This window comes from Capsella rubella, unplaced genomic scaffold (genome assembly GCF_000375325.1).
Source record: "Capsella rubella cultivar Monte Gargano unplaced genomic scaffold, Caprub1_0 scaffold_1, whole genome shotgun sequence".
Lineage (NCBI taxonomy): Eukaryota > Viridiplantae > Streptophyta > Magnoliopsida > Brassicales > Brassicaceae > Capsella > Capsella rubella.
In genome coordinates, this window is record NW_006238923.1 from 14972545 (window position 1) to 15044516 (window position 71972).

Genomic DNA, 71972 nt, shown 5'->3' on the forward strand with positions numbered 1-71972 from the left:
ATGAGATTACGAGTTAGTGCCATAGGTTTACCGTTCACTCTCTTCGTCTTCATTATTGTCATCTTCAAAGCAACTCTCACCATGAACAGAACCACATGTGAGGACCAAGAACTCTTTTCTTTTCTTACAACGTTGGATGTACGCAATTTGAGAAGAAATACGATAGGAATGACGACAAGAGAGAGACTCGTTGAGAATCGAAGCGGCCAAAAGAGATGAGAGAGAGAGAAGCAGCGAGAATTAGAGTTCTTCGCCGGAATCGCCGAGGTAGAAATATTTTCGCCATAACTCAGCCGTAACTTACAATAAGTCATAATATAACTCAGCCGTAATGTACCACAACTCAGCCGCAATGTGTCATAACTCACCCGTAATGTACCATAACTCAGCCGTAAACGACGTTTCGTATTTCCCTGTTATTTTTGTCAGAAAACGAAAAGTCTCCATCCAAGTTGAGAAGAAATGCGACAATAATAACGACGAGAAAGAGAGAGACACACTGATAATAGGATAAGCGGCCGGAAGAAACGAGAAGGAAAAGTGGCGAGAGTTAGGGTTCTTCGTTGGCTTCGAGAGAGAAAAAACAGTTTTTTGTTTTGTTTGTGAATAGTGACGAAAATGTTCAGTTTCTTCCTCTTTTATCATTAAAGACAGAATAATGATGTGGCAATTTCAGGTATGACGTGGCATATCGAATCTGACGTGGCAATTTTTAAGTGAAAACAGACCAAGGGTGTTTATTGTAATTACACTCATCTCACTAAACATCTAAGGAATAAAAAAAAAATTTTAGCTGTTTAAGGAATAAACATACAATTGTGGTCTATCTAAGTAATTCTCCCATTACGATTTTATAGCTTTGAGTTGGACAAAAGCGCTGACGAAGACTTGTTGAAACTTCCACGGTCACGAGACAAGCACACCATTAATATAAATGTCACGTAGCAAAGAAAAAAAGAAAACACCATTGTTGTAATGTTGTGAGAAGAAAAATTCAAATATATATTTATTAGACAAGAAGATTGTACAATAGTTAAAATTTTCGATATAATTCAAAATTTCTGTTGTTAAAATATAGTATTCCCTGGGTTCTATAATAAATGATTTTTTGAGCAAATACACAAAGATTAAGAAATCATTTAATTTTTACTTACTTTTATAGAAAAACATCACTTAATATCTAGTTAAACATCGCCGAATGCTTTCTCTTTGAGTTTGAAAACATTGAGTTTCTCGAAACTCCTATCTATTCTTGTAACTGATATTTCCGTTTGAATGAATGAAACTAAGTTTTCTTCCAAGAAAATATATTTATTCAAACACAATTCAACCAATGAAAAATAATATGTAGAATATAAATTGTTGAAACGAATAAAAATTTTGTCTATATTTCAAAAAAATAAATAAAAATCTAATAATTTTATATTGGTTTGTGAAAAATAAGGCCGAAAGATCATTTACTAAAAACGGAGAAAGTAGTAATTTATATTCCTAAACGTAAGTGGCCTGAGTACTAAGGAGAGAGATCATTAGAGAAAAGTCATTGTAAAACATCTCAAAAAATATTTCTATTAGGAAAATCTTCAAAAAAAATTTTAAAATGTTCTCATTTATATTTTACGAAAAATCTTCAAAAGACATTTGATAATCTTTTGAACCTTCAAAGTTTTGATTTTTTTACAATAAAAAATATTAAAATAATAATTTTGTTACTTTAACTTTTGGAAAGTGATTTTCCGTGTTCACCAAGCCACAAAAGTTAATGGATCATTGTTGATTCTATTAACCAAACAATTAATTTTGCTATAAATAATGACAATTACTTTAGGATTATTGATTTCGTTAACAGAGCAATTAATTTTGCTTCATTTTCCATTTATCGTTAATATATATTTAGTATTACAGAAAAATGAAAGCAATAATTTTTTTTTTTTCTATTTTAACATAACTTATACATTCACTTCATATATACGAAAATCCACTCTATCAATTTTTGAAATCTCCCCTTAGTATCCAATAATGTTGGCCTTTTCTTTGTTAGCATATTCGGGTGTGATTTGGTGGATGATAGCTATAATAGGTTCTGTATTTTTAAATGTATTTATATATATGACACAAAATTAATTTCATAATTAAAATTTTAAAACTTCCAAATTATATATATAAATTTTTACACATGCTTAACTTCGTTAATATTTTAGATATAATAATAGAAAAAAAAAACTAGAAATCAATAGCTAAAATACTTCAACATTTGTGTCCTGACAGATAATGGGATAGTCACATTGTGAGAGCCATCAGTCCAAGTCAAGCTCCCAAAATAGTAAATCGAATTGGCTTTGTGAGTTGTGGAGACAGTAACCTTGAAGCTGAGTTTCTTGACATTTGAGTTAAACAACAATGTGTTGGGTGTGACAGAGATCTTGATACCCAATGGAGGCTCGACGACGAGTTTATAGACCGAGTCAACAGGTCCAACGTTGGTGACCGTTCTCGTGAGAGTCACATCTTCCTTAAGGAATGGAATGGTTATGGAAGGCAAATTGAGATCAAGCATAGAAGGTCTTGGACTCGGACATCGATATAACGTATTTATCCTTGATATTCTAGTAATGTGCACCTCGTCATAATTGGAAGCACATAGAAATAGTCTATAGTCTTCTGCACCCGCGTCATAGACAAGACCAGGATCGGCTGCTTTGTTGGGGTTAACTAATCCTCCTCCAAAGTCAAAAGGGTCGGCTAGTTTTCGTGTTAGCCCTTCCGAAAATATAGGTTCTCCATAGGGATCAGTTTGGGAAGCTTAACCAATTAAGAATGAGTGAATTAATTAGATCACTACAAATTTGTGATGCTTGGTGTTGAACAAAAACTAGAAAATACAACTAAGGAATTGTTAGATTACCTGTAGTGACAAGAGCTGACTTAAGTGCGGCCGGAGACCAATCAGGATGTACAGCTCTAAGTAGCGCAACTAAACCAGCGACCACAGGTGTTGCCATTGAAGTTCCCGACTCAGCGTAGAATCCATCCTCGGCACCCATTTTTTCTGGGGTACTTGCAGCCACTATGGCCACACCAGGAGCCGCGATATCGGGCTGCAAAAATATCAATTTTTATGTTCGTGGTATTTTTGGAAAAATCAAACTTTTACATATTATCATTATCTGGAAACATATATTAAGTTGTTACCTTAAGAACATATGGAGATATGGTATTGGGTCCTCTTCCTGAGAACTCAGCAACCTTAGTGGCTACAAGTGGTCCATTAAGTGTGATTGCAGAGCTTATTTTTATGGTGGGCGAACTGTGATTAAGTAATATTTCAAAAACATATATATTAAATCAACATGGATAAAAAAAAATAAGGGTGGTCAAACTAAGCAAAGGTTATAAAGTTACCTAGTGGTACGTATGTACTTGAATATGGTTGCTCCTTGTTCATAGTCGATCGTGATCATGGCCATACCTTCAGAGACTTTCAAATCATCCTCTCTTTTGGTGGCAAATATTAGACCACTTGCTTCGACAGTTGAAAATGTAGATACATAGTCCATAACTTCATTATCAGTAGTTATGAAAGCTACCACCACTTTTCCTTTTGCTGCACTCGTCATCTCGTTTGCGCGGTATACGAACATTAATTCTGCTTGGATCTCGCTACCCTTGTAAGCGCTTCGTGCCTACATAGTAATAGATTTAGAAGGTCACATTTATTTTGATGTCAAAAAGAGAATTCAACTATACAAATACTAGTTTTTGAAGGGTTGGTTTACCATTAAGGTGATGTTGTTGCCTAGTGTCAAAGGTGTAGAATACCACCGGTCTAGACTTGTGGCAGCTACTGTTATGATCCATGGAGCTATGTTCTGGACAGTATAATCATTTGGCCCAAAGTTACCACCCGCACTAAGCACTGGAATACCATTGGCGACTGCATGGAATGCTCCATACGAGATTTGATTATATGCATCAATTTCACTAAGTGTAGGGTTTGGCCTGCCTATTGAGATTGTTATCAAGTCCACACCATCTGCTATGGCGTCGTCCATTGCTTTGATTATTTCCGCGCTCGCGCAACTACCATCTCGTCTTTGCCAACACACTTTGTAAACGGCGATACGAGCACCAGGAGCTCCACCTCTTACTGTACCCACTCCAAACCCATTTGCACTCACATTCGAAACGAATGATCCCGCGGCTGTGGAAGCCACGTGTGTACCGTGAGGCAATTTTTCCCTTGCGGACATGTACTCTGTGTCCGGTATTCTGCTATCTGTTTTGTTCTTTCGAAATAGGCTTTCCATGTAATACCTCGCCCCTATCAACTTCTTGTTGCAATGTTTCTTTGAGTCAAAATCTTCACCATCTATGCACATCCCTTTCCATCTTTTTGGGATTGGTCCTAAGCCTTTGTCATTGAACGACTCTGACTCTGGCCAAACACCTATGAACACGTACAAATTATGTCAAACCATCTTATACTTGGAGAAAGCTCTATACAAAAAATTAATATCAAACACATACCTGAGTCCAAGACACCAATGATGACGTCTTCACCCATCTTAGCATCACGAAGAAGACCTTTAGGTGTACTATGAGAAAGCCCCAGATAATCAAATGTCCTTGTAGTTTGCAGCTCATAATAAACATTAGGCGTTACTTGAACTACATTTGGATGCTCTATTCATAATCATGAAAATTAAAAACCAATTAGTTAATTAACTCTTTATCTAACTTGCTTAGAGTATATCTCTAGAAATGCTTTTACAAACCTGAGATTTTTTTCGCTTGAGCATCTGTAAGATGGGCAGCAAAGCCGGAGAAACCATGTCGATAACTATGAACAATGGACTCACTAGCATCTTTTTTGCTGCAACCACATGTATCAACACAATCATCCCTTAGTTATTGTTATTATGTTTGTTTTATTTTCAACAACATGATCAAATTTAGGTTTGTTGGTACCTTCCAAGTAGAGATTCTAACATTCTGAGATGTGAGGCTGTTTCAAGCTTAGGATCATTATGCTCCTTTTCACCAAGGTATACTATATGGACCTATACCCAAAAGTTATATTAATCATTCCTTCACCAATAAAGTTAGTTTTGTTTTTTCATTATTTAGTAATTAAGAAAATTGTAACATATATATACCTTAGTCTCTTCATCGGCTCCTCCTTCTACAATGTTGAGAATCACCACAACAATCATTACCCAAAAAACCAGCCATGAGACTTGAGAGCTCATCTTTTTTCTCCTGCAAGGAAAAAGCAGAAGAGATCGATGTCTCAAAGTTATTTGTTTTCTTGAATATATATTTACAAATGAATGTTCTCTTTATATATATATCAGAGTTTTGTCTCATAACTAATTATAATTACCGTCTAAAACTACTTACTTAGCTAATGTTGACAGTTTTAGGTTGTAAAACTTAACTACTCTTCTAATTTACAACAATAGTTTCTAATTTTATCTATTTCATCGTTACGGCCATATCTAATAATAGAGTTTTATGAGTTTATGTTGTAGTTTTAAACTGTAACTTAGTCTACATTAAGCAAATGCTTTCAAGCTTTTTTTGAGGTTATATTGCATAAAGTTATTGTTTGAGTTGTCGGATTATGGATATGTTAAAAAATATTTAACAGTTGTAATACAAAGTTAGTATTTTGGTGATCTATACTATATGAAGAAAGAGTAAGAAACTAACGACCAACTATACATTTATATATTACAGCAATTAACCTTCTTTTAGGGTGTGCACGTCACTTTATATAGGAAAACAAATTTACAATCTTTAATAAGAAAAAAATACAATTTTTAGGATATGCTTATTTTCTGAACCATCTCGTCGATTTCCAGTGTGTCATAAAACGATGGTCAGTTGGTCTAAAAGTCCCGATAATTCTGCTCATTGAAAATCGAGATTAATATCCAGTTCTTTTCATAAAGTTTTCGTGTAAAAACATCATGAAATTCTTGACCCATCACGGCATGTATTTTTTGGCCCTAGGATACAAACAAATTAATTAACTTGATTATATAGTAAATAAAAAATAAATATAATATAAGATCGTTATATATTAGAAACCGAAGACAAAAAAGAAGATCCGTAAAAATACAGATTTCAATACTGAAATTCCTAAACATACCTTTCCATCTACTAAAATCAAATCGAGTGAGTTGTAAGGAGAAGAGTACACGTTAATTTTCTCAAGATCTTAACTCTTATTTTCCACTCGTATGTCAATGGATTTAAAGTAGCCACATCAAACAAATAATTTTTTCCCCATCTTTTTCTTGATATGATTAGAAAGTAGGTTAGCCATCTTAATATTTTCAAGTCTCGAATACCAATTCTTATACTGAATCTTCCGATATAAATAGAATATTCTCATCTAATATAGTTTTCTTATAGGAATAGTGTTATAGCGTTAATAATTATCACATTGAATTTTTTACTAAAATATACACATTTTTTAAATATATGATTTCTTACATTTTTAACCATTATCACAGATTTTTCTTAAAAATATTAACTTGGAATTTTTTTTGGCAGTCATCATAATAATACCTAAATCATTTATGCCATTTAAAAAAAATAGCATTCATCATCAGCTGTCATCATAATAGCCAAATCATATATGCGTATTTATTTTACTTCTTCACTAGGTCCGGATCCGCGCTACAGCGCGGGGAAAAATGACCAATTTTTTTTTGGTTTTAATATAAATGTCAATATGAAATAATGGATTGTTGGTGTTGCAGTTAGATGTTTTTAAATACTTTTTTTTGTGAAAAGGTATATGTGAAAAGTTATTAGAGATTGATACCCGTAATTTATATAATTTGATACATAATACAGTTTATCGGTAAAACTTATTCGTATTAAATTTTATTTAATCAATATTTGAATAGTATATTTTGTTAATAAGATTTTGTATAAACCATCAAAATTTTTTGATTTAGTCATCTACTTTAGGATCCGTAATTCACTAAAGTGATAATTTTCTATATAATTTTAAATCATATTTATGTAAGATTTGGTATACAAAGTATCTGGTTGTAAAACTTAAGTGGTGTATCATGTTCTAACCTGTTGAAAAATTATTAATAATTTTAATATATGTTCTGAGCCGTTGCAAAATTATCAATTACTTTAAATATTTATTATATTTGAAACTTTTAAAAGTTAATATTTATTATAAATAAACCTTTTATAAAGTTTCAATAATTATGATATTTTCAACTTTTAAAAATATTAAAAATTATAATATCCTGAAACTTTAATAAATCTTAAAACTTTTAATAGTTTAAATATTTATAATCATTTTAAAATTTAAACTAATATAATATTTTGAAGCTTATAAAATATATGTATATATATATCTTTGGAAAACCAATTTTATAAAGTCTTGAATTGCAACAAGTTAGATTAAAAAAAAAACTAAAATCAAAATGTACCTAAATTAGATACTTTAGCCGATGTGGGACGTTGTACATACATTTTTTTGGCAATTGAGTAATATATGTCCGTTTTGAAAAATTCAAATTGCAACATATGTTAAAAAATTGAATTTTTACTATACATTTGTATTGTATATTGTAATATAATAAACTAAAAATAAGATCAAATAAAAATGAAAGGAGAATAATAATTATTTTTTAAAATATTTTTGTAAGTAGTTAGAATAATATTAGGAAATTTGAAATTAGATATTGAAATAATATATTTGATCTTAATTATATTTATTACGACCCAATTGGAAATTCCGGGTTTAATTTTTAAAAAAACATGACCCGAGAAGACTTGTATACTTCTGTTTTACTATAGTAGGGAGTTAGAATAATATTAGGAAATTTGAAATTAGATATAAAAATAATATATATTTGATCTTAACTATATTTATTACGGCCCAATTGGAAATTCCGGGTTTAATTTTTTTAAAAACCCGATCCGAGAAAACTTGAGTACTTCTCTTTTACTATAGTATGGATGTCATGAATTATGTTGAATACTTATATAATATTATCATTGGTTGTTAGTTTTACCATTGAACAAATAATTATTTTTAAAATACATCTAAGATATAAATGGTCAATTCCTTTTAACGCACACACACACGCATATATATATATATAGATATATATAGATATATTTTTTTGCTTTGCTTTAGCGATTAAACCTAGTCGTTAAGATGGGTTTCGAAGTAAGTTGAGACGGTAAAATTAAAAATATTGCAGCTAATTCGTATCAATATAACATAATAATGATTAATAATAACCAACATATCAGTAATAATTTTATTAATATTTCATTAAAATACAATTTGATGGCCTAGTGTCAAATTTTGGATTTTTAAACTAGTTTTTAATAATTCTTTTAAAAGGTCTTAATAATCTCACTTTATTTTATTACAACGACGGAGAAACCGAAACTTAGCCTCGAAACTTGGAAATCAAAGCCGGAAGTAACTAATCTTCCGAAGAGAAGCTAAAATTACAGAAATTATTTTGGATTATTTATATATATATATATAAAAAAAAAAACACATTTTATTTAGAAATGGGCCTTAATCTAGTTATTTAAGCCCTAGAAAGTAGCCCAAATTTAAGTGCCCATGTTATTATAATCAACGTTTATAAACGATCCCCTCCGACGCCCTGAACAATCGAAAAGGTTTTGGTATTTACCCTTGAGATTTTGTTATTGAAGAAACTTATGATCCAGTTTGGTTCCTGATTGTCTAGATAGACTCAGTTTAGGTCCGTGTCGGTGATTAGATTTTATAACTAGAGGTTCGTAGAATTGGTGTTGTAAGTTTTCTTTATTGAATCTCTTCTTTATACCTTGTTTGCCTATTTGTTTGTAAGATACGTTTAGTACTGCTTAACTGTTTGATGGTGGCTTTTCTCTGATATTAGGACAAGAATCTGTCAAGTGGAATTTGCGATTGGGCAGAACCAATACTTGTCACTGGAGCCTTGTTACCAATGGAGAATGATACAGAACTCAGAAAGAAGCTCATGGACCAATTTGTAACTGATGCAGCATACGGTCTCTTTATGAGGACGACAAATCCATTCCGTGATCCGGGTTTGCTTATATACACTCACAACTTGACAAAATCTCTTCCGGAAGGGATAATGCGCAAGGAGCTTGGTGTCATTAATCTCACAGCTCAGTTTATGGCGGTTTACGGGATTTTCTTCCAGCGGGCTCTGATTAAGAAGGTAATTATGGACCCTCGGTTTGAGTTCATGACCAAGGTACCTGATCATAACGACGACAAGCACTCTGTTTACTACGGGCTAAGAGTTGGGTATATACCGACTGATAATAGCAAGTTCTCTTTTTACTGCCGGCTCTTTCGCGGCTATATTGCAGTATCAAGGCCTTGCCAAGAGCTGACTAAGAATGCTGGTGCTAGTCCCGAGACGGTTCTTGAGGGTTTTTTTGATCTTCTTGCTCAGTTGGAAAAGCAAGAGGAGGATGAGGGAGGAATGGACAAGATTGGTATTGTTGATCTGCATGCTCTTGAGTTTTTTGGTGATACGTTGGTTCAAAAGATTCCATTCCCACCTACACACGATTTAGGTTTGCTGGAACCATGGAGTTCTCAGATAGCTGAACTTCTCATGACACCGGTTCACGAAAGGCCAGAAGATTTTCGTGACCAGATAAGGTCATTGGAAATTAAATTGAGTGATCTTTCAAGCCGCCGCTTTTGGAGGACAGCAGTTTCTTACCATGCATGTTACCAGCAAATGCAGATCTTGAGTCAGGATCATGCATTTTGCGAGAATCCGCCGTCGCCCAGTCTACAACCAAAGGACTTGCAAAAGAATTCTGACCAAGGTCCTACTGATCTTCGCGCGGCTGTGCTTTCATCTCTCTGGAATGATCTGCCACCTCCCAAGTTCACATCTTTAATTCCCGAAGGGATCACGAGCAAGGAGCTTGGTATTATTAAGCTCACAGCGCAGTTTGAGGCGGTTTACGGGCTCTACTTTCGGGATAATATAGATAAGAAGGTGATTGCAGACCCTCGGTTTGAGTTCCTCAAGCAAACTAATAGCATGTGCTCTTTCTTCACTCAGCTCTCTCTTGGGTATGGTAGGGTATTAATACCTTCGCGAAAGAAGGAAGAGGCATTAATACCTTTGCGGAAGTTGACTGGATCTCCTAGTTTGGAGACTGTTCTTGAGGGATTTTGGAATCTTGTTGAAATGGTTGAGGAGGGAGTTGTGGACATGGGTATGGTTGATATGCATGCTTTTGAGTTTTTTGCCAACACTGAGGATCAAGAGTTGAATCTACCACCTCAATACCTTTTAATGATGATGCACCCGTTGATACCTCCGTTTGCTCATTTGCATATTCGGATACCTCATTGCCATTTTCCACATCCCCCACAACGTGAACACCCAAACCCAAAGAGACTAAAGGTTGATAACTAGTACAATGTGAACCTCTCTTTCTCTCTTTTTTTTTTTTCTTTTTCTTTTCAGACGTTGACTTGTATTTCCATGGTTGGTTTAAGAACATTCTCCTTTGTGAGAACAGAGAAATCATTAAACTCATACCACTATAGTTTTGTTCTCTCTCTAAGAGAAAGGATCCTAAAGTTTATTTTTGAGAAAGGTTTCAGTCTCATTTGAGCTCAAAGCACTTATCTATGAGCAGTATGAATGACACAGCAACGGAGTAGACGTACCTTAACATCATCTAACAGTGAGACAATATCTGCATCAAGGCAAAGCATAATGACTTTGTTGATTAGACAATATCTGCAACCACTTTGTTAAATAACATAATCTCACGTGGTTAATTACTCACATTTCCCCCAAATGTAATCTCACATGTGAGAAGGACAACAATGTCTTTCGTTTAGTCTAATTAACCACGTGGGGTTAATAGTTAACTCCAGTTAGCGGATCCGTCAATGCCGTAAACGACAGTTAACACTCGGGCACGATTCAACAAACGGTTTAATAAACGAACAATTTTACAAACAAAATTAAATAACACATGTATTTTTCGTCCAATTTGAAAACTACATGTATTAAACGGTTAAAAAAATAGATGGCGAATTAAATAGATTCTTTCCTTTTTTCTATCAAAAAGAATATGGGTTTTTAGTCGGCGGATGCCCAAAATATTAAAATCTTGAACGGGTTTACCCTAGTAAGCTTATGGGTACCCATCAGGTTTTTTTTTAAGGGAAATTGTAAGTCATACCCTCAGTTGACCATTTTATTAAGTAAATGTCATTGATCTTTTTTTAATTAGGTAGATATTTTTTGGACGATTTTAACCCTACACACATTGCTACATTGATTTTTTTTGGAACAAAAAAACGTGTTGTGGGCCATGATAAAGATGATGTGGTTGACGAAACTGATGACGCCGAGGTTAGATGATTTAATACGTGTTACCGGATAACCAAATTAGTATACAATGTGTGTTTCATTCAATTTATTTCTTATTATTTTGTTATTTATTTGTTTTATACAGTTTTATCATACATATATAATTACGTACTTGTATAAAATATTTATATTACCGGTTTATATACATACTCAATTTAACGTATAATATGTAACTTACCGTGATAACATATTATTTAACATGTTTTAAGAAAATTTATTGAATGCTTTTAATCACTGATGAAAAGTGTTATCGAATTCATGGAAATATATATCGGTTTAAGTTTATAAAACAGTGGTCAGACTTTAGATTTTATAACCAAACAAAAATGTAGATTTTGTAATTAAACGAAATTATATTTTGGTTTGGGTTGACAAAATAGTGGTTAGGGTTTAATTTTTGTAATTAAACAAAATTATAATTTTGGTTTGGGTTGACAAAATAGTGGTTAGGTTTTAGATTTTATAATTAAATAAAATTATTTTTCAGTTTGGGTTGACAAAATAGTGGTTAGGGTTTAGATTTTGTAACTCAACGAAATTATATTTCGGTTTGGGTTGATAAAATAGTGGTTAGGGTTTAGATTTTGTAATTAAATGAAATTATATTTCGGTTTGGGTTGACAAAATAGTTGTTAGGGTTTAGATTTTGTAATATATATAGTACATAATTTAATAGAATAAAATCTAAGTTTATCACATAATAAATCTATGTTATTATTATACTAGTTACTGGTATAACATAACACTTACATGATTTCTTCTCACTCTAGTAGTTACCGGTATAATATAAGAATTATCAAACCGGAAGCTAATCGACATTAATACTTATTAGTTGTATAAATTATCAACATAACTAGGACTTAAAGTACATTCGGTTACATTGCATTTCTCATTAAAAGATGTCACTAGTGTCAATCCTCTAATGATCATGATCACATAACTCGCCTCTTTTACCTAATAATAAATACATAATCCTCTAAAGCTTTTGTTATCTACTATCCACAATGTTATGTTTATGTCTACATACTATTCTAGAAGGTCAAGTGTGTAGTTAGTGAGTACCTTGTAGTATTTACTACCAATTTTTTAATTTATAAGATTAGACTTGTTACCTTAGTATACATACTAATTGTTATCTGGAGTTATCGACTAAACATAATGATATCCAATATGTTCGAAGATATCGTCGACATCATTTAATGTTGGAGTTGTGCGTGTCTTTGCCAATACAGATAGAAAGCAGAATTATTTCATTTAACCATCTAAAATTGTATAGAATTACTTTTGTCTTTTTTCCTGACATCATGTGAGAAAACTAATTTTCAAATTAGTGATACCCAACTTTTAATTTTGAAGTATACCATAGCTATAGTTTTAACTAACCCTTTTTTTTAACAACTTAATAACTTATCAACTAATATGACGTCGTTCTATCAAAAACTAAACTAAACCTAATAGCTTTTCTTCTTCCCCTTGACTCCGACTCCGACATCGACTCCGACATTGACTCCACTGAGTTCTTCGTTAGCCATTGAAACCTAAGCTTATTGAAACCCATTGCTGCTTCGTCCGCCATTGTTGCTTCGTCGGCCACTTTCCACTATTGCTGCTTCGTCTTCCATTGTCTTCGATCCCGAAGACAAACACAAACTCGTCAGTTTCTGTTGTTTGCATATGAGTCTTCTTTGTCCGCCATTACTGGTCACAGATTGAGCTTTATATTTTCGATTTCGAAGTGGGTTTTACGGAATTTGGTTAGTCTTCTTCTAAAAATTCGATTTTGGATTCAAGCTCTAGAGCCCGTTTAAGTAGCCTTGGATGATGTCTGAGTTTGTTTCCTTCCCTCGCCTGAAGACTATTATGCGTTTAAGTTAGATTTGGATCATGTGTGTACTAATGTTTCTTTGTGTGTACTTTGTTTCCCTTGTGAAATTCTTCTTCTTTTGTTGATTTGGCAATGAGTTTGTTCATAAAACTGATGCTTTGTTCTTAACCAAAATGTGTTTCTTGCTCTGAACGAAATAAGACTGTTTCAGATCAACCACATTGCTTAAGAACTGGCAAGCCTTGTTATAAGCAGAACGTCTTTAAGTTTGTGTTTGCTTTGCTTCCATTTGTTTAGCTAATTTTGATGTTTGGGTTTGTAACAGGGCTGTTCAGCGATTGTTATAAAGCAACCAAAGAGATCTGAGGCAACCCTTCTCTCCTCTGGTTTGTGTTTTCCGGCTTGTGTTGATGGCTTTTGAATCTTAGCTTAGTGTTTTTGACTACATTAGAGTGTTAATGATTCTATTTTTATACCTCAGTTTTTTATGTCATTGTGCTTATTTGATCTCATTGTGCTTAGCTGGTCTTTTAAATACATGATTGAGAGCTCTCTTCCAATTCATTCCATGCTCATGGAGAATAATGTGTGTGTATTTGCTTTGCGTTGCTACATTACTTTACTTTGCTTTGATGTGTCATGATTCACGTCCATTTGTGTTGAGCTTTGATTCACGTCCATTTTTGTTGAGCTTTGATTCACGGCCTGTTACGATCATGTGTCTTGATTCACGTCTTTGTGTTGGTTCGTGTTTGTGTTTGCTTTGCTTCCATTTGTTTTGTTAATTTTGATGTTTGGGTTTGTAACAGTGCTGTTCAGCGATTGTTATAAAGCAACCAAAGAGATCTGAGGCAACCCTTTTCTCCTCTGGTTAGTTCTTTTAAAACCTCTTTTCTCCTTTGATTACTCTTTTAAAACCTTTTTCGCCTCTGGTTAGTTTTTTTAGAACCCTTTTCTCCTCTGGTTTGAATTATGGGTCAAAGCTAGGGATCAAACTCCACCACCTACAAAATTTACAGTGATTTTTTTTTCTGTATTTACATAAACATATTTCTGGAGTATGAGAACCGTAAAATCTCTTATTATCAGAAAAATTTAAATTTAAACAAAAAAAAATAGTCTTTTTCAAACAGATTTCAGAGATTAGTTTGAGTCTCGGCCATTGATATTAACTAACCCAGATAGAAAAATAAAAACAAGGTTAATCTAGCTTTTCGTTCTTGCTCGAAATCCTTCGTACACGAATGAGAAATTAGGGTATCATTACATGTCAACCGGTTATGTCTCCTCAACATCTACAATCAAAATCTCAAAACCATCTGTTCTTTAAATGTGGCTTTTCTCCACATCCATCAAATTATCAAGTTTGCAAGTCGTCCTCAGTTACCTTACTCTCCCTATCTACTAGGGGAATTAATAAAAGATCTTATGGTATTTAGCTTTGTCCAAAACAGTAGAGTTTAATCACTCTAAAGACTTTTTTAGTCTGGAATTGACCCAACCACGATTGGGCCTAGTAATAATTATAATACCCATCAGCTTAATGGCTTATGGTCATTCTCCTAATCCCTTCCACTTGACAAATAATAATAACTCTCTTCTTCTACAGAGTTCAGATTTCTCAGAGACAGAACTTGAGTTCTGTTTTGCCGTCGAAGGAAGAACCAAAGGGTTAGTAATATTATTCTTGTTTTCTTGATAACACAAAATCGAAAGCATTGCTTTTTAAGGTACTTGGGTATTGGTTAAATTACTTATATATATCATGAATCTTTTGTTCTTGTGAAGACACGGGTCGTGGTAATAATGTCATCTGGTATGAAAATCGTAGAAGAGACGCAGAAATCAGTTGAGAAGTTGCAGATTTATCCGACAGCTAACTCTGGTGTTTCTCCTTTTTGGCGAGGTTTGTTAAAGTTTAAATCTTTAGCTGATTATTATTGCAAGCTTGCTCCTTTAATCCGTTATATACAACAACACCTGTTTTATTATATCTCAGAGAAGTATGAAAGGGATGCTAAAAAGTATTGGGATATATTTTACAAACATCATGGAGACAGAGTAAGCTTTGATCTCTTTCTCAGTTTGACATGTAACTGAGCTTTGTTGTTGATTTATATAAACTTTAACATAGTGTGGATTCAGTAAATGCTTTTAGTTTCATTAGCTGAAGGTGTAATAAAAGATTCTTCAAATACATGTTTTGTGAATTATGTGGTAAAAGTAGCAAAGTGATGATTTTAGGGTGATTGGTAGGTTTGAGCACTTAAGTTAGTTTAGTGAACCTAATATATCATATGGAGCTATCTTCATTAGACTTTTAGTAACTCAGGTGTGTTTGTATGGCAGTTCTTTAGTAGAAAACGAGTAATGGTTTAGTCTTTTAGCGGATCTTGTGTATTGTTCTGTAAAGGGATCTGTATTCAACTGCCTCAGCCCTTGATTTCAGCAATGTAATCTAGTTTATCTTTGTTCATATTACAATGTTGACATTGGTGCTTTGTGAAAAAGGGATTGTGCAAATGATATTACTGTACTCTATATGATAAAGGTTCTCTTGTTTTTCATCAGTTTTTCAAAGACCGCCACTACTTGGACAAGGAATGGAACAGCTATTTTTCGGTGAGTAGTAAAAGTAATTCATATGGTATCTACTGCATTACTTATTGTAATATTCAACCTGAGTTTCTCTTATTCTCTTTTTCAGGTCAGTGGAAAAAGAGTTATTCTTGAGGTAATCACATATGCTCACGCGGTTACTCATCTGAATCAAACTATTATGTTGTTTGCAAGATGAGTAGCTTTTGTTGATATATTCTGCTGAGAAATTGGTTTTGATTTACACAGGTTGGCTGTGGAGCTGGAAACACCATATTCCCGTTAATTGCCACATATCCAGACATTTTTGTTTACGCATGTGATTTTTCACCACGAGCCGTCGAATTGGTCAAGGTTAGTCATTACTTTTCTCTAATGTTTACTTTCTTTGGTCAATTTATTCAGCTCTATGATGTAAGTTTCTTATTTGCTGGTGATAACTCATAAACGTATTACTGCATCATGGATAGTGTCAATTCATTGAATGACAATTTATACCTTAATTTATGTCTGCGACTGGCTATTTGTTGCATCCAAAATATAGAATAGAGTACGGTTTGTAATGTGTGTCTTTTTGTTACTGGTCTCTGTTGAACTTGACCAGAGTGTATTTAACTTGTTATGACACTTAGGCTCATGATGAATACACAGAGACTCGCGTGTGTGCATTTGCTTGTGACTTGACAGGGGATGATCTTGACAAGCACATTTCTCCTTCTTCAGTTGATATTGTAACCATGGTATTTTCCTAACAAAATGTATATGATGTCTTGATCATTTTCCTTTTTCATCGTAAAATATTTCTCATGTTAAATACTTGTTGAACAGATATTTGTTTTATCTGCGGTATCCCCAGAGAAGATGTCCTTAGTATTGCAGAATATTAAGAAAGTACTTAAGGTATCATCAACCAAGTCTTTTCTAATAAACTTTTTGGGCATCCATCTTTATCTTCAAGTGTCTGGATTTCTCAGTTACTTTCTTATTCTTCTGTTTTCAGCCAAATGGGTGTATTCTCTTCCGTGACTATGCTACTGGTGATCTTGCTCAGGTTTGATCCACTTTTTATTACTTCCAAAGTTAGGTTGTGTCACTTCTCTGTTCTACCATGTTAGTGGAATTAAAATCTCACAAAATATACCTATCAAATACATCAAAGGTCATATGAATTACAACTATTATACGCTTGAAACGAGTCACTCGAACTTCAAATTTTGTTGTAAAGGAAACATCTCCTCTACTTATTATCAAGTTTCTTTTTACTTATACTTTAGGTAACGTTTTGTATTTTGTAAATTAGTTATCTCTGAACTACATGGTTTAGAATACAAAGGCATGGTTACTCATTATGTGGTCCATTATTTGATCAACAGGAGAGATTTTCTGGGAAAGATCAGAAAATCAGCGAGAACTTTTATGTCAGAGGTGATGGCACTGTAAGTTCTTTCTTTCCTCCGCTTTTCTAAGGCTATCTCTTTGAGTGCACATTTGTATTTTTGGCAGTATTGTGATGATTTTACCTTTTTTATGCAGCGTGCCTTCTACTTTTCTAATGAATTCCTAGAAACTTTGTTTTCCGAACAAGGATTTGAAGTTGAGGAGCTTGATGTTTGCTGCAAACAAGTTGAGAATCGTTCACGTGAACTGGTCATGAATAGGCGCTGGGTCCAAGCTACATTTCGTCGATCAAACGTCAACAAAAACCCTTGTGATAGGATGACTGCTACCAAATTAGACCAATCTGAACAACAAAGTAACAATCAGCCTAAATCTGAGGAACAAGAAAGAAAAGAGATTGTCGATAATAGTGTCATTGACATATCCGATGGTCTAGCAATGGAAATGTTTGGAGCCTCCCCATCAAGTCATGAGGTAAGAGACTTGAGTAATCTCACTGTTTTTTCATATTTTGTCCAAGACTTTCTATTTTTTCTTTTATGCTAATAAATTCATCTTTGTTTTTCGATCCGATTTGCTTTGATAGATGAGCGTGGTTAAGCTTAGGGATTCTTCTTTTAAAATCAAACTTTTGTCCAAAGAATATCAACATACTTGCAAATCTACGGGGTTGATGCTTTGGGAGTCTGCTCGGCTTATGGCTTCTGTTCTTGACAGGAACCCGAACATTGTTTATGGAAAACGGGTGTTGGAATTGGGTTGTGGCTGCACAGGGCTATGCTCGATGGTAGCTGCGAGAACAGCTAGCCTTGTGGTAGCTACCGATGCAGACATAAAGGCACTCACGCTGTTAACAGAGAACATCGCAATGAACCTCCAATCTTCTTTACTTGGAAAACTTAAAGCAGGTGTACTTGAATGGGGAAACAAAGAGCATATAGAAGGCATTAAAGGTTTGGCTTGTGGAGGTTTTGAAGTTATCATTGGGACCGATGTTACTTATGTAGCTGAAGCCGTTATTCCTTTGTTTGAAACCGCAAATGAGTTGATCTTACGAAAAATGGGAGACTCGGAGGTTCGAGGAAAGCCGGCGTTGATTCTATGCCATGTTTTTAGAAGGGTTGATGAACCTTCTCTCTTGTCAGCTGCATCTAAGTTTGGGTTTAAGCTTGTAGACAGATGGGCTGCAAGTTCAAAGGAATCTCGTGTTGGGAGCATCGTTGACAGTTGGTTTTCCGAAAAGGATTTGGTCGCGGAAATCCCGAGTTCTGCGTTGCATATTCTCTACTTTCAAATGGAGTAAGAGTAGCAAATGTGGATTAGATGAATATTTTTTGTTTTCTGGTTGAGTCTCAATCAATGAGTGTTATACATGTACTCTTTAGTCAGTGTATTGCGTTGAGTGATCTTATTCTTGGTATCATGTAAGAATATGGTTTATATTTGCCACGTTTTATAGTCGCAAGCGATTGTGAGTGCGATTTTAAAATCTTATGATGTTGTTCGTTTTGTAGTCACACAACTAATCGATGCGACTAGCGCAAAAGTGTTCGTTTATTTATTGTGCGATGATCGCTGCGACTGATTGCAAGATTGTTCATTTTGTTATTGATAAGATTGAAATTTATTAAATTTTTAAACAACTTACTATTTTGAATATATATTGAAAAATATAAACTAAATCTCCAGCAAAATAAAGTCAATAAATCAAAATGAAACAAAGTTAAAAAATTAATTAATTTCAAGCAAAATAAAGACGACAAACCAAAACGAAATTAAATTACAAAATTAAATTAATAACTAATAAGGTAGTTGGCGCTACTAATCTCACGTGTAATGCAGTCACGTATACCTTTCATAACTCTATCACTGGTCGGCTTATATAAAACATGTCCACCAGCACTACCACCATCACCATCCCCATCATCATCACCGACACCACCACTATTACTAGCACCACCACCACCATCATCATTATCATCATTACGGCGATATGATATTCTTCAGTTCTCTACCAATGCACAAAATTATAATTATCTCGGCGTAATCCGCGTATGAAGTTGTGTAATGTCATATTTTGGATGCTTTCGCTCTAGAAATTCTCCATTTTGCTTTCCATACTTCAAATGTCTGCTCAATCATTGTCTGCAAACCTGAATATCTCCGGTTAAGCAATTCTCGGGTGGTGGTTGGTGGTCTTTATCTAAAAAATTGATCTAGATGATATTGAATTCTACGATGAGGACCAAGATATATTGTCCTAGTAGGATATTCAGACTAAATAATACTTTCCATTTGGCGGATGTGGAAAAGATCTTCGCACATGAGTCAATACTTTTGTATCGTGTGCTCTTCCTGGTACACCAACATACTCATGTATGAACCTCAAGAACATGTTCCACACTAAATTTTTTTCTAACTATTTTTGTTCTAACATCTGTTTTGCTAGTGTATTTTTGTCTGCAATAATTGCATTACATGCAGCATGAGCTCTATAACCAGATCTGCCTCCTTCTGCTTTTTCTTTTGGATTTTGAACTTCCAACTATAGATTATGTACTTCCAAATCTGATTTTGTTTCTACTTGCCCTAATGTATCCATCATATCAATTGAACCAACTTCATCATCTTCTACACTCACTCTAGAATCCAAATTTGCTTCTCCATTTTGTGTGCTCCATCCTTCTCAACAAAATGGGATAAATTGTATGATGATCACTTTCCGTACAAACCATTATTAAAAGAAATGAATTTTTACTTACCCATGATTGGATTAGACAATTTTAACCAATCTTGTGTTGAGCGAGATAATTCAAACATGGATAAGTAAAAAATGATTCTTTTTGATTATTTTTTGGTTTACATAACTGAACAACACTCTTTGTTTTATACCGTTGGCGTTTTTAATTAGGTTATCTTTTGACTCAACCGCTTCTTTGAATCTCTTCTCGTGTTCTTCATTTATCTTTTGAGTGAGAAAACAGCCGCTTCTTTGAATCTCTTTTCTTGTTCTTCTTCTCTCTAAAATCTCCTGCACGAACGGATCTACATCATGTGTTTGATCTTATTTCTTTGGGATTTGGATAATTGTATAATTGTACGATGATGTCGACGGACATACCGAAAATGATGGAGTTCATTACTCTCTCACGATCTCATATAGTTATTTTTTTGTTTACATAATTGAACAACATTCTTTGCTTTATAACTCTATATTTTGAAATCAACCTTAGCTTGACTATTATACATTTTAATGTCATTTGTACATGTGCAGCAAATACTCTTTGCAAAAATATATTGTTTTCTTACATCAATTAAATTGAAGACAATTTAAAACAAGGACTACCATTGTGTAACATGTGATTTGTCTATTAACAAACCAATATTATATACATGTGATCTATGGTATTTTTCATAAAAATTTTCCCAATTCAATAATATCTTTGTGTGAAGTTATCGTTGAGATATAATATTTACCTAGCAACATCTATTGTAATATGAGAAATACCCTAAAATATCACTAAAACGTTTTCCTTCCAAAAATACCACCATTTTTCTTTCATCCCCTTGTTTACTAAACATAAAAGACTCTTCTACCCCTATGATTTAAACACAACAATTTTGAGTTTGGGTTTCACGTTCACGTCTTTTACGAACTCTTTCACGTTCGCTCCATCTCCAGCGTTTTTTCGGCGAGATTTGACAGTGTTTCTCTGGGTCCGACGTTGTCTTTCCTCCTTAGTCTTTCCTCCTTAGTCTTCTAGTTTTGTCGTTAATTTTAGATTCATCTTCATCTCATCTTCTCTTTAATCCCCATTAAAATATTTCTTGTTTTGAGCTTGATTTCAGATTCCTCCTTGATTTCTTCTTCCTTGCAGATTCAATTTTGTAAGGTGATTCAAATGCAATCCAATTCTCCCTGATTTGAGCTTCATTTCTTCTTCATTTCTAATTGCTACGATATCTTTGGATAAATGTTACAATGTTAGTCTTCAAGAGCTTTATCTGACTTGGTTTGATCTCTTCTTCGTTTTTATTTGATTTTATTTTTGTATTATGATTCAAATTTGATTATGTTCTAGGAACTCAAATGATTCTGGTTGCTCTAGTTGATTCAAGTGATTTAAATTCACTGTCTTTGATTCAAGTGATTCTGGTTGCTTTGTTGATTCAATTGATTCCTTTATTTCCACAATTGCCTTCCTAAATTTACATAATTGAAATTGGAAAACTTATGAATCAAAGGAGTTAGGGTTCTTGATGTTGCAGTGGGGATGAAGAAGAATGAAAACGATGGAAGTGGGGATCGATCCGCTTTTTCCCCGTTTTTGCTGCCTCCAAATCGGTTTTGGCCAGATTAAACAATTGATTTTCAGTTTAGAGGGTTGACTTACCAGTGGACCGATCTTCTTACATATTGTATTGGATTGAGTATATATATAATCTGCTACTTCAAATGAATGAAAAGTTTGGCATACTGGTTACACACTTTATTAAGCTTGTAAACCATCTGGGTTCGATTCCTACAGAGTGTGTATCCATTGTTAATTTCAGTAATTATTTTTGTCAGGATTGGATTGGTATCGTATATCTGTATATTTTGCTATGATACTCATGAATGAAAAGTTTGGCTTACTGGTTACACTATCTACTAAACTTCTGGGTGTGTGTGTATCCCATCTTTTTTTCCTGCTCGTGTCTGGAATTTTTTTATCTTCTAGACCAATCGGTCTGCTCTGCTTGCGTCTGGATTATTTTTGTTATTTTTGTGATTGTTATTACCAAATTATTTTATGGAAACCCATCCTGAAATTGAATGAATCCTTCCTGAATTTCAGGAATTTCTTCCTAATTTTCTGAATACTTGTATTTACATCAGTGTTGACGGCAAAAATGAGTTACAAGGGTGAAAACATAACATACAAACCATAACCATCCAAAAATCATGATTTTCATAGATTTGAACTCATCTTCAACAATTTTGCATATATTGTTCAGCTTTGAGAGTAATGACTCGTCTGAACAAAGTGGCCTTGATGTCTCCTTGTTACAAAAGTTATGGGAATTGAGAGCGACTTTCTCAAGAACAACTCAGTTAACCTTCATTTCAGTCTTCAGCTGTAATTTTGTAACCCCTGTTCATAAATTCAACCATTAGATTCAGATCTGTATCATCTGTGTCTTCCAAAAAGATTGTATCTTCCGGATCATCAGGTAATGAAGGCAAGATACAAATCAACTTCAGCTGCACCTAACAAATCGATTTAGCAAGACCTTCCTAAATTACTAAAAAGCCTTCCTAAATTCAAATAAAGTCTTCCTAAATTATTGTAAATTCTTACTAAATTCGATTTTAGTAAGATCTTCCTAAATTACTATAAAACATTCTTAAATTAAGATAAAGTCGTCCTAAATCACTATAAATCACCTTCAGCTGCACAAAACAAATCAATCTAGTAAGGTCTTCCTAAATTATTATTATAAAGCCTTCTTAAATTCAGTAAAGCCTTCCTAAATCACTATAAATCCTTCCTAAATTCGATTTAGCAAGACCCTCCTACAGCAGGATATGAAACCTTACCTGCAGGATGTGTTAAGGTTGATGCTTACTAGGAAAACTTCTTTGTAATCCATCTATATTCCCTGCTTGAAACCAAAGATGAAGGTATAGTTAACTCAATAATGCCTCTAGAAGTATATATTTGCTGATTACATGAGCATATGAAGAATTATGAATACAAATAAGCTGTAGGATATACAATGTTTGTGAGTGTGAGACAAGAAATATTTGTATTCTATTTTACTATGAACATATTCTGAGTCATTGAATAGAACAATTGCATGTAAAGAGAGATAATATTTGCCATATATTCAGTATTGTAACCCTTTTCCATGATCTTTTTACTCTTTATCTTGAAAGCAACAACAATAACTAGTGTAACAGAATAGTCATAAAAAACATATGGGAAATTGAAGAACAATTAACAGTAAACATTTGTAAGATTCTTGAAATCAAACTTTCTCTATCTCTCCCTCAGATTCTCTCACTAGAGAATAATGTAAATTTGTACCTTTCTCTTTTAACTTGATGCATTCTCTTCGGTTGCTACTTAAAAAGTGCTTCACAAAAGTTACCTCTACTCTCTCCAGGAGTCTGTTAACCTAAATAAGGATACAGTGAACAAAAAATTTAATGTACAAACATAACAAAAACCTGATTTTAAGACTGAAATACTCCACAAACCTCATTAGAACTCCCAATCAACGAATTATCCACAATTTTCATGTAGTTCATGGATGCATTCCTTGAAGCAATCTGCAAATTAACCATATATAAGATATTGTATGATTTCGTTACTCATGCATCTATTTTGCTCTACATCAAGGAAACTGTAAGATACAAAAGAAGTTATTCATATCTAATATTTTCAAAAGAATTTCATGATTGTTTTAAAACGTCAGAAGATTCATGAAATTGATTAAAAGTACACAGACATCAACTAATCAATATCACACATAATTCAGACGGTTGGATTATAAACTAATCAACCTCAAAGTTAGAAGAATTTGGATTATAATCCTAATAAGCAGAGCATCTATCTCTAATCCCCTACATCATCTTTGAGGATGAAAAACCTAGTAAACCCAAAGCCGACACATTTTAATGTCACACACAAACATAAAAAATTCGTAGAACTCTAGATCTCAACGTACTTAGTCACAAAACATCTTCCTTATTTTCATTTCCACACACCAAACACTTAAATTACACAGGAATAGGAAGAATCAGGAATCCACCCATCGATTAGAGAAGAAAACGAGAAGATGTATACCTTCGACGACGGCTTTTTCTGATTATCGCACATAGACAGAACACTCCATAAACAGTGAATCTTATTTCTCGTGATTTCGCCATCGAATCCGTTGAGGCACATGACAACGAAGATGTGGAGGGATTGGATGCGGAGGAGCTGGAGGATACGACGGCAACGGCGGCTAGGCGAGAATTTTTGTTGCAGAGAAAAGAAATCTTGACTTTTGTGTTTAAGAGAATAAGGGCATGTTGGTCTTTTGTAATTTACTGGGTAATTAAAAGAAAATGGAAAATTAAAGCATGTGGTATTTTTGGCCAAAAAACTTAAACAGTGGCATCGAAGAGAATTTCTAATATAGCTTTGTGAAGAATATATGTTGATTTTGGTTTTGGAGGTATATGTCTAACTCATTCAACAAATAGTTATTATTAGTTGAATAAAAAAAAATTATATTAGTCAAGTTATGTTCACTAACCATTTTACACATCAAATATCGTTGATAAAGCCAAAAAAATAACATATCATTTAACAACAAGTAAGGTTTTTAACTGCTTATTTATCTCATTTTATGACATGTATGTTTTGGCTTAGTTAACGACTTTTAATGTGTTAAATGGATAGTCAATATAATTTGATGTATTAAATGATTTCCCATCCTGGTTTTTATTTGTCTAAATATCTATATTAACATTTTTGAAGTGTTATAACCTTTTATTTATAAAATTTTCATAATTCAACCCTTGCTATTTCAATAAATACCTTAATCTCAATAAAATTTTAAGGGATTAGTTGTTAAAAATTAATACCTTAATCGATTTAACTAACCACAATATCTTACCTTACAATATTTCTTTAATTATAGGCCGCACAATTTCTTATGGCAAGATCAATGAAAAGTTACCAAAATTATTCTGCTAAAATATCTCGACAAACACATAATTTCCAATTTATTTGACGATTTTAAATGCCTAACATAGTCAAAAAGAAAGAACAAATCATTTGGTATTTTTAAAAACCATCAAGTTCCTTTTCTTTTTTGGTAATGAAAAACCATCAACTTCCTAAAACTCTTATAAATATATTCTTCACTAACAAAATAAATCCATATTCAGAATTAACTAAAACAAATGTTAACGAGATCGATAAAAGCTCGATTTCACTATATCTAGTTACTAGGATTTACCCCGTGTTACACCATGGTCCATAATTTAATATATTTATTTAATTTTTATTTTTCGTAGTTGGTTTATATAGTCTAGTTTATACGTGTTCATTTCATTATAATTTTATAGAATTTTATGAATTTTTATTATAAGTAGATTCATATATATATGTGGTCAACCTGGGGTACATCACAAGACAAATTTGTTATAAAAAAAAATATTTTAACATAACCCGTAAAGATTTTAAATATAGACAAACCCATCAGAAAAATATAATTATATTTATGTAAACTCAAATCCGTTCAATCATATTTATGTACAATATTATTATTATTTTTTAGAGTTAAAATATCAATAAGACTTTAACTTTTTGTAGAGTTGTTTTTATATTTTTAATATTTCAATTATTCTATAAAGCTTAATTAAATATTATAATATTTGAAGCTTTTAAAATTTTTAAAAAATTAAAATTTATAATATTTTGTAACTTTTTAAAAGTTTTATTTTTTTAAAAGATTTATTTTTCTTAAATAAAGAACCGAATGAAACTGGATAATTTTTTTATTTTGGAGTTTGTAGTTGGAAGCATACTGTATTAGTCATATTTGTAATGGTTTTGAACTATTATCTATTTTTTTCTACCTTATGTAGACGTTGTACATATTTTTTTCCTTTATTGATTGATTTCTATACGTTTGTTTTCAAAAATTTAAATTGCAAATTGTGTGGAAGAAAATTTTTATTTTTTATTATAAATATATTTTATGTAATAATATAAGTTAAAAACAAATAAGATTATATAAATATATTGGAGAGAGATTCGATTTATTAGAGAGAGATTTTAGGAAATTTTTTTATGTAATAAATATTTGTTTCCAATTTTGCGATTTACTTGTGATTTAATTACAAAATTTACTTTTACGTTTTGTTATTTGTTCAAATGGCAAGAGTTTGATTATGCAAATATTGCAAACTAAAAGGTTATAATCCAAAATTGATTTTAGTACAAAATGTACTTCAAAAATGTTAAGATAGATAACTATACAGCCTAAACTTGCATTTAAACACACTATTCCAAAAGCGAGAACCATAAAACTGTAAGTGAAACTTTTATAAATATAAACATTATAGTTTACTTTTGTTTTTCTAACTCTAACTATTTCCTCTTTCATCGTATGATTGGCAGAGAAGCATGCCATCGATGGCGGATAGCTTACAAAGAAGCTGTTATTTTGAAAAATCCAAAGAACACTATGTTCAAAGGAGAGGTAACAAAAATAAATATTAATTTACTATTCCGTATAATCTAGACAATTGTTTTGTACAAAATATTGCATTAGAACATGAGGGATTGGATATTGTTGGATATGGGCCTCAGCCCATGAGTCCCCTCCACAACTTTACGCTCGGCCCGACCAAGAGGAGTGATGTGGCGTCGTCGTCACAAGACGACAAGCTACAAGCAGGCATGAATAGCGGCCCATTCGTTGTTCCGCCCGCTGTGATTGGCCCACGAGAAACAGACCTAAGGCGGCCAGTTGTCCCATCACTCACCTATAAAAGGGAAGAAGGTTGATGTGACAAGACATAACGTGTGCTGAGAGAGTACAGTGAGTACAGCAAAGAGCTCGGCTTGTAGTCTCCTAAGTGTCGATCAGTTTTCTTCTCCTGTTATAACTTATATTCGCCGATCTTTGATTAATATAAGACGTGTCTTCTTGTTCGACCTCTATCTTGGATTTGATACTCCATGTGACGAACTCATCAATCAACAGATATGTGATGCAGATAGACCATAAGTATATGTACAACAGTGGTTGGATTGGATCTCATCAGACCCGCCGGTTGGGTTTTGGATGATAACTCCGAGCAATGAGTTCCGTCTTGGTGGCATCAAGCAAGACTTCACCTCTCATGCCGGACAGATCACCCTATCCGTTAGTCACTTAATTAACTTACCATTTTATAAACAAGTATACATATTTCTAAATTTTCTACCATGATTAACTTTGAATATATATTAATATATTGTTTATTTATTTATTTTGGTAACGATGTAGTAGTAGACAATATCTGAGAATGATAATCATGTAATATTGAGAGAATAAAAAATTGTTGTTGTTGTAGCTAGATTCATATTTTATTGTAGGCATGGGCGTTTGGATATCCGATCGGGTTCGGTTCGGTTTTCGGTTTTCGGATTTTTTGGATATTGATTCTAACATCCATTCGGGTATTTATAAAATTCGGTTCAGTTTGGATATAATTGTAATAATTAAATTTTAACCAAAATTTCGGATATTTTTTTAATACAGTTATACTCAAATAATCCATATTATCCAAGTATATAAAAAAATAGAAATGAGGCAAATGACAAGTCAAAGAACCAACTAACATAATACCATAACAATAGATAAAAGTGAAGCATAAACTGTGTCGATGCATAAAAGGTTTAAATAAACCAAAGTAAACCATAAATTCCTAATGAAAAAAAGTAGCAAAATTTACAGCTACAATCAAGATATGGCAAAGAACGATATTAAAGTATATGCGGCAAACGTATATATCTTAAAGATATTAAAGTATTTATTGTATATATCCTAAATATATTAAAGTATATATTATAATTTTGGTTATATATGGATATCAATTGGATATCGGTTTGGATCGGGTTTTAATCCAATTTTTCGGTTCGGATTTGGATTTTATAGGATGAATTACTAGAATTGTCTTGTTAATCTCTTTTGTTTTAAGTTATAAATATTGTGCATCTAAAACCGGACCTGTGGTTCACACTTCACACATGAAGTCCACCACATATTACTAAATATCTCTATATTAGTAAAAGATAAGTACAGAATAGAATACGGATCAGATCAAAATTACAAAATTAACCAGATTTAACAATTGGATACTTCAAAATTGGATGTTAAAATGGATTTGGATACATACATCGGATACTTTCCATATCAAATTTAAAATTATATTATTTCCATAGCTAATTTTAGGATTTCCTAATATTTATCCAACTAATTTAATATAACATAATAAAAACAATTATTATTATTCTTTCACTTTTATTTGATCTTATTTTTAATTTATGATAGTATACTATATAATAAAAATGTTTAAAATATTTTAAAATTTTTTATGCATATGTTACAATTTGAATTTTTCAAAATAGACATATAATATTCAACTACACTCGGTTAAATATTTTGGACAATGATTCAAACTCATTATAAGTATGACCAGAATTAAAACCATTGTTACATGAGCATATTTAAAATTTTCAAAAGTTTAAAAATATTATAATTAAAAGGTTCAAATATATAACAAATTTAGATTTAAAATATTAAAAATATTTTTTTGGAGGCATAAATGTAAATTTGGAGACATAATTTTTATTGTTAAAATATATTATATATCAAAATATGTAATTTAAGATATTTCACAAGTAGTTTGTTAAAGTCACAATTATAATGGTAAAGCGAGTTATGAATATTTTTTGCATAAAATGAATTCTGTTACGGGTTGGTCTTTCAAAAAAAAAATTGTAAGTATGTAATTTTTACGTATATTCCTACTTTTACTACAAAAATGGTCAAACTGAATAATTTATCGATAACTGTTTTTCGTGCTGTTTTTTACCGTTTATTTATTGTATCAAAACTTAATATATTATTATTTACTCGCTTTTTCTTTTATCATTTTATTTAAACTTGATCATACAAATATATGATTCACTGTAATTGACTGCACTACAATAAAACTAAAATGTAACATATTTTAATCCATTAAAAATTATATATAAGTAATTATTTCCTTACAGCGCGGTCCGAATCTAGTTTTGATGTAAGTGTTTAAAAAAGCTCACATATCTATTTAAGTTGATTAAATTATGATTATGTAAAAATATAAATTGTCATGTGTAGTATACCACCGGTTAAACTTACAACTTAATAAGGAAAAGAATTATACAATCTTAAACACAAAAGAAACAAACATATACAATTCAAGTTAAAAAATTGACCCGCCGATAAAAATCTAGTTCTCCATATAAACCACAATATATACAATTTTACGCATTATCTAATATCACTACCACCACCCTCGACCATTATCACCACCACCACCACCCTACCTTTGGCCACCACCACCACCATCCTACCTCCGACCACCACCACCACCATCATACCTCCGGCCACCACCACCACCACCATCCTACCTCCGGCCACCACCACCACCCTACCTCCGGCCACCACTACCTCCGACCATCACCACCACCCTATCTCAAGTTGGCTATCTCCGGCCGCCACCACTAGTACCACCAAATCAACACCAAAATGGTAATTTTCATTTTTCACAACTATGTTATTCTCTTAATTTATTTTATTTGTGCTATATTCTTTACATGTTTTGTTTTTGGTTAGTTGGGCAAATTGGCCCTTTTAAAAAAATTGATGTACAAAATGACATTTTTGTCAAATATTATTCCTAAATTCCCAAATGGTTTGCGTGACCATGCATCTTTTATTCCTAAATTCCAAAAACATCTGATTCTTCTCCTTCCTTCAAGCTTTCGACGATTTGTTTCGTCCGCATCTTTGACAGGTGAATTGAATTAACACTCCACTTTCGTTAACTTGTTCTTCTGGTTTATAGCTTCTCCACATGAACTCTTTGTTGTGATTTTGTATGTTTTTGGTCTAGATCTTGAGTTCTTACTTGGTAATTCAAAATCTGAGATTAAGCAAGAGAAGTCTTTGTAGCGATAGATTCACATCATGAACTCATCTCGTCTTCTGTTTGCTAACTAATCTCAAACAAGAGTTTTGACTGCTAGCTTTTTTACATTGAATAGGAAAGAATAGAACATGACTCAACCCTATTATATAAACTTTTCAGGACTTAATTAAACAGGACTAGGACTCATTTAGGACTGAGCTTGAAATAAACAGGACTGGGCTGGACTTAAAAACCCAATTTAACATCCCTAGGTTTGATAATGTAGAATAGAGAGTTTAAGGTAGTGTTATAACATGATATGAGAACAACCAGAAGAGGAAGAAAATTGTTGCTTTATAACTTTGTTTTTGGTTTTGATACTCAATCTATATTTTGTTGGCCTTTTGTAGAATTAATACATTTTTATTGAATTTTATTACAGACCGGTCACACGTATAACTTTTATAGTTTCTTCATATAACATAAAATTATATATTCTTTAAAACAACAAATTTCCCACAAAATAATAACATAAGAAATTACAAAAAAAAAATTGCAATTAAGAAAATAAATACAGAAAATAATTACATCCGATTAAATTCGGAAATCCACGGGTTTATCCACCAGTATTAAAACTCATTCGGATTTACCCATCAAGACTAAAACCTGTTCGGGTTTTTTGAATCTGGGCTTTTTGTAGGTGGGCTTTTTCGAGTACCGGCTGTGCTGGGTTTTTTTTACCCACGGCCTTTATTTCTTTGTGTAAAGATTAAAATAAATACAGAAATAAATTTTAGAGGCGCTTCCTCTTTTATATCCTTGTTATATTTTGAGCTAGTATACGAATTGTCTGTCTTACATAGTGCCCTTAAGGTGTTCGATAGTATGCCTCTGAGACACCCTTTTGGCTTAACTTATCTATGTCCCTTCAATTTTTGCTGACCTTTTTGTGTTCATTGCAGTTAATCTACTCAGTTTTCTTCTCTACAAGACATGGGCAAAGCTTCTCGGGACAAAAGGGTATGCCTTGTAATGAAATTTATTTTGCTTCTTAGAGCTTCTTCTCGGGGAAGAGATTTGCTGAAACAATTGTTTTGTAGGATATCTACTATCGTAAAGCCAAAGAAGAAGGATGGCGTGCGAGAAGTGCTTTTAAGCTTCTTCAGATTGATGAAGAATTTAACATTTTTGAAGGTAATCTTTGAATTTCTTTTTTCCCTCTTTTGTAATTACTATGTCAGTGAATAGTACCTATATGCAGGAGTGAAGAGGGTTGTAGATTTATGTGCTGCACCTGGTAGCTGGAGTCAGGTATGGTGGTCTTGAGTTTAATTTATTCACATTGGTAATAGTGTGAAATCGCCTTAGTCAGTTAGCAGATCTTTATATGTGTGCTCTATAATTAACTACCACTGACCATTTTGCATAGAGCTATTGAGATTATTAGGGTTTGTTTTATCACTGTGATGATTTTTTTTTGCATAGGAATGTAATTTGAGTTGCAATCTCTGTTAGCTGATAACTTTAGCTCGGTTCGTGACTTAGTGTAGTAGGAGTTAAATAGAGGAAAACACTCAAATAGAAAGTGATAGGCATGGGAGAACAGGGGATGCTCTAGAAATTCATTTATATGGTTCTGTGGTTGATTTTGTAGTGGATAAAATTAAGAGGACGCGTTCTAAATCTGTTCGGTGCGCTTAATTTGTAGGTCTTGAGTCGTCAATTGTATCTTCCAGCAAAGTTGTCAGCTGAATCAAAGTGAGTTTTCATATTTGCTTAGATTATATCACACACTGTTTCTCTTTAATATCCTTTCTCTTTAGTTAAGTTGTGCTACTTCAGTAATTCACTTCTTGAGAAAAAGTTTAAATATTTTTTTTTTGCTGCTGAAACACTATGCAGAGAAGGAGATCTTCCTCTTATAGTGGCCATAGATTTGCAGCCTATGGCTCCAATTGAAGGTGTCATCCAGGTTCAAGGGGACATAACTAATGCTCGGACTGCTGAAGTGGTAAAGTCTCTCAACTCCTAGCTCATAGATATATTTTTTTATCTACTTGGTTATGTTTGGAGTTTGTCTTTGATATATATATAGCTTACTGATTCTCGGTTTTCCATAAGGTCATTAGACACTTTGATGGCTGCAAAGCAGACCTCGTTGTCTGTGATGGTGCTCCAGATGGTGAGATAGTATATATAGTGTTTGTTTCGCCGTTCAATATTTGCAAGCTATCAAAATAACGCCTTTTACTATTTGGTTTGTAGTTACCGGTTTGCATGACATGGATGAATTTGTCCAGTCCCAACTAATTCTAGCGGTAAGTTGCTTTGCTTCTATTTACAAGAATCAGTATTATTTAGCATCAACCTGAAGCCTATGATCATGAATAATAATAACAAACAAACCCTTTTTTTCAGGGCTTAACGATTGTAACCCATGTTCTTAAAGAAGGTGGAAAATTTATTGCAAAGATATTCCGCGGAAAAGATACAAGTCTCTTGTACTGTCAAGTAAGTTTAGATGTTGTGCTCATGAATCAACTGTAAAGTAAGTTATGACGTTGTGCTCATAATATTCACTGTTGCTTGTACTGATATAGTTTAATACCTTTTATTTGTAGCTGAAGTTGTTTTTCCCAACTGTAACTTTCGCGAAACCGAAAAGTAGCCGCAATTCGAGTATAGGTAAAAGAATACAACTTTCACAGTGCCATATATGATTTCCTTACTCAATGGTTTAACCATCAAAGATGTACATGTTGCTTTTTCTTGGAGATTCTTATTGCATTCTTTACTCTGTTTCTATAGAGGCTTTTGCTGTTTGCGAAAATTACGCTCCACCAGAAGGATTTAACCCGAAAGATCTGCACCGTCTCTTGGAGAAAGTCGGAAGCCCTTCAGGTGGAAGCGATCTTGGTAAAAAATCTCGTAACTTCACTTTCAAAAATCTAAAGCTCTTCAAGTTAGACACAACTAACGTGTGCATTGCTGAGTAGTACACTTTGAATTTACTCTTTGTCAACACCTAAAGTGCCCTCTTCATGTGAATATTTTAGTTTTTTGATATTGTTCTTGCGATTATCTATTTTCTTGGTACTCTGCAGATTGCAGCAGTGGTTGGCTTGAAGGGCCCAACAAAGTTTATATACCATTCTTGGCATGTGGTGACTTAACGGGTTACGACTCAGACCGGTCTTACCCACTTCCTAAAGAAGCAGATGGATCGTCATACCAGAGTCTAGACCCAATTCAACCTCCGATAGCACCACCTTATAAACGAGCTCTTGAGCTCAAGAAAGCTTCAGCGCAAAGCTTCAACTCTTGAATTCTTCTATGAAACTAATAATTTGTCTTTTTTTGCATATGAATATTATTGTTAGGAAGCAAAATAGTACATCACGAAATTTCTATCGATTAATGTGTTTCATGACATTCGAAAGCTGTAAATGAAAAGTAAACAGAGTTGTGAACGGTATGACTTAGAAAACAACAACATGATAATTTTAATAAATAACGTCATAACCATCTGATTCACTTTTGGTGAAGCTCGTGAATATGGTTGAATTTTTGTTAAAAAAAATAAATTAATAATACGTAAAAGATGAATAAATGTTTCTAAAATCCGGACAAAAAACACTCGTCCCTTGAACTACATGGCAATCGGTGATTGGAGGTGTGAATAAGTGGAGAACAAATTTTTTGGGGTCTTCAGTCTCTCTTCGGGATAAAAATAAAATGGCAAATGTTATGAGAGAATGCATAATATTCCATAATATGATTGTGGAAGACGAACGACATACATACAATCTCCGTAACATTTATGAATTTCAACACGGAGAAGATGTCGATCAAACATATACTGTTGGTACCGCCGGTGTGGCTTCAAATATAGGCACAAGGATTACTCGTCGAACAAGAGTTCGGGATAAACAAGCCCATGAACAATTAAAACATGATTTGATAGAGCATATTTGGACTAATTTTGGACATCTTCCAGATAATGAAGATTAATATTCAAATTTCTATAAATTCAATAAAATGTTGGTTTAATCTTTGGGGGAATTTCAAAAATACCCCTTTTCATATACTTCTTTTTAAAAATACCCCTTTTTCAAACTTTATCAAAAAAGCCACTAAAAATATTGAAATTTATCCAAATATGTGTGTAAGCTTATAAATATATACACAAATCACCTTTATATGTGTATAAAACTTTATATACCTTTCATAAATAGCGTAAAAATAAATTATAAAAACCTTATAAAAACCGTATAAACCCTTTTAAAAACCTTTTAAAAACCTTATAAAACTTATAAAAACTATTTAAAACATTTTAAAATATTTGTATCGAATCTCCCAGTAGTAGTCATTATATAGAAGTACCTTATAAACTATATAAAACTTTATAATTTTTATATTTAAAAAGGGGTATTTTTGAAAATGGATAGATAAAAGGGGTATTTTTAAAAAGGGGTAAACCAAAAGGGGTATTTCTCAAAAATTCTCTTAATCTTTGTATGCTTTATGTTTTATATTTTATAATGTCTTAATTGTATATTTTCCCATCTTAATCCTTTTTTGTAACTTTGTAATTTTTAAATGTATAATATTAATCCAATATTTAATATGTTTTTACTTTTTAATTAAATCTAATTATTTTAATAAACTCAAAATATGATTATTATAATTATGGGACAAAAAACATAAATACACCAATGCTCATACATTAAAATTAAACATTTATCTCACATCCAAAATACTCTTAAAACAATCATGGGACCAAATAATGGTCCCAACCAATGCCCATGCCCTCATATATATTGGGAAAAAGCTTAAAAATACCTCATCTATTTTTTATTTGGACGTTTAATACATGATTTTTTTAGGTTGGAAGAATAATACTCAAAATAATAAAAACGTGCAATTTAATATTTAAAATAATAAATATTGTCATTTCTCTACCTACGATCTCTCAACAAAAAACATATTCCAATTTTACCCTTATTCACTTTTATTAATTATTAATGCATAAAAGACTATATTTTACTTTACTATTATATTGTAATATTTCTTTATATCTTTAATTAAAAATATAAATTTCATACTTCAATATTCATTTTTAGATTTGAAATATATAATTCAAAATATATCTTTCGTTCGATCTCTTAAAAGTTTTGGATAAAAATAGAATACAATTTTTGGATATAAAATATACAATTCAAAATATACCTTCATTGGATCTCTTAAAAAGTTTTAGATAAAAATGAAAAATGAAATATACATATCATTTTTGAATACGAAATATATAATTCAATATATATATCTTTCATTAGATTTCTTAAAAATATATATTTGAATAAAAATGAAATATTTTATTCAAATATATATTTTGGATATGAAACATATAATTCAAAATAAACCTTTCGTTGAATCACTTAATATTTTTTGGACAAAAATGAAAAATGAAATATGTATTTTGAATTAAATCTATAAATTAATGATACAATGAAATATTACTAGCAAATATTTGTTTCCAATAAAATTGTAATTAATTTCATGTCATTTATGCACTAATAATAAATATAAATGAAGAAGGGTAAAATTGGAATATATTTTTGTTGATAGATCGGAGGTAGGAAATTGTCAGTATTTAATAGTTTAGGTAATAAATTGCACGTTTTTATTATTTTGGGTATTATTTTTCCAACCAAAAAAAATCAAGTATTAAACGTCCAAATAAAAAATAGATAGAGATATTTTTATGCTTTTTTCCCCATATATATTGTCACTGTTTGTCAGTTTTGTTTTTTTAGGTGGAATATTATATTAGGGGATCGTACCCTCTACTCAATCTTTCACATTCATTTATATATGATTTATGTGTAAAAAATTATATGTATATGTCCTCTCTCTTTTGATGTTACATTCATTTCTACTTCACTAAGAGATCTTTCCTTTTGTGAATCCATAACGAAATTCAAGCTTCTATTAACATTTTGTTTCCAGTTACCACACACTAAGTACAACTCAACCATATTCACGAGCTTCACCAAAATCAACACCTTGATTAACAGCAAAATCAAAATCATGAGTTTCACAAGTCAATGTCAACACCAAAATCTAAATCAACACCGAAACCAAAATCAACACCAAAACCAAAATCAACACAAAAATCTCGAGTATCACAAATCCAGCCTCATCGATTAATTCTCAAACAAACACCAAAGCAAATTAATAAACGAATCCACATCAAAACAACATCACCAGCTTAATTTTGTTTCTCTTGACTCAACTAGTTCTCAAATCCACAACACGAAACTAATCAATTCCAATAAAATACCTAATCAAATCTAGAACCAAAGCTTAAATGATGACAACACCTAATAGAAGCTTAAATCTACAAAAACAGTGAAGAATCGAACAAATTGAAGATTCGAACAAAACGAAACACAGTGAATCGACAACGATGAAAGCTCACCTTACGACGACAGACACAAATGTATATGACGACGATGAAAGCTCACCGATGGACACAAATTGGGAGCCCTCATATAGTTTTAATGGGCCAAATTTTATTAATAGAACCCCTTAATGGGCCGGGCCACAAAGCACATATGAACAGAGACCAAAGCAACCGGAAACCTAAAAACCACCGGCGCCGGAGAAACGACTCGTGTCGTATTGACACCGCGAGCAAAGAGTCAGACCATTGATACTGGTGGATGCGAGGACCACGGCTTTGCAAACCACCGAGGGATCAAGAAGCGGAAAGGAAGCATCCAACTTCGGTGCCGTTTCTTCACCCTCGATCTATCGACCCGCCACAAACCTCCCGATATGGCCAACCTCCGACTACGCAGCACATTGTTGACACTCCCAGACCAAGCGAGCGGCCAACTTCGGACATAACCTCACCTCTTTTGAAACCGGCGAGTCTCCAATCGCTTCACCAAAACTCCTCTAGCCGACCCGGAGAAAGCAAGTCGTGGCGGCGACTAGGGCCGACGGCTCAATCAGAAGCCCAGACGCGCAGACTCCACGACGGCCGGCAAGATCCAAAAAGGATCCACCGTTAATCTCCAAGGCGCTTCAGCCACCCACCATCTCGTCCTTTGGCTTCCGCCGTAGATCCATCGCCGACACAACGGGCGAGCCACGAGGCAGCCGCTACACCTGCCGACTCCCTCATATCGGAGGTCTGTAGCACCGCACTCTAACCACTACATCGGGTCTAGATCTACGCCAGAGAAGAAGAAAAACCTCACCCAAGCCGACGGTGAGGAGAATTAGCTGTCTCTGAACACTCTGAATCTTGTGGGATTAAAAACCAAGGCCACTAGAGATCGGATCTGAGATTTGTTGAAAAGGTTTCTAGGAGAGAGAAGAGAGAGTTTTCGTGGAACGATTGTCCTCCGATTTGTTATTTAATAAATGAATATTCAAACTATGTTTGACTGTATGTAATATATTTCCATGAATTGGCTTCTAAGTTCAAACATATTAAAGATTTAGTTACATATACACGTGTATATACATACACTTGTATACCATATATTTATTGGTAGCAAATATAAAAGAATCATTATGGTCAAAATAATATCTTGGAGTATTAAATTGACATTTTTTTAAAAAAAAATACAAAATCCTATAAATTTAGCTTCTTCTACAAAACTATAAAGTTACAAACCATCTTTTCTTCTTAACAGAAATAAACCTGAAAGATTTATATGATGAATATCACAAAGAACTCTGTCACATTTTTTCTTGTCATAATACTGACAATTTCGTTATTAGACAACAATGTTTTAGCCGCAGGTACTTGATGTTTCTTACATAAGAGTTTTCTTCTATCCTATCTTTATATTGTAACTATTTTGAATATTTTTCTTTTACAAAATATAGAATCGCGATAACCATTATATACATGTATGTTTTGGGTTGTATTTGTAGGACCACCAAACTGTTTTGCTAAATGTGCAATAGGATATTATGAAGATTATGAATGCCACATTGACTGTGCAATGAAAAATTATCGTACTGGACATTGTGTTCCAAATAAGAGCACTGGAAAATGTTGTTGCACTAGTTGGTGATTTAAGCGATGAACTATGTTTTTATGAGCTTTTATGGTTTTGGTTTCCAATTGAAATATGTACTAAATTCATCAAAATAAAAACTATTTTACTATATGGTATTGCTTTTATTAAATCACAATTACTCAATGAATAAGGTAGAATCCAACTTAGTTTCCGAGAGTTTTGATACTTGTAGGCTTTCTTTCCTGAGATTCCGGTACCGGAATTTGCAGGCATTACATTAATACTTTGTTTCCGTGTTTCTTAATAATGCTCAGTGTTATAAAATATTAGTACTAATAAATTGTGCAGTTAAATCAAATATTACTTATAGTAGGAAAACTGAATACAATGAGAAAAATAATAAGGGGGAATTTCAAAAGTACTCCTTTTCATATACCTCTTTTTAAAAATACCTCCTTTTCAAACTTTATCAAAAAACCCACTAAAAATGTTGAAATTTATCCAAATATGTGTGTAAGCTTATAAATATATACACAAATTACCTTTATATGTGTATAAAACTTTATATACCTTTCATAAATAGCGTAAAAATAACTTATAAAAAACCTTATAAAAACCTTATAAAAACCGTATAAACCCTTTAAAAACCTTTTAAAAACCTTTTAAAAACCTTATAAAACTTATAAAAATGATTTAAAACTATTTAAAACATTTTAAAATATTTGTATCGAATCTCCCAGTAGTAGTTACTATATAGAAGTACCTTATAAACTATATAAAACTTTATAATTTTTATATTTAAAAAGGGGTATTTTTGAAAATGGATAGATAAAGGGGGTATTTTTAAAAAGGGGTACACCAAAAGGGGTATTTCTCAAAAATTCTCAAATAATAATAATAATAATAATTGTATTTTGAGGATCAAACTTGGCAGCTATATTGAACGATCTTGAAAATTTATCAAAATTATTTAACTATTTTGAAAAACTGGTTACTGGTTAGATGTACATATACACCTTTGTTTTTTTTTGTTTATACCCTTTGTTAATTCTATCTCTTTACTGGTCACTACATTTTTAATAAATAAAAAATATTAATTCATTGAGATGTTCCTTCGTGATAAAGTTAACACATAAATTAATGAGAATTTTTGAGAAATACCCCTTTTGGTGTACCCCTTTTTAAAAATACCCCTCTTTTCTATCCATTTTCAAAAATACCCCTTTTCAAATATGAAAAATTATAAAGTTTTATATCGTTAATAAGGTACATCGAGGTCATCATTACTACTGGGAGACTAAATCAAAATATTTATAAGGTTTTAAAAGGTTATAAACGGCATTTATAATGTTTTTATAAGGTTTTTAAAAGGTTTACACAGTTTTTATAAGGTTTTTAAATGGTGTTTAAAAGGTTTTTAAAAGGTATTTATACGGTATTTATGAAATATATATATAAATTTACACACATATAAAGATAATTTGTGTCTATAAATATAAGTTTACACATATGTTTTTGATAAAATTCAAATTTTACAGTGAATTTTTGATAAAACTAGAAAGAGGGGTATTTTTAAAAAGTGGTATTGGAAAAAGGGTATTTTTGAAATTCCCCCTAAATTAATTTGCTGATTTTTTTAAAAAAAATTCTTTATTATTATTCAAGTTCTTTTTATTAAATATTTTCTTGTGTAATTATTCAACGTTAAATGGCTACCAAAATTATAAAATATTAAGAGCATAATTGTTTTTTCCAATAAATTGATCTTTGACCGTATATAATATATTTCCATGAATTCACATATAAGTAGTAAGAATTAGTTTGTACATATCTCCAAATATTTATTGGTAGCAAATATGAAAGATCAATATGGTCAAAATAAAATCTTGGAGTATTAAATTGAGATTTTTTTTTTGAATTACAAAATCATATAAATATATTTATACTATTAATTGGGAAGGACAAGCTGTGTCCAAACAGACCCCAATTTGTTTTTAAAATGTCATGAAACTTATCCCTGTAGCCAACAGAATTTAAGACACCAGTTTTTTCAAAAAATAAATAAATAATAAAAAACAAATCTATATATATTTATGGAAATAGAAATTGATACCAATGCCCTTTTTATGTTACCCTCTTTTAAATCTACCCCTTTTTGCCATTTTTACTTATACCCTCTATTAAAAATTTAAGACCATTTTACCCTGCAACCAAAACATTTGTTTCTTTCTTCTTCCACGCCGACAAAATTTCTCTCCCTCTCTCGTCGCGTCTCTCCTCGCCGTAATCATCATCGCGTCTCTCTTTCGCCGGAATTACATCTCGCCGGAATCACCGTCGTCTCTCTTTCGCCGTCGTCACCAGGTTCTGTTCTCTTATTGAATCGATTTCAGATTTAATTGATTTCAAGTTTAACCTAAATCGATTTCGAATCAAATTTGAAGTTTAGCCTAAACGACCCGATTTTGAATCGTTTTTGGTGTTGATTATGTGATTATGTGAATCGATTCTTCAGTCATACTGTTTTCTAATAGATTTTGTGTTCAATCGATTTTGTGTTTAAACGATTTTTGTGATAGATTTTTTCATACTGTTTTTGTGATAGATTTCGTGTTTTGTGATAGATTTTTTGATAGATTTTGAATCGTTTTTGGTGTTGATTATGTTATTATGTGAATCAATAGAAAGAGCTCTTATTCTGTATTCAACTAGTTGGGTTTTGTTTGTATAGATTATTTTGATTGACAGATCTTTGTAATTTTAATATTCTCAGGTTCAATGGTTGAATTGTATTCTATATGTGGCTTTTGGAGTTACATATATAATAATTGTGGGGAGTTTGATGTTGATCTAGAAAGGGGAGCTTCTCTTGTCAACATAGATGAGAACATTAGTTTTGCGGAGTTGGTTGAAGTTCTTGTTGATGATTTTCATATTTATAGGGTGTCAAATCTTGTGAATCTTAGTTACAAGATAGACTCTAATTTAGAGCTTCATCCACTTTATATAAGAATTGATAGACAACTTCAAACATTTTTGACAAAACCGCTTCCAAGTGGAGGCTTTCATAAACTTTGTGTGACAATAGAAGATATTTCTTTTACAGTTGAGCAGGTATCCTTCTATACATATTATTTCTTACATATTTTTAACAGCTTAAAAAAGTCTTGTAAACTTTTTAAAAACTTAAATCTCTTGTAGGGTGGAACAACCTCAAATCCATTTGATGAGAGTGTCTTTCCTTCACAAGCTCCCACTCCTGTTTTGGTAACTTATTAGACATTTTGAAATCGCTTATAACCTCTTTATAGTATTACTTACATATTTATAACTCTTTTAAAAATTCTTGTAAAACCTTTAAAAAACTTACATCTCTTATAGGGTGCAACAACCTCAAATCCATTTGCTGCAAGAGTGCTTCCTTTCCAAGCTCCTACTCCTCTTCAGGTAACTTATCATACACACGTCTTAAAGTACTTCTTACAAAATCCTTATGTTATCTCTTACATATGTTATTACAACACCTTTAAAAATTCTTGTAAAACCTTTAAAAACTTATATCTCTATTAATTTTTATTATTATTTCACTATACACACTTTTAAAACTTTACCATCTTTCTACAGTTTTTATAATTCATTGTAATCACATGATAAAATTATCATTAAAAATATTTTACACAACTTTAAAAAATCATTGTAAATATTTTTATGACCTTTTTGAAAAATCTTTTTATGTATTTTTTTGTAGACAAGGCCTTATTTTATGACAAATGAGGCGTGTGTATCTGAATCATCTGGTATTCATAGTCAACAGTTTATAACTGAAATATCCCACCAAGAAGAGGGTGGTTTAAGTAATGCTTGTTCATCTGCTTTAAGTGATGTTGGTTCTTTGATCTGTGGGAAATTATTTAAGAACAAAGGGGAAATGGTAGATCTGATGAGGAAGTTTGCTGTGAAACATAGTTTGGAGTTTATGACAGACAAATCTGATAAGGATAGATATGTTCTTCATTGTATTGATGAAAAATGTGGTTGGAGACTTCGTGCAATTAGGGTAAAGTCATCAGAGAGTTTTCATCACCAATAATAGTCTTCGCCTCAACCTGCAAAAATTAAATTATACTCAAAATCTCCATATTTACTAGCACATAAATAGCTTGTTGACAGGTATGGACTGTTAATAAGTGTAAAACTTACGTTATTCATTCGTTTAACAAAGTTTACTAGCGCAGAAAAAGATGGTGCGGTAGTGCTCTCCCAGTTGAATATCAAAGGATAGTCAGAGTTGGACGTGTTAGATCTTTTTCCAAATGCTGCACCCAACACTGGAACTGCGCTCAAAGCCCATACTGTTATTGCTATAGGAAATCCCTTGACGTCGTACGCACCTTTTAACCAAGTTTTCTTATTCATCTTTTGAATGCATGATGAAAGAACAACATACGCTTCTTTTCCCCACGATTGGGCTGTGTACATATCAAAATCTGAAGCATGTTCCAATCTATCAGCAGGTATTTTCTCTTGACAAGATAATGTAAGGAGTATCCCTTCAGTTAAAACTACAGCACCAAGGCAAAACTTTTCTTCATCTTCAATTTCTTCTTCACCATCTTCTACTTTCCTAAACAAACGGTTCTGTATTTGACTCAGAGTAAATTGTCCACCTTGTGTCCAGAAGTACTGCTCTTTCACAAGGTCTTTGCCTTTTCGTTGAAGATCTCTATCAACAGCTTGACATTGAATACCTGTTTTTTATTAAACAAAGATTTAAAAACTTTAACAAAATCGTTGTAGTCATTCTAAAATAGCTTTTAAAACTCAAGTGAACACATTGTAAAATCTTTAAAATATCTTGTAAACCTTTAAAAATAGCTTGTAAACAGTTTAAAAATAGCTTGTAAACCTTGTAAACACTTGTAAACTCTTATAAATAGCTTACAGACGCCTTTTAACCATTTAAAATAACTTGTAAAGTTTTAAAAACAACTAATGTAAAACTATAATAATCCAGTAAGTTACCTGTCGTGAGAAAGAATTCTCTTAATGAGAATCTTATTGGCTGTGAGTCAACCACAAACCAGAGAGTAGATCCTTTTGTTTTCAGTCTTCGCTGCATCAAGAAATGGAAAATCTTTCCCGAAAACTTGATGTCTCCAATCTTTGAGGCAATTTCTATTACTCTCCCAAGGAACGATTGCTGGAGCTTTTCAAATAGCTTGATCCCCAAAGCTTGTTTCACCCTTTCAACAAGCCCCCAATCAGAATGTTGTATGATTGTCCCTTTAGAATCTTGTTCGTCATCTTGAATCAATTTTGGCAATTTGAGTTCTCCAAATGAGTCTTGGTTTTCCATCTATACAAAGATAATACAATATCAATCCAAAACAGTTGATTCAAAATAGTATTCATACAAAAGATGGTTAGATATGAACGGTATAAGAATCACATACTAACTACTATTGAATCACATACTAACGGTATAAGTTAACTAAGTTCCCAATTGAATCACATACTAACTACTATTGAAAATTGAATCAGTTGAAAACTTATAACAATTCACTATCGATTTCTCTAAATTTCTTCTAAAAATTCACGATCAAATCTGAGACTTTCACTATTTTCTAATCAAAACCAAAAATGAGAGTCTGATAGGTTGATTTCTCCGACTCAATACGAAATCGAAAGAAGATACCTACCGGAATCAAAACCTAAAATGAGAATCTCGACGATATATTGAGAACGATGAAAAGAAGATACCTACCGGAATGATTGAGAACGATGTATCAGTTAATCGGTTCAGTCTTCGCCTTAGTGTTCGTCGCCGTTGTCTCCGTCTCCGTCGTTGCAGTCGTCGCTGATATGATCGTGGCTAGCACGGAGCAAGAGGCTACAGAGAAACCGGAGATGGTGGGAAGGATCACTCGTTCAAGAGCTAAGGAGATGGCCAAGGAAGCACACGCATTCATAGCTGACGGGTCATTCAACCTACCAAGGATCCAAGTCTTCAACATATCTAACCTGAAGACTTCACCCGGTGATGAGGACTAGGTAACTTAGGTGAGAAGTTTGTACTCTTTTTCCCATAGCTGAGTTTTGTCCCAATGGGTTTTCTCAGCATGGTTTTTAATGAGGCAAATGGATCACTACGTCGAGTTATCTAGAAATCATTACCAAAGGGGAATAATGTACTTCTGTACTACTACAGGTCGTCAAGCTTCTGTACTAGTTCAGCCGACTTCTGTACTACTACAGGACGTCGGGAAATCTTGCTGTTTTTATTATTTCCTTAAAACGTCTTGTTGTTTTGGTTTTGAACTTCTTGTTGTTTGGAGTGTCGTGCCCTAGGGTATTTAAAACCCAAAGCTACGCCTCTTTTCTCTTTAGCGAAGAAGTTGTATGAACAAGTATTGTCACACTTTTTCTCTCAATTCGAATTCTTGAATGCGTTCTAGATTTCCGGGTTTCTATACACTTTGTGATTCAGAAACTCTTCATTGTTACAATCCATACAACCACCTAAACATCTATCTCCATCAAACCATTGTTTCATCATTCAATCTTCTCATATCATCATTCACGTTCATCGCCCATCATCATCAACAAACTCACGTCGCCTATCACCTATCTTCAGCCTTCATCGGAGTTCTATCCTAGGGAGATCATATTAGTCGCCGTCGTTGCAGTCGTTGCAGTCGTTGCCGATTTCTCTCTTAATCGCGCACTCTCGTTGTCGCCGGCGAAATTTGGGGGAGAAAGAACAAATGATTTGTTCTTTTGAAACCCTAGAAGTTCAGTAAGGGTAAATTGGTCTTTCGTCACATGAGAATGGTTATTATTGAAAATGGGCTCTTACAGAGACTATATTTAAAAAAGGGTATGTTAAAAAAGGTTAGTTCTGCAATTCTCCCTTATAGAAATCATATTAATTTTGTTGCCAAAAAGGTGGACAATTAAATTCGGAAATTTACATATGTAACTTTTTGAGATATTTTTTAAACAATAACTTAATAATCAAATCTAATTTATAGTATTTTTTTATTTGGTTTAATGGTTTTAGTCAAGAGGTTTATGTTACTTGTATTTTGTATAACTCTTATAATATGATAATATATTTATTTTGTGTGACAAAAATCATCATATTTTTTTTTAAATGATATTTTAGGTAAAATAAAAATAAAAATAAATATGGTATATATCCTACAATAGCATAAAATATGGAGAAATATTCAAAAAAATTGATAATATAATTAAAAAAAATTTAAATGTTGAAATCTTAAATAATTAATTAAAAAAACTTAAATAAATAATTAAAATGTTTAAATAAAAAACCCCACATGTACGTGCTATATTTTTAAATAAATAATTAAAATGTTTAATTAAAAAACTTAAATAAATAATTAAAATGTTTAAATAAATTAAGTTTCATATTACTTAAATATTTCAAATATCGGGAGAAGAAATAACGGATACAGAAAGAGAACATGTAATTTAATTAGTTAATTACAAGCTATATAATGTTGTTTTCTAATAAAACATGTAATTTCAATTGTTTTTATATGATGTGATAGTTCACGAATTATGTGATGTGATAGTTCACGAATTCAATTGATTTATAACTTATCACTAATTCGGTTCACACTCGATCCAAATCTCTTATCATGTTGATCCGAATATTGCAAATTTTATGAGACTTAGGTTTTACAATCAACCCCACATGTACGTGCTATATGTTTTTACAGCGTAATAATTAACGGTATTGGTTTTTTAATGTTCTTAATTACAGGCTATATAATGTTGTATTTAAAAAAAACATGTCAATGATGCTTAATTAAATTGATTACCATAAAAATAAAAATAAATATGGTATATATCCTACAATAGCATAAAATATGGAGAAATATTCAAAAAAATTGATAATATAATTAAAAAAAATTTAAATGTTGAAATCTTAAATAATTAATTAAAAAAACTTAAATAAATAATTAAATTAAATTAATTATTTATTTAATCTTCATAAAAACCTTGTAAAATTACTAAATTAAATTTTACATGATTTTAAAAGTTTGTATACAGATTATAAAAGGTTCTAAAAAGATGTTATATATCCTTAGTTTCTTCTTATAAAAATGTTACAAATCCATACACACTTTAATCATAAGCCCTTTAACAAACTAAAAAAAAAAGGTCACACACACATTGTACTTGAAATACAAGTAAAAGGCAAGTTACTAACCACATAATCACTAGATGACAAACAAAGAAGCATATTTCAACTTAAGCACCAATTTTCTTATCACATGAGTTTGTTTCTTAGTCTGAAACTATCGTTAGATATACCGCTTTCTACCAGCACTTCTTACTTCTCCACCAGTGTACTCAAGGCTGGCTCTCACATGTCTCCACTCCTCTTGGTAGAATACTAAAAACAGAGCTCAAAGCTTCTTGAATAATTCAAAATTCTAATATCCAACAGTAATCCTGCAACACAAACCATGAATATATCTAGATACAATTCATTCACAGCTTGTCTAGTTGATTATACAATAGGGCCACGAATTGAAACCAATAAAACATTCACTACCTCAGTACCTTGTTAGTGTCTTGCAGCTGGAGATTCGTACCCTTGCTATGAATATCTCGGACTGAGATGGTTCTTCCTATCTGAAGACGACAACCTTTCGTTTGCTTGCAAATTCACAAATTGTTTGCTATGAACTAATCATATTGGAAATCACACACATTCAACTCCACCACCTTAATAATATCATATCCTACAGCTATTACTAAAAACATGCCTTATCTTTTCCATTTGATTTCGAGTGCAGATGCAAAACATCTTCACTAACAAACATCATTCTGTAAAATCATAGAAATATGCAGCAAACTAACAAATGCAGACTGTATTAGATATGTTGGCATACTGAAGTCGATCTCTTAAATATGATACCTTCACTAAACCTTACTTGTCTATAACAATCAAATCTAGATTATATCCAAACTAAAAGTATATAAAAGTACCAATTCCAGCATCTCACTGTTGTAGGAGAATCTAGGCCGTGATTTGATAGAGTGAAGCGAATACGTGTGCTATGCTTGACGAGATGTTGAAAGTGAGTTACCAGACCACGTCGAACTGAGCAGAGCACATTTCATCTCGCCATAGCACACCAAATCTCAGCACACCACGACCAAGAACAATGAATCACGACGGAGAACAATAAATTCAGGGGCTTGAAGGAACGTAGAGATAGTCGGCGACGGGGTGAACTGTAAACTAGGATTCTCATAAATCAACATCAATGGATCGCCGTCGCCGTCGAGAGAGAGAGATGAGTCGGGTTTTCGCCGTCGAGAGAGAGATTGGTGAAGAAGAGATTTTTTAGGTTAAAACAAATGAGGGCAGAATCGTCTTTTTGCACTAAAATAGGGGTAGTTTTAAAAATGCTCTCCCTACTGGGGTATTTTTAAAAATGTGATCCTCAAAAGGGGTAGTTTTAAAATTGTCCCAAACAAAATAACTAAACTATTTCTCATCAAAAACAAGACGATATAAAAAATATAGAAACTTAAATTCAATTTCAACTTTCAAATATCAAATGATGAGTATGATACAGGAATATGAAATTTAAATAGCAAAAGTAAGTTTCAAATTACTTAAATATTTCAAATATCGAGACAAGAAATAACATATACGGAAATATAACCGGTAATTTAGAAAATAAAAATTATTATCTTAACTATTTCTAATAATATACATAAGGAAATTATGGGTAACGGGCAAGCAGAAAACATATTATTTATTTATGTGGGTGAGCCAAAATATTTCAATTTGTTGCAGGACATGCATAGTGAACGGATTTGACTCTCTTGACATCTATATTTATGTTATTTTATTCAAAAGTTTTAATTTTTTCATTGTTTTTATATGATGTGATAGTTCCCTGAATTTAGTTACTTTCTAACTTATCACTAATTCGGTTCACACTCGATCTGGGTCTCTTATCATATTGATCCAAATATTGCAAATTTTATAATAAATTTAGGTTTTGCAATCAACCCCGCACATATGTGCGGGTCCATCCCTAGTGTTCTTTTAAAGAACTATAAAGCTATAAAACATCTTTTCTTATTAACAGATAGAAACAAAAAACAATATAATGTATAGGGTGAATTAGGTGAATAATCAATTTAGATAATAAAATTAAGAATTTAGCACTATAAAGTAAAAAATAAAGAAACTAACACATGACTCTTGTAATATGACCAAACTATCCTTTAAAATAATAAAGAAAAATCCAGCTTTTTATTTTTTTATTTTGTTTTTAATTTTTTTTTTGGAATAAAACACTTTATCCCTTTATATTTGTTAGTAATATATCTTTTCAAAAAGGTTAATATAAACTCTCTAATTTATGTAAAAAATTTTACATTTTTTTCTGCATTCAACATATCTTGAATTTTTCAAATTGGATATGAAAATTTTAGAATGATGAATAGTAGATAACGAAGAAGACAACGTTCTATATAGAAACACATAAAATAGAATAGTATTCTACATATTATATAAGTATTTAACACAATCTTTAAGTAGTGGATGTAATTGTAGACGTGGTTCTGGCTATGGTTGTGGTGGTGATGAAGATTGTGGTGGTTATATAGTAAAGAGGTGGTGGGTATACGGTGTGGTAGTAGTTCTAATGATGAATAGTATTGGTAATAAAGAAAACATGTTCTATATAGAAACACATAAAATATAATAGTATACTACATACTATTTAAGTATGTAACACAATCTTTAATAATTTAATTGTAGTGGTGGATGTAGTTCTGGCCATGGTGAAAAGAAAAAACGAGAGACAAAATAGAAATTACCGAAACTAACCATTGACGAGTTAAACCGATGTTGAATTATAGATGCTATACCCTAAGGGATATAACTTAGAAAACCCAAACAAATTACTTAAAACGCACAACGAATAAGAAATGTATACCCTAAGGGATACAACAAAGGCAACCCAACTCACCAAATTAGATGCACATCAAATATTTTACGCAATTAAACACATGAAAAAAAAGATTATAATGTAAAAATATAACATAAGCAAATACAGTATTTGTTTGTTTTAATATGTAAATACATATGTATTATAAAAGGGTGGGTTGTAGACTTGTAGAGAATGGGATAAGGAACAACTGTGTATCATGACATGAGGCCAAATATGGTAATAATACATAAAATATACACTATACTGCCTTTATTGGGTTAGAGTGGTTAGCTGGTGAAATATAGATTTTTTGTTGGTCATCCATGCCAAAATCCCTAATGAATATCACAAAAAACTATATCATCTTATTTTTTGTAATAATAATGACAATTTTGCTATCCAACAACAATGTTTTATGCGCCTCAAGTATTTGATGTTTTTAACATAAGAATTTCTTTCTTTCTAATTACTATTATGTAATTATTTTTGATAATTTTCAGACCAATAGTAGATATTTTACTTTTCTAAAATATAAAATTGAGAATAACCATTATATATTTATTTTTTGTCGGTTGTATTTATAGGACCACCAAACTATTCTACTAAGTGTGCTACAGGATATTATGAAGATTATCAATGCATCCTTGATTGTAGAGTGGATGAATATTATTATGGGCACTGTGTTCCAAATCAGAACTCTGGAATATGTTGTTGCACTAGAAAATAAAAGTCAATTGTTTTCTTATAAATGATGATTTAAGCGATGAATTATACTTTTGTTAGCTTTTCTATTGTTGGTTTTCAATTGAAATGTGTACTAATTTCATCAAAATAAAAATAGTTTTTTTAATATATTCGCTAAATTGAATAACATATCCACTATATATTCGTTGATATGGATTAAAATTGATTGATCCGAAGATAAACCAGTTGACTGATTTAAGAGTGAGGGATTGTTCAACGGTGACTTTTACATATCAACTTTGGAAAAGAGAAAAACGAAATTTGCTTACCTTTGCAAAAAGGTTCCATTTAATAAACAAAAACTGAATTTTGTTACTCGAACTCATAAAACCGTCGTTTGATGTTGAGAAATTTGGAGATCATAAGATGGTATTGTTGTCGTCATTTTAAGTGAACTTAGCCATTTCTGAAATTTCTAGGTTGTTCTCGAGAGAGAAGTTGCAGAAGAAATAATTAGGCTTTATGGACCTGAACAAAAAATTGATGTAGTTTTGATTTTTGGTTATTGGTTCTTTAGTATGAAAATCGATTTTAATTTGTTTGACTTCTTTTCTCTCTTTTATTTCACGAATTTTTTTAGTTTTTTCTTATCTATATATATAAAGTTAGCTTTTTCTCTCTTCTCATGATGCCACCTAAGCATCCACCTAAGCCACATTTTTGTTTAAACATTAAAATAAATTTAAAACATTCATTTAGTACATATTTATGTTACTTATTTAATTAATAGAAAGTTTATATAAATAAAAATAAATTATGTAAAAAAATGAAATGTTAAAATAAGAAAAACAATACTTTAATTTTTTATTAGTGGTAATAATATAATTCAACTTTCATTTTAAATTGATCATAATTTAATATTTTAAATATGTTACTGGAAGTAAAATTTAAATTTATGGTAGACTAAAACAACATTAATGTAATTGTATATATAAAATTATAAAGAGGGAAAATAAAATGCAAGTGAAATATTAGTTTATAACATGATCAAAAAGAAAAAAATGATATTTCATAAATTGAATCAAATGCTTTTAATCCAAATTTGAGTATTGAAAGATAATAATTAAAGAGAAAATAATTATAATATTTTTTGAAAATCTTTTAAAAAAATAATAAAATATAACAATATGAATAAAAAATCAACGAAACAAAATTATAAACCTCCCGCGCGGAGCGCGGGTCAACTGCTATTATTATATATTTATACAGATTAGAATTATAAAACATTCTCTATTGTAATTGTACGACATAATGGAACTAAGAACGTATATACCCACACTATGTGTGAATATTATATAGTATATATATTATTATAATCGTTTTTTCTCAAAACATTCAGTTTGAAAATTCATGAGTTTAATAAATTAAAATAATAATAATCAAATTTATACTTAATAAGTTAGATTAAAAATTCCCGCTGTGTACCTATGGATTTTAATTAGTCAAATTATATATATGTAATTGGTTTTAATGATAAGGCCCATAAAGCTCATTAAAGTAACAAATACTCTTATTTAAAAAAAAAACAGATCAAAAACAATACGATAGCGTATCGAATACAGTAACGAGTCAAATACGGTCGAATACATACAACAAGTATTCTGTTCAGCCTTTCACTACTTCAAGTAAAAATCATTTTACTACACCAATATAACTAACAAAATTATTTTTCAAATTAATTTAATTACAAGATGAAATAAATTATTTAATATAAATTAAATTTAAATATAAATTTAATAATAAAAATCATATATATAAAAGTAAGGTTTCACTCTCTCCTTATTGGTGGAAAAATATTTAAGGCTTTAATTTTTTATTTTTTTTTAAATGTTTATGATAATCATTCAATACAAAATTTAATTACACTATAAGTTATAATCAAATGGCAAAGAAAATGAAAGGACTTAATCATATATCATTCAACAAAATAAATAAATAAATAAATGTTTATGACAATCATTCAATACAAAATTTAATTACACTATAAGTTATAATCAAATGGCAAAGAAAATGAAAGGACATAATCATATATCATACAACAAATTTTATAAGCCTTATTGGTGGAAAATTATTTAAAATCATATATATATAAGTAAGGTTCTACTCTCTTTATTGTTCCATTTTGTATTTATTTTTTATAATATAATATTTATTTTTAACCAAAAAAACACATTTAATCATATACATTAATTTATACTTTAAATTCACACTTTACTACTAAAATGAAACTGAAAATTATATAAATCCAAAGACTATTGGTTTTCTTTATTGAATTCCAATTAAACACACTATAAATTATAATTATAACTCTTCTAATTTAATTATTTTAAAAATGTAACTTACATCACTTCTTATCATATAAATAGCCATTCTCACATCTTTCTCTACCATATCTCATATCTTTATTATTCTCTTTGTTTTTTTTTAAAGTTCTTGCATGGGGTGAAAACTCATTTAAAATATCATTGTAAGAGTTTGATTAATTATTTAGTTTAAACTTTTGTTTCAATTTTATTTATTTTATGTTTTTATGTATTTCTTTATGTCTTCATTGTTTTTTATATTTTTAAATGTAATACATATGTATAATAATATTTTATGGTTATAAGAAAATCAAGCTAAAGAAATCATCTTCATTCTTTTACTTTGGATGTTTGTTTCTTTCTCACATATTCATGTATATTTAATTTACTTTTTGTATGTAATTTTTTAACAAAATAAAATTTTTATTATATAATTATCAAACCAATTTGTAAGACATTCTTTTAAGAATAATGATCCTTATATTTAGTTTGTGATTCAACATGTAATAATACAAAGAACATTATAATTTGTTTTAACTTTGAATTTTATACTTGATTTCCTATCTCAAAAACAATTTGATATTCCATTTTCTATCTATTATATATACTACAAGGATGAAAAATATAATTAAACCTAGAAATATAACTTAAATTAAGAGGAATATAAAAAGAGATTAAAAATAAAATTATTTCTTGAGAATTTTTAAGGTTTCACTCTCTCCTTATTGGTCCATTTAGCATTTATTTTTAATTATAATATTTATTTTTAATTAAACCAAATATCTAACACATTTAGTCATATACTTTAATTCATACTTGAAATCCACACTTTACTATTAAATTGTAACTTAAATTATATAACCTTTCAATTGACTATTTTTTTTCCTCCATTTAACTTCAATTAACACACTATAAAATATAATTATAACTCTTCTGATTTAATTATTTTAGAATTGTAACTTACATCATATTTTATCCTATAAATACTCATTTTTACATCCTCCTCCACCATATCTGATATTCTCAATATTTTGTTTGTTTAATTTTTAATGTTCTTGCATGGGTTGAAAGCTCAATTAAGATATCATTGTAAGAGCTTGATTATATATTTGGTTAAAACTTTTGTTTTCAATTATATTTCTTCTTTATTTTATGTACTTCTTCATTTTTTATTGTTTTTATACTATTAAATGTATAATACATATGTATAATAATATTTTATGGCTATAAGGAAATTACTTTATCGATGGGATTCAAAAATATTGATTTCTGACCATCGCACCATAAGAAAATCAAGCTAAATAAACCATTTTTATTGTTTTACTTTATATGTTTTTTTCTTTCTCACATATTCATGTATATTTATTTTATTTTCAAAGTATGTGATTATTTTAACAAAATATTCTTTTGTTATATTCAAACCAATTTGTAGGACATTGAAATAAATAAAATTTTATACACAAATAAAGGTAATTTTGTGTATATTTATAAGTTTACACACATATTTGGATAAATTTCAACATTTTTAGTGGTTGTTTTGATAAAGTTTGAAAATGGGGTAAATTTTAAAAGTGGTATTTTTAAAGGGGTATTTTTTAAATTCTCCCAATATCATTCCTATTTTTATCATTAACAATATAATTTTTTAATCAAAAAATACTTAAAAGTACTAAAGAAAATTACTATCAAAATTGATTAATTGAACAATTAATCAACGAATAAATTCAAAAGATATGAATGTATGCTTCTATTGTATGATTTAAATAAATAACATGTAAAAATATCATAAGCATTAAAATTTATTTAATCTATTTTTTATAAGTAATAAATAAATTAAAATAATTAAATAAATATACGACAACCCGCTCATATGCGCGGGACATTAGCTAGTATATTTAAAATTATACTTCTAAATATAATATATTAATATTGGACCCGCGGTAGTCTATATATAAAATAGGTTATATAAAGACAAAATTAACTCTAGTGCATTCCACTACAATGATCAGTCAATGTCAATTTGTTTTAAAGTTTTTCGAGATATTTAGCTTCCAAAAATTGCATAGTGTATATTTTGATTTAATAGAGATTACGAACAAAAGAGATTTGTAAAATATTTTTCTTATTTCTCAATCGTAACAAATTAATCTAAACCAGATCTAATCTAATATGTTTTTAGGTTGTTGTCCCCAATAATGCTAACAGGTTTGTTTTAGGTTAAATGAACTTAAAAAGAAAGTTTCCTTTATTAGAAATGTCTCAATAATACAACAAACAAAGCAATACAGAGAAGTCAAAGATTTGGCTTATTTTATTCAAACATTATTCATAATTATTCACTCTAGTGAGTACGTACGTAGTGCAACAATTACCAAATAAACACAAATCATACATAGCCAAACCGAACCAAACCAAACCAAAAACAAACCGGTTTAGTTAGCGTTTTCAAACGACCAGCTCCAAATATCATGACGCTCAGCTGCACGTCCCATGGAACCAGTAAAGCCTGCGAACATGTTTTGAAGAAGGACATCATTAAGCACTCTCGGACCTTGAAGCAAAGGCTTCTTAGGTTTCTTAACGTTTTCAGGAGCGAGCGTAACAGTGATCCTAGAGTCTTTGTTTCTGAACTCAACCCAAGCCTTGAACCTCTCTCCACTGTTAAGATTCACATCTTTAAACGACCAAACTTTTCTTTTCCCGACCAATGTCTGAACCCAATAACCAGCTTTCTCAGCGACAAGAGAAGTCATCGAGTTAATGTTGATTCCGACATGGTTACCATTAATGTCTCCAAACTCATTGTTTTGAAATGTATCGAACTCGACAGCGAAGATATGGTTTTCCGCCTTCCCGTTGTTGGTTTTGTTGAGGATCCCGAGAAACCCGCCACCCGAAGAGCCCGAGTTATCGACTTCCGGGACGATAACGAAGGCGAGGCCTTGACCGGAGACACGTTTGGTGCGAGGAGTGATGGAGAAAGTGAAAGAAGTCTCAAAGGAAAAAGGAGAAGAAGTGTTTGAAGCTTTGAATGGGATTTGATTCATGTAAAGACCTTTACCGTAAGAAAACGGGGTTTCATCTCGGGTCATCGATAGTGCTCCGGATCGTTCTATGCCTCCTTTAGCAGCAGGACCAAGCTCTGCACCTCCTAGGAAAAACAAGTTGTCACCATTAAAGGTGTTGAAGTTGAACTTGACTGCAAAAGCTGCGTTAGCCAAGAACAGAACAAGAAAACAGAGTTTGTGAATCTGCATTGTGTGTTTTTGTTGTTGTTGTTGTTGTTGTTGTGTTTGTGTTTGATTGATGATGAACATATATGAGACTGAGGATGTGTTTATATAAGGGTGTAAACGTAAGCCATCGAGTTTGAAAAATCAATCTATTATTTCTAGAAAAGATTGTCAAATAAATTATGCCAAGTGGACGCGTTATAGAAGAGAAGCCGCCACAAGGGCCTAGTAGTGAGAATGGACCTATCATGTGTTTTTCAATAATAAACAAATCTGATTCGTTTTGGTAACTTTCAATAATGATTGATTCTATATAGCAGTGCTTGTCCCCTTCGCTACATTACTGGAGTGTATTCAAAGTAGAATTTTAAGAAATTTGTGTAAAATTTATAAATCTAGTGTAATTCAAACATAGATTTTAAAAAGTCTCATGAAATCCACGGTTATTGAACTAATTAAAAATACATAAATCCAAATTCCATGATTTTTGGTGAGATTTGAAACGATTTTACAAAAATTATATGAGCTTTCCTAAAATCATCATAATCATTTAAAAACTCAATAAAACTCAAATCTTTTAAAATTCCATTTTGAATACACCCCTCATGTTTATTTTTGATTCATGTCACATTTACGTGGATGCAAAAATTTACTATGTTTTATTTGAAGTCAAAATAAAGAGCAATATTTGTGAACCTCTCTTATTCACCTCATCTTCATTAATCAATCACAATATAACAATATGACATGTCATGTTACATTTTTAGTCAAAATAAAGAGCAATATTTGTGAACCTCTCTTATTCACCTCCTCTTCATTAATCAATCACAATATAACAATATGACATGTCATGTTACATTTTAAAAAGAAATAAAATAAAAAAAAATAAAACAAACTTTAACCAGTCTTTTATATAATTTCGTTTAATTAAAAAATATAAACTCTAACCACTATTTTGTCAACCCAAACCGATAATTCGGTTTAATTACAAAATGTCAAAATCTAAATGCGAAAATACTGATAAGGTAGGTGTTAGTTGATTTAAATAAAATTATTTGTTTATGTGTTTAATATTTAGGTTAACTTATATTTATTGTCCCGCTAACATATCTTACAGTCATCATGTTTGTTGTAGGTCGGTGACGAAGCCGAGGGTCGCACATAAGATGAAATGTCTATCGACCTACTATTTTATCAGACCAAATCGTAATATAATTTCGTTTAATTGCAAAATCTAAACCATAATCACTATTTTATCAACCCAAACTGAAATATAAATTCATTTAGTTACAAAATCTAAACTCTAACCACTATTTTATCAACCCAAACCGAAATATAATTTCGTTTAATCACAAAATTTAAACCTAACTACTATTTTATAAACACAAACCAAAATACAATTTTGTTTATTTAAAAATCTAAACTCTAACCGTTCTTTTACAAACCAAACTGAAATATATTTCCTTAATAAAAATTCTACAGAATTTTTTTGCTTAATTTACTTTATTTTAATTTTAATTCTGATTTATTTTTTAAATAAAAAATGACATGGTATATTGTTATATTTTGATTGGCTAATAAAAACGGGGTGAACAAGAGTGGTTCACCCAAGTATTTTCTAAAATAAACACTTTGTTTTTTGGTGAATACATAAAGAAAAATACATTTTCTTGTTGTTGCATAGAGTTATCATAAATTTTGTTTTATTGTTTTTTTTTTCCTTTTCACGAGTTTTCTAAATGAAACTAGACTAAATAGTAAATAGGAACGGACTCAAATTCTTTAAAATTTCAAAATTTTCTAATAAAATAAAATAATTGGTTTATATCTCTAATGTAATTTTGAAAATACTCCTTTTGGTGTAAACTTTTTAAAAATTTCCTTTTGATTTATCAATTTTCAATTTGAAAAGTTATAAATTGTTTATATGGTTTATAAGGTACTTTTGATAATGACTACTATTCGGACTCAATCCAAATATTTATAAGGTTTTTAGAATAGTTTACAAGGTTTTTAAAAAGTATATATAAAATAATATAAATTTTTTTACCTCTTTGCACGAAGATCTCCCAATACCTCCGAAAAGACAGAGAGGGCCCTCAAACTGCTCGAGGATGAATGACCATGATATTGAGCGGATCTGAAAACTTTAATGATTAAGTTTGAGCCCTCAAGAAAAAAGCATACAAGTTTGCAGTCTGAAAACCACTCTGGAAAAAGACAAATTGAGCACTGATTCCATTATTTTCTTGGCCGAAGATGTTAGGGGATACAACACACTCACAACGACTCTCTAACTGTTGAGACGACGATAGTAGAATATGATGTCGAATATGTCTTAATCAACCCAGAAACACGGTCAGTATAATTTTCCTCCGAACTCTAACCAAGATAAAAAAATAAAAAATATAATTTTTTTTACATACTTGTAATTTTATAATCTTACACATATTTTGATAAATTTTATAATTTAAGAATTTCTTTGATAAAGTTTTTGAAATTTGAAATTTTGAATTTTGAAATATATTGAAAAATAAATATATTTGAAATTTTCCCTTTATTTTAGTTTTCGATCTTGGTAAAGAATTAGCTGGTTATCATTTGAGATCACAGCCGGCGGTAGTGAAAAATAATCTGTTCTTATTATCAAATTAATTTCTCCATACATCAATTTACTGTGCAATATATTTAACTTTTTAATTTAGTGGAAAAAATATTGAAATATTTCATGATTTATTTATACATCCTGAGCCATGAGGTTAAAGTAGATGAAAAAATCACTTACTACTAAATGTAAATCTCGTTAGTGAAAACTGTTATGCAGCTGATCATCAAAATCCCAAGACAACAAGTCCAAGACTGTGTAAGTCTCATGACCTCCATGAATTTGCAACTGGCCAGCTTCGAAGCTGTACACACTGCTCTTTATACCGATCTTGCTTGATCCTTGAGACGATTTCATCTTTTGTTCATTCATGGCGTATCTTACCTTGACTGAATTTTCCCAGCGCAATGTCATCTCGTATATCTTGATCAGAACTAGATAGGGAAACGATGAATTTGGTTCGGATTTTAACATTGTTTTCGCTACGGTTTCAGCGAGTCTTGTGTCTCCAAGATCAAGAGATGCATAGAGAATTGGTTCCCAGATATCAGAGGCTGGTTCAAAAGGTATGTTTTCGGCAATGTCCTTTGCTTCATTGATCATACCTGCTCTGCAAAGCAATTCGATTAAAGAGGCGTAATGCTCGTTTCCTGGATTAACTCCATGAGTCTTTTCCATTGAAGAGAATATCTGAATTCCTTGGTTAACGAAGCCGGCATAACAACAAGCTACCAAGATACCCAGTAGAGTCACTCTATCAGGTTTCAGAACTCGGTTCATCAGCAATTGATTGAAAACAGCAAGTGACTCAGCTGCTCTGATGTTTCTTGCCAAACCCATTATCACTGTGTTCCAAAAGATCAAATCTTTTGCATCTGTTGTGGGAAACACTCTCATTGCTGAATCAACTAAACCGGTTTTAAAGTACATCTCCATGAGTGAGGTGGCTACTGCCGTGTCCTGATCACACCCTAATTTGATAACCAAAGAATGAACTTGTGCTCCGTGATCTAGCATCACAGCATTCATCGAGCTCAGAACGCTACTGAACGTGAACTTATCAGGCCTAATCCTCTGCCTCATGGCAACAATAAAGAGCCTGAGAGCATCTTCTCCAAAACCATGCCACGAATAGCTACCGATCATGGAATTGCACAACACTGAATCCCATTTCTCCAACTCTCTGAAAAGCTTAACCGAATCATCCAATCTCTTGCATTTAGAAAACATGTCAATCGCAGCTCCCAAAACAACAGAGTTACCAAAAAATCCCATCTTGATGCAAAGAGCAATAGCCTGCTTACCCTTGCACAAATCTCGTAAATCCGAGCATATCGACAAAACCGTCGATACTGTATACTCATCCGGTCCATTCCCCATTTCCATCATCAAACCAACCTGATCCAAAGCCACTTCTTTATTACCAGAATCAGAACAACACAAAATCAAACAGTTCCACGAGATAACATCTCTCTCCTCCATAGTTAAAAAAACAGATAAAGCATACTCAAAAAATCCTAGTCTTCTATACATATCCATAACTGAATTCCAAACCACCAAATTAGACTTACTCACGCCACTGCAAATAGCATTACCATGAATCTGCTCCCCATGGCCAACACAAGAAACAAGAGAAGCCAAAATCGAAAAAGTGAACTCACTTGGTCGAACAACCAAACTCTTCATATCCAAGAAAACCCTCATCCCATACTCAGGAAACCCACAAAAATCCAACCCTGAAATCACTGTGTTCCAGCTAACAACATCTCGTTCAGGCATTTCGTCGAACACTTCTAGGGCATAGTTAAAATAACCATTTTTTAATAAACCCTTTAAGCAAACGTTCCAGGATATAGTGTTCTTATCAGGAATATCGTCGAACAGTTGCAATGCATCGACGACAGATCCGGATTTGAAGTAGAGTTGAAGACAGCGATTTCCCCAATAAGTATTGGGTATGAATCCAACTTTGACGATCTGGGCATGCACGATTCTGGATAAAGTCGGAGACTTTGAGAGCAAGGAGCGATCTACGAGACGCGAGAAGTAGGAAGAAGACGGCATGCAAAGTCCATGAGCTCGTCGGAGCAGTTGGAACATACATGTGCGGACACTTTGGTTTATTTGTTTAAATCACTTTTAAAGTTTAAAATCACAAACATCTGATAATTCATCAATTTACAAATATTATAAATTTTTTTTTTTTGTTTAAATCTGGACCACTATTAAAATACCAAAATTGCATAAAAATTATAAAAATGTAACTTTTCATGGTTCTATTAATTTAAAAAAAATAAATTATATAAATATATATTATACTCTGCGAATATGTATTAAATCACTGAATTTCAGAATAAAATTGACAAAATGAGCATGAGCGGTTCCGGGGCCTGTAGCAAAACTTTATCTTTCATGGTAATTACAATTTTGTCCATTAACATCTACATTCTTTTGTTCTTTCTAAAACACCTCAATCATCAGATAATATCCTCAGTTATGAATTATTGTTGCGTGCTGGTGAAATCATATATACCACAATCTTCTTCACCGTTAGTTTTCTTGGGAAATCCATCACCGATGATATCAATATCAACATAATTATCATGATCATTTTATATTCGTTCACTGTAAGTTTGCCGTCAATCTCTATCTCTATCTCTTTCAAAAAAATCTTTATCACTAATCTCTCTACTTATTTATAGGATTTTTTCTCTCTATAACCGTCAAAAATCTTCACTTTGATCTCATCAAATCTCAATTTCTCTTGGAAACTCAGTCGACATTTTTTTTTGTAACATAATTTTTTTATTACATTAAATCTATCAAGGACACATGTAATTTCTCCTAAATACATTATTTTAATGTTACAAATACATTGTTTCTCCAATTAATTCATGTTTCCATACATGATATTTATGAATATCACATATATATTTTTCTATATATATGATTTTAATATAGAAAACACATTGTTTCTCCAATTATTCATCTTTTCTTCCAATATGACATGATCCCCTATATATTAAAAGAGAAGTACATTTGTGTTTTGGGTCAGGTTAATTTCAAAATTTTAACCTAGATTCTTAATTTGGATCTTTGATACCAGTCTAATGCACATAACTGTTTATTTTCAAATTAAATTTCATTGCATATATTTAGGCAACTATAATTATATTATTTCCATATCTAATTTCGAGTTTCTTTATATTTCTCTAACTAATTAAAAAGAGACAATTTTAAAAATATCCCTTATGGGATTACAATTTTAAAAAGAGAATATTATTAATTATGCCATGTACGGTGACCAATCTTACAGTAAATGCCAGTTTACTTTTGTCCTTTTCCCGGGTGCCACAAGCACCATTTATAAAGACGATTTTGTCCCTATCTAAATAAAACAATAATTTTGATTTATTTTTATTTGTATGACTGACATTAAAAAGTTTATAGCTTTTCCACTTTTCTTTAGCAACAATGACTGATATACTATTTATAGATTAATTTAACAAAGTTTAACATTTTTGTTGGCAATTTCTAACAAATTTTTGTTTATTTTGTTGCTAAACTTAACCTAGATTTAAAAAAAAGATCTAACCGATGATAGCGTAATTTATTTAACGATATGAATCTCATTATTTTCTTACTTCACATTTGCGTATCGCTGGATTAAACGGTAGCAAAATCTCTTTTAATATAGTGATTAATAAAAAATATTATGACCCCTATGATTAAAATTTCTAGCTCCGCCATTGACGATGTAATTTTTTGTGGACCAGATCTAGTAGCTTGTATACTACTTATTTATTCGTCTACCATTATTTTGTCGATTTTTATTCACTCGAGAGACACTTCTATTGAACTTGTTTGATGGACATTAATTTATTTTTCTGGGTTTATCTCTCTTGTCCATCTAATTCTGGTTGTCTAACTCTTACAATTATGTCCATCAAACATCTATTTGAAGTCTGATGTAGTTTCAACGAATAACAAAATCGATGGATACAAGTGTTGTCCACTTGACATGAAGATATAATTTTTTATGGACCAGATATAGTAACTTGTCTACTACCTATCAATTCGTCCAGCATTATATTGTCCATTTTTATTAACTCGGGCATTTGTGTTGTCCACCATCTAGATTTTTGAACGATGTAGTGGACTAGTGTGTTGGCAAAGTATTAGATTAAACTTGTTATTACTTAATTGAAATCGTTTGAGCCTTTGTTTTTCTCACCTTATTTCAGCATGCGTATAATAGTCTTTTTGATTTATGCCAAAAGCTGGAAAGTGGCATTTCTGTAAGGCATCTACAAAACTGGCATAAAAATAGTTTTGAGTTATGAATGTGGCATTTCTTATGAAATTCTCTTTTAAAAATATCCCACAAAGGAGACCATTTTTAAAATTACCCCCATATTGGACAAAAAGACAAATATACCCTTAATGATTTAACCTAATTGCAAAAACTATTTTCTCTTTCTCCATCTTCTCTTTGCATCTCTTCTCTCTACATAGCTTCTCTCACTATTCTCTCTTTGAATCTCTTCTCTCTCAAGAGAATTCATTTCCCTTGCCCCTTTTTGAGAACAAGGAATCTCATTTATCCTCTCCTATTATTTCTTTTTTTTTTTGTTTTTTTTTTAATTCGAAAATTGATTTAATTACACCATTACCTTGATGAATTACTAGAGACTTATCCGGTACTAGAAATATTGTCTGGTAATACGCCATTTCCCACAGCTCCGTCCAATAGTACCTAGAAGACAACTCATGCATTAGGATATCCCTACATCTATCTCTAGTCTTTTAATATTCTATGAAAGCGGCCAATGCATGTACACAAGGGTACTTTCGAATATCAAAATCTGCAACTACAACTCCTCAAAAGCAAATTCACCAAATAAGGCTTCTCGTCGCTGTCAATGACATTGTATTGAAGCTCAAAAGTGTTTAGCTCAGTCACTTTTAGTTTTTCAGCAACACCCCATAAATTGTGCAAGTAATTCTCCACAAAGGCACCAATTTATTTGCAACCGAACCAGACACGACCTCTTTCCGATGTTCATTAAACTATTCAAAAAAATTTCCAATAATCGCATCAAGCATGGGTATTAAGGAGTATCTCATAGCGTCTTTAAATACGCTGTTCAATGATTCCACACCGTTGCTAGTGTCTACGTTGTAGAGACACTCCCACCTTCTCTCTCCTATTTTTTTTTTAAAAAATGCAGTGTCTTCCAATAACCATTAATGTAGTTACAAAAGATGAGAAGTTGCTGAATGATGAATTCTACATCGGTCTTAAACAATGATAATTTAGTCGATATACTTAATTATTGGCATTTGAGTTTCAATAGAAAATTAGTCACTATACACTGTAAGAAAGGTTTACACAATTTTTTTAGAATTACATCATCTACATGCTTATAATACCTCTAAATTCAACATCTCTGAAAATAACACATAATACGTTCTTTAGAGACCTATAATTTCTTATCAGTTGTATCAGACTATTGGTAAAAAGTCACCAAGTACAAAAAAATCAATTAATAATTAATATTTCATAAAAAATAAAACTATGATGTTAAGTCAAATATTAAAAATCGTATATATATTATGGGTTTTCTTATTATAACTCTTTTAGTTGAACCAACGATGGATTGAGGAATCTGTATTCAAGAGCTAATTTGAAGTATCATTTCATTTTGTACCGATTTTGTGCTTGTTATATGAATTCTAAAACTACAATACATATTATAATTTCAAAAAATTTCCATAGCAAATCCAACAAACAAACATAATTTTTGATCTTCACCATTAAGTCACCAATTAATCATGCTTATATGTAAATTAAACTACTCTAAATTTCACTTATTAAAAAAGAGCACTATATTCTCTCTTATAATATTATAACTAGAGCAATTATGAAGTAAAAATACGTAATTACATAAATAATCATGGCAATATATCTTTTAAGCAAATGTTTTAAGATGACTATGATTCGTAGTGATGGCCACCAGGGCCGGTCCAGGGCGGAAGCCCAACAAACAGCTGCTTTAGGCATCATATTTGAATTGATCGGTAGTGTAGTGGTTTATAGCTGCGAGTGTTTCCTCTGGTCTAAGGTTCGATTCTGATGGAGTATGTTTTCTAACTTTTTTTTTCCAAAACGATTTTTTACTTTTTTTTCTTCCTTATTTACTATAACAATACGTGATCTAGACTCTAATATTCTAATCTTTTTTGAATCTATTATATTAATTAATTATAAATTGTTTTACTAAAATAATTAGTTACTAAACCTAATTTTGTTTTACAGAGACGCTTTTCTAGTTTGCTTCTTCTTCAATCTTCAATTTTTCATGGTCAATCACCAATTCACCACCAAGCTACAAGGTAGTTTTTTCTCACCAATCTCTAAAACCAGTTTCTCTTTTATATTCTTATCTCATGTATGTCTTTTTATATCATAGATTTAACAAACTAAAATTGGATTTGATTTGAATTTATGATATCTCTGTAACTTTGTTTCTATTTTTATTGTCTCAGTTATTCTAATTTGTAGCACAATGTCATCGGGAGGTAGAAAACAACCATGTGGAGCTGACAATAAGAAGAGAAAAGACAGACTTGACGAATTGAAGAAATCTCAAACTGGTGATATGTTAAGGTATGTTACAAGAACCCGAATTTCTAAAACTAATGAGCAGCCTGCTAATGAGACTGTTAGGGCTGAGGTAGATAAGAAAGGTGAAATTGTTGCTAATAGTAATATGGAAGAGGCTGCATGTGAAAAGGGTAATGAAAAAGTTGTGGAGGATGATGCAGATTGTGTGAATGAGAACATAGAAAAACCAGTTGAGAATGAAAGAGAAGATGGGAAGGTTGATGAGATTAGAGATTTTTATTAGAATGTGGATATGACTGATCCTACAAACTGGGAGAAAATTGATCAGAAAATGAGAGATTATTTGGTTCAGAAAGGTCCCCCTCCAAGACCATCACCTGACTACCGTTTTCCAAAAGATGAGATTGATAGATCTTTCACATATTCATTTTATAGAAGAAGAATGGTTAATGGAGTGAAACAAGACAAAAGATGGTTAGTTTACTCGAAAGTTAAAGACAAAATCTTTTGCTTTTGTTGCAAATTATTTGATAAAGAAACAACTCCTACTCTATTGGCAAGTAGTGGGTTTGATAACTGGAGAAATGCCTCACAAAGGCTGAAAAGACATGAAACAACTCATCATCATATTGTTTGCATGACTCGTTGGATTAAGCTGGAAGTGAGATTACAAAAATTTATAAAGCTTTTAATCATTTGAAAGATGTCCAAATTTAGTGATTTCATTTTTCATTTAATTTTATTTCTAGTTTTATATGTTTATATTTTCTTCAATTGACATGCATTATAGATCCTGAAATTAAAATTAAAATTTACAAGTTAACTGGAACAAACTAGAAATTGTGGTTGCAATCATCATCATACAGTACAGTGGCACAACTTAAAATTGAACCAGTTTTTGTATTTTGATTATACCTCTTCCTTTTCTTTTTGTAATACGACATAACCACATTCACCGTGGTTGTATTGCATTCACATTCGAGTTCAAATCAATAAATATCATATAAATAGACGAGACCACATATGCATACAAATTTTAGAACAACATCAAACATCTTTAGCTTTCCACATTGTCTGGGTGACTAAGCAATTATTTGACAAAACACAATAAACAACTTCAAGAACAAGACCAGTGTAAACCTTAGTCTGCTACTGCATATGGTAGCCAGTGATACATAGAGAAACCAGAAAGCATAGAATATAAATAGGAAAAAAAAGAAGAAGAAGCAACTTATTCGTTTTTGCCTATTCCATTCACATTGGCCTTTGGTTGAAATATTTGCACAAGCGACCACAAAATGTCCATCCTCTGCAGTACTTTGCTGTCCAGGCTCTGCCATTCATATCATCATGTCGATGTTAGTCAATCTTATATATTATCATAACATCTGTCCAAACCCAAAAATACTTTAAAAGTAAGATTTAGAAACGCTAAAGCAATCAATGATTGTTCCAAAAAAATAGCTAACCTTTCCAACATTAAAATGTTTAGTATCATGTCTCAACCAGCGTAGATATCTTGTCAACTTTGCTGCAGTAAAAGTTTTTCCTCGAGCTGGCAAGCCAACCTAGTACAATTTTTCCCGAAATGATGTTAAATATAACATCTAGTTTCTTTTCTTTTATATTTATGTCTATAAGTTGAGTAAAATAGCCAGCTCCATCAATCAAACTAGGAAATATAAGCTAAACGACCTTCAACAAGAACTTGAAATCCAAAGTCTCTATACAGGAAACCAAACCAAAACCAAAAAAGGTGATGTAGATGATTAGATTACAGGTCATAGCTTGGATTATAACACATGCTTCAACTAGTATGCTAAACAAGTCCTCAAAGTTCAGTAATACCGTGATCAGGAGGAACAACGAAGCTCAGTTCAGACATTGACGCAGATTCACGTTGCAATGGAAGATGTTAATTAAAATTGAAAACGCAGAAACTCAATCAAATTCAGGATGGATGAATCGGAAGGAAAGACGAAGAAACTTTTTCGAAGAGAGCCGTAGACATGCGGAGGTGAGCTCGCCTTCGACCTTAAAATGTTTCGTCGGTGCAAGAGAAGAGAGGAGAAGTGAAATCGATTTAGGAGAAGAAGAAAATAAAAAATGATTTTCTTTTTACAATGCTCTAACCACTCACAGGATTACAGGTGGCATAAGCAACCTAAACAAAAGCTTCTTAACTAACACCCGGATGACTCTTCGAAATCGATTATTTCATTATTTTGAATTTTTATAATCGCCCTAAGACCCGACCACTTACCCGACCACTTACACCGTTAAGTGGGAAGATGTATCTTAGAGATTTTTAATTATATTAATAATGTAAGAGGTTAAGTTAAGAACCAAAATTATAGAGTTGATTATTGGTTGAACTTTTAGAATATTTAAAATTAAATAATATAATAATATAAAACATATTTAAAATTTTTAAAACTAAATAAATAACTTTTAAATTGAAAACTTCTAAAAATAAACATAAAATTGATTTGAAAATAAAAAGAAACATAAAATACAATTAAAAAATTTATTAATAACAAAAAAAACAATGAATATAAAAATGAGAAACATAAAAAGATACAAACATATTAATTAAAGCATACAAACATATTAATCAAAACACCAAAACAATGAAGATAAAAATGAGAAACATAAAAAGAATAATTTTTTCTTTTACAAAAATAATACTCTAAAAACAAATAATACCTTGAAAATAAAATTAAATAATAATACCCTCTCACATGGCATAAGACCCTTCTCTCAAAACATCTTAACTAACACTCGGATGTATCTTACCATTTAACTGTTTCATTTTGAAAAGACCCGACACGTTTTTTTTTTAATTCATTAATTAATAGTCACATACCTACTAATTAACCTAACCGAATTAACCCAACAATAAATCATCATGCACAGCGGAAACATATTAAACCAACATCAATTAATCATAATATTAATTAATCAATCATTCAATAACCACAATTTACACCAGCAACCTAGCATGCCTCTAAACCAGGTTCCAACAACAATTAACATATTCATAAACATAACAACCGAGACCCTAGATCATCCTCCTCTCCTCGCCATGATTCCACGGATCACAATTTACCTGCACCACAAACACAATGAGATGCGTGAGTATTATCACAAATACTCAGTGAGAGCGATCCTCCCATCTAAGAGCTATACACACAAGTTATGAGATAACACCCACATATATAACATAAACAAACCATTCAGCAAGCTAAACATCCAATAACACTTCCAATTAACCTACAAATCATCACAAACAAGTCACTCAATCCCAATCGCTTAGTGCAAAGACCCGACCCGTTTTTTTTTTTTAATTAATAGTCTCATACCTACTAGTTAACCTAACCTAATTAACCCAACAATAAATCATCATGCATAGCGGAAACATAATAAACCAACATCATTTCATCATAATATTAATTAACCAATCATTCAATAACCACAATTTACACCAGCAACCTATCATGCCTCTAAACCAGGTTCCAACAACAATTAACATATTCATAAATATAACAACCAAGACCCTCGATCATCCTCCTCTCCTCGCCATGATTCCACAGATCACACCCTACCTGCACCACAAACACAATGAGATGCGTGAGTATTATCACAAATACTCAGTGAAGCGATCCTCCCATCCACTGGGCTATACACACAAGCATATTAAACCAATCTAACATGCATCATATTAACCAGAACAAACAAACCAGGCATAAAAAGACACGAAATACACGCTGTCCAGAAAAACTGTCTAGAAATTTGGTGTCGAGCGACACCAGACTGGTGTCGAGCGACACCGATCTCGCAGAAACCCTAAAATCGCCTCTCAACTACCCAGAGAACGAATCCAACACCTCAAAAGCTCCAGCCATGAGCCCTAACACTCAAACATACAATAACAGCAACCAAAACACACAAACATGGCCACACAAAACAAATCCAGCCATCCAAATCAATCAAACACACATAAGAAAGGTTAAACATGCTTAGATCAGCCATAGTCACGCACTCACCTTGATATGGATTGAAAGAAGGACAAAACAAAGAGGAACATAAAGAACAAGCCCCTCCTTGGACCACCAGCCACGAATCCAACCCTCTCCTTGCTAGAACTAACCAAAACTAGCCACAGAAACCTCCAGAAACCCTCACAAGCCTCTCCTTAAGCTTTAGGAACAACCAACCCTCAACCCTCTCTCTCTCTTTTGTTTTTAAGAAGCGACAAAAGCCAAAAGTGAGAAAGAAAGGCTGCTTCTACGAGTTAAAGTCGTGCCTAGGGTTTCTCCAATCAATTCCAATTAAACCAACAGTTTAAATGCTAAACCGTCTAACCTAATTTTGTTGGTGTCGATCGACACCCAACACTGGTGTCGGTCGACACCACCAAAATTTCAGACACGGGCGTTACAATTCTCCCCCACTAACTAGGATTCGTCCTCGAATCCTTCAACACCGTCCGTCAGCACACAACTGACTTCTCCGAGGCCCCTATCTAATCAATATACTCACATTCCAGACCTTATTTGCTCATACACAACCACCTCCCCCGTCTACAGGTCGCAACCGATGAATCATACCGGCTCGTCCTCTGACCTTAGCCTTAGACTACGGTATCCAGGAAGTCTCACCACTCCCCCCGCTCTCAGGTCGCAACCTTCGAGTCATACCGGCTCACTATTAGGCCCCCAGCCTTCAAGCTACGGTATCCGGGAAGTCTCACCACTCCCCCCGCTCTCAGCTCGCAACCTTCGAGTCATACCGGCTTACTATTAGGCCACCAGCCTTCAAGCTACGGTATCCGGGAAGTCTCACCACTCCCCCCGCTCTCAGGTCGCAACCTTCGAGTCATACCGGCTCACTATTAGGCCACCAGCCTTCAAGCTACGGTATCCGGGAAGTCTCACCACTCGCTCTCGGGTCGTCACCCTTAAGCGTGCTCTCGAATCGTCATCCGAGACTATCACATCTCATCCGAGACTATCACATCACACCCGAGCAAATAAGTCTAAACGCCCCGAGCATATCTCCAGATTAGATATACCTCCCGTGGTTCCCCTATAGCATCACAATGCTATACTAACCACAATCCCAAAACTTTCTAAAAATAGAACTGTCAAACCCGACACTTTCTATTTTTAGAAACTGACACATATTCTCTTCACATGACACCAACAAGTCAAATCCAAGAAATACTCACATAGTTCAAGTACAACATCACAACTTACCGTGGAATCTCATTAAAGGCTCGAGAGGATGATCTAGGTCTCCATGCTCACACAATTGATTAAACACACAAATCAATCAGCATGCAATCCACATCATCATTTTTCATCAACGAAATTCACATATCACATTAAAAATCACCAATTTACTCCCGCCCTAGAACCGTAAGGGCTCTGATACCAAATTGAAAAGACCCGACCCGTTTTTTTTTTTTAATTAATAGTCTCATACCTACTAGTTAACCTAACCTAATTAACCCAACAATAAATCATCATGCATAGCGGAAACATAATAAACCAACATCAATTCATCATAATATTAATTAACCAATCATTCAATAACCACAATTTACACCAGCAACCTAGCATGCCTCTAAACCAGGTTCCAACAACAATTAACATATTCATAAATATAACAACCAAGACCCTAGATCATCCTCCTCTCCTCGCCATGATTCCACAGATCACACCCTACCTGCACCACAAACACAATGAGATGCGTGAGTATTATCACAAATACTCAGTGAAGCGATCCTCCCATCCACTGGGCTATACACACAAGCATATTAAACCAATCTAACATGCATCATATTAACCAGAACAAACAAACCAGGCATAAAAAGACACGAAATACACGCTGTCCAGAAAAACTGTCTAGAAATTTGGTGTCGAGCGACACCAGACTGGTGTCGAGCGACACCGATCTCGCAAAAACCCTAAAATCGCCTCTCAACTCCCCAGAGAACGAATCCAACACCTCAAAAGCTCCAGCCATGAGCCCTAACACTCAAACATACAATAACAGCAACCAAAACACACAAACATGGCCACACAAAACAAATCCAGCCATCCAAATCAATCAAACACACATAAGAAAGGTTAAACATGCTTAGATCAGCCATAGTCACGCACTCACCTTGATATGGATTGAAAGAAGGACAAAACAAAGAGGAACATAAAGAACAAGCCCCTCCTTGGACCACCAGCCACGAATCCAACCCTCTCCTTGCTAGAACTAACCAAAACTAGCCACAAAAACCTCCAGAAACCCTCACAAGCCTCTCCTTAAGCTTTAGGAACAACCAACCCTCAACCCTCTCTCTCTCTTTTGTTTTTAAGAAGCGACAAAAGCCAAAAGTGAGAAAGAAAGGCTGCTTCTACGAGTTAAAGTCGTGCCTAGGGTTTCTCCAATCAATTCCAATTAAACCAACAGTTTAAATGCTAAACCGTCTAACCTAATTTTGTTGGTGTCGATCGACACCCAACACTGGTGTCGGTCAACACCACCAAAATTTCAGACACGGGCGTTACAATTCTCCCCCACTAACTAGGATTCGTCCTCGAATCCTACAACACAACCGTCAGTACACAACTGACCTCACCGAGGCCCCTATCTAATCAATATACTCACGTTCCATACCCTATTTACTCATACACACCCACCTCCCCCGTCCATAGGTCGCAACCCGTGGATCATACCGGCTTGTCCTCAGGCCTCAGCCTTAGACTACGGTATCCAGGAAGCCTCACCACTTCCCCCGCTCTCAGGTCGCAACCCTCAAGTCATACCGGCTCACTATTAGGCCACCCGCCTTGTAGCTACGGTATCCGGGAAGTCACACCACTCCCCCCGCTCTCAGGTCGCAACCTTCAAGTCATACCGGCTCACTATTAGGCCTCCAGCCTTCAAAATACGGTATCTGGGAAGTATCACACTCGCTCTCGGGTCGTCACCCTTAAGCGTGCTCTCGAATCGTCATCCGAGACTATCACATCTCATCCGAGACTATCACATCACACCCGAGCAAATAAGTCTAAACGCCCCCGAGCATATCTCCAGATTAAATATACCTCCCGTGGTTCCCCTATAGCATCACAATGCTATACTAACCACAATCCCAAAACTTTCTAAAAATAGAACTGTCAAACCCGACACTTTCTATTTTTAGAAACTGACACATATTCTCTTTACATGACACCAACAAGTCAAATCCAAGAAAATACTCACATAGTTCAAGTACAACATCACAACTTACCGTGAAATCTCATTAAAGGCTCGAGAGGATGATCTAGGTCTTCATGCTCGTACAATTGATTAAACACACAAATCAATCAGCATGCAATCCACATCATCATTTTTCATCAACGAAATTCACATATCACATTAAAAATCACCAATTTACTCCCGCCCTAGAACCGTAAGGGCTCTGCTACC

General features: G+C 32.2%; 7 protein-coding genes and 3 long non-coding RNA genes across 18 annotated transcripts; 5 read left to right on the plus strand and 5 right to left on the minus strand.

Moving 5' to 3' along the window:
- Positions 1-2230: 2230 nt before the first annotated feature.
- Positions 2231-5249, minus strand: LOC17900570 (subtilisin-like protease SBT3.11). Its single transcript, XM_006304807.2, has 9 exons — positions 5157-5249; positions 4969-5060; positions 4776-4873; positions 4528-4683; positions 3777-4447; positions 3403-3683; positions 3193-3307; positions 2906-3098; positions 2231-2802 (listed from the first exon to the last, which is right to left on the minus strand). Exons 1-9 carry the CDS (start codon positions 5247-5249, stop codon positions 2231-2233), a joined length of 2271 nt encoding a protein of 756 aa, XP_006304869.2.
- A 3747-nt stretch (positions 5250-8996) lies between these two features.
- On the plus strand, positions 8997-10463 carry LOC111832412. Its single transcript, XM_023788723.1, has one exon. It carries the CDS (start codon positions 8997-8999, stop codon positions 10461-10463), a length of 1467 nt encoding a protein of 488 aa, XP_023644491.1.
- Positions 10464-12903: 2440 nt separating this feature from the next.
- Positions 12904-18813, plus strand: LOC17898522 (uncharacterized methyltransferase C3H7.11). 3 transcript variants are annotated; one of them, XM_023777422.1, is made up of 15 exons: positions 12904-13189; positions 13586-13646; positions 14070-14130; positions 14870-14931; positions 15049-15166; positions 15260-15321; positions 15832-15882; positions 15968-15994; positions 16108-16212; positions 16491-16598; positions 16687-16758; positions 16859-16909; positions 17232-17294; positions 17392-17730; positions 17843-18813. In XM_023777422.1, exons 5-15 carry the CDS (start codon positions 15067-15069, stop codon positions 18557-18559), a joined length of 1695 nt encoding a protein of 564 aa, XP_023633190.1. In that variant the 5' UTR covers positions 12904-13189; positions 13586-13646; positions 14070-14130; positions 14870-14931; positions 15049-15066; the 3' UTR covers positions 18560-18813. The 3 variants fall into 3 exon arrangements, with proteins under 3 accessions (XP_023633190.1, XP_023633191.1, XP_023633192.1); XM_023777423.1 differs by having other exon boundaries at positions 14877-14931; XM_023777424.1 differs by having other exon boundaries at positions 17974-18154.
- Positions 18814-30762: 11949 nt separating this feature from the next.
- On the plus strand, positions 30763-33437 carry LOC17897377 (putative tRNA (cytidine(32)/guanosine(34)-2'-O)-methyltransferase). 2 transcript variants are annotated; one of them, XM_006305363.2, is made up of 12 exons: positions 30763-30845; positions 30925-30982; positions 31063-31156; positions 31224-31273; positions 31671-31720; positions 31865-31973; positions 32084-32144; positions 32228-32280; positions 32381-32473; positions 32584-32647; positions 32771-32878; positions 33067-33437. In XM_006305363.2, exons 2-12 carry the CDS (start codon positions 30956-30958, stop codon positions 33285-33287), a joined length of 930 nt encoding a protein of 309 aa, XP_006305425.1. In that variant the 5' UTR covers positions 30763-30845; positions 30925-30955; the 3' UTR covers positions 33288-33437. The 2 variants fall into 2 exon arrangements, with proteins under 2 accessions (XP_006305425.1, XP_023645975.1); XM_023790207.1 differs by having other exon boundaries at positions 30802-30835.
- Positions 33438-35806: 2369 nt separating this feature from the next.
- Positions 35807-37398, minus strand: LOC111832614. Its single transcript, XR_002835501.1, has 2 exons — positions 36441-37398; positions 35807-36024 (listed from the first exon to the last, which is right to left on the minus strand). It is a non-coding gene; the product is annotated as an uncharacterized LOC111832614 (long non-coding RNA).
- A 260-nt stretch (positions 37399-37658) lies between these two features.
- Positions 37659-38151, plus strand: LOC111828671. The gene is made up of 2 exons (XR_002832472.1): positions 37659-37777; positions 37913-38151. It is a non-coding gene; the product is annotated as an uncharacterized LOC111828671 (long non-coding RNA).
- Positions 38152-40130: 1979 nt separating this feature from the next.
- On the plus strand, positions 40131-42946 carry LOC111832470. 4 transcript variants are annotated; one of them, XR_002835325.1, is made up of 6 exons: positions 40133-40365; positions 40775-41115; positions 41203-41268; positions 41383-41448; positions 41750-42384; positions 42513-42946. XR_002835325.1 is itself a non-coding variant. In XM_023788843.1 (5 exons), exons 2-5 carry the CDS (start codon positions 40780-40782, stop codon positions 42281-42283), a joined length of 528 nt encoding a protein of 175 aa, XP_023644611.1. In that variant the 5' UTR covers positions 40131-40365; positions 40775-40779; the 3' UTR covers positions 42284-42906. The 4 variants fall into 4 exon arrangements, 2 of the variants coding, with proteins under 2 accessions (XP_023644611.1, XP_023644612.1); XR_002835326.1 differs by having other exon boundaries at positions 42516-42946; XM_023788843.1 differs by having other exon boundaries at positions 40131-40365; positions 42224-42906.
- A 3140-nt stretch (positions 42947-46086) lies between these two features.
- Positions 46087-47460, minus strand: LOC111832565. Of its 3 annotated transcripts, none has more exons than XR_002835473.1 (2): positions 46594-47460; positions 46087-46506 (listed from the first exon to the last, which is right to left on the minus strand). It is a non-coding gene; the product is annotated as an uncharacterized LOC111832565 (long non-coding RNA). The 3 variants fall into 3 exon arrangements; XR_002835472.1 differs by having other exon boundaries at positions 46087-46482; positions 46586-47460; XR_002835471.1 differs by having other exon boundaries at positions 46087-46482; positions 46594-47458.
- Positions 47461-54258: 6798 nt separating this feature from the next.
- LOC17899763 (lectin-like protein LEC) lies at positions 54259-55320 on the minus strand. Its single transcript, XM_006303445.2, has one exon. The coding sequence runs from the start codon at positions 55291-55293 to the stop codon at positions 54469-54471; it is 825 nt and encodes a 274-aa protein (XP_006303507.1). The 5' UTR covers positions 55294-55320; the 3' UTR covers positions 54259-54468.
- Positions 55321-57940: 2620 nt separating this feature from the next.
- On the minus strand, positions 57941-59987 carry LOC17899412 (pentatricopeptide repeat-containing protein At1g43980, mitochondrial). Its single transcript, XM_006303645.2, has one exon. It carries the CDS (start codon positions 59972-59974, stop codon positions 58073-58075), a length of 1902 nt encoding a protein of 633 aa, XP_006303707.2. The 5' UTR covers positions 59975-59987; the 3' UTR covers positions 57941-58072.
- Positions 59988-71972: the final 11985 nt, after the last annotated feature.

Excerpts from the sequence above, each read along its gene's own strand:
- LOC17900570 (XM_006304807.2), bottom strand. The coding sequence starts at position 5,249 with ATGAGCTCTCAAGTCTCATGGCTGGTTTTTTGGGTAATGATTGTTGTG. Across the intron at positions 5,061-5,156 it reads GAGCCGATGAAGAGACTAAG|GTCCATATAGTATACCTTGG; the intron begins GTATATATATGT and ends TTTTGGGTATAG. Across the intron at positions 4,448-4,527 it reads CATTGGTGTCTTGGACTCAG|GTGTTTGGCCAGAGTCAGAG; the intron begins GTATGTGTTTGA and ends ACGTGTTCATAG.
- LOC111832412 (XM_023788723.1), top strand. The coding sequence starts at position 8,997 with ATGGAGAATGATACAGAACTCAGAAAGAAGCTCATGGACCAATTTGTA.
- LOC17898522 (XM_023777422.1), top strand. The coding sequence starts at position 15,067 with ATGTCATCTGGTATGAAAATCGTAGAAGAGACGCAGAAATCAGTTGAG. Across the intron at positions 16,213-16,490 it reads GAGCCGTCGAATTGGTCAAG|GCTCATGATGAATACACAGA; the intron begins GTTAGTCATTAC and ends TATGACACTTAG. Across the intron at positions 16,910-17,231 it reads CTACTGGTGATCTTGCTCAG|GAGAGATTTTCTGGGAAAGA; the intron begins GTTTGATCCACT and ends TTTGATCAACAG.
- LOC17897377 (XM_006305363.2), top strand. The coding sequence starts at position 30,956 with ATGGGCAAAGCTTCTCGGGACAAAAGG. Across the intron at positions 31,974-32,083 it reads ATGCTCGGACTGCTGAAGTG|GTCATTAGACACTTTGATGG; the intron begins GTAAAGTCTCTC and ends GTTTTCCATAAG. Across the intron at positions 32,145-32,227 it reads CTGTGATGGTGCTCCAGATG|TTACCGGTTTGCATGACATG; the intron begins GTGAGATAGTAT and ends TTTGGTTTGTAG.
- LOC111832470 (XM_023788844.1), top strand. The coding sequence starts at position 40,780 with ATGGTTGAATTGTATTCTATATGTGGCTTTTGGAGTTACATATATAAT. Across the intron at positions 41,116-41,202 it reads TTTCTTTTACAGTTGAGCAG|GGTGGAACAACCTCAAATCC; the intron begins GTATCCTTCTAT and ends AATCTCTTGTAG. Across the intron at positions 41,269-41,382 it reads AAGCTCCCACTCCTGTTTTG|GGTGCAACAACCTCAAATCC; the intron begins GTAACTTATTAG and ends CATCTCTTATAG.
- LOC17899763 (XM_006303445.2), bottom strand. The coding sequence starts at position 55,293 with ATGCAGATTCACAAACTCTGTTTTCTTGTTCTGTTCTTGGCTAACGCA.
- LOC17899412 (XM_006303645.2), bottom strand. The coding sequence starts at position 59,974 with ATGTTCCAACTGCTCCGACGAGCTCATGGACTTTGCATGCCGTCTTCT.